Source organism: Haliaeetus leucocephalus, unplaced genomic scaffold (genome assembly GCF_000737465.1).
Source record: "Haliaeetus leucocephalus isolate CR32 unplaced genomic scaffold, Haliaeetus_leucocephalus-4.0 Scaffold577, whole genome shotgun sequence".
In the NCBI taxonomy this organism is placed as follows: Eukaryota; Metazoa; Chordata; class Aves; order Accipitriformes; family Accipitridae; genus Haliaeetus; species Haliaeetus leucocephalus.
The window spans coordinates 139,146-211,234 of record NW_010973013.1 but is presented as its reverse complement, the minus strand read 5'-3'; positions in this window follow the sequence as shown (position 1 = coordinate 211,234).

Genomic DNA, 72,089 nt, shown 5'->3' with positions numbered 1-72,089 from the left:
AATCCCTGCCCTCCCACACACTCACCTGTATGATGTCACCTGAGGGTAACTGAGGGGGGGCTTCCCCCTTTATCAATGGGTGGGCGCACCTGCTGCAAATTTAGAGTGAGACCACCACTGTGGTGCATGTATTTCAGTGGCAAATGGAGGCTCGTGAGAGGATTGCTTAAAAGCTTGCTGCCATGTTCTCCGGCCTCTGGGCCATCTAGCAGTGTTCTCCGTGCTGTGAAGGAGGGAACAGTTGCTCCCTGTGGTGGGACCTGATTCAAGATTCTGGGAGGTAAGGCTGTACAACATATGGTTTTGTGCAAAGTGGGGAGGGGGGGAGAGTTTAAATGGAGAGATTATAATCAACTTGGTGTTCTAAAACTTCTCAGGTTTTGTGAAAACTGTTACAGACAAACAGGTTTAATTATCATGCAGATAAACCACAAGTCTAGGTTGACTAGGGTATGAACCCAATGGCAAGATAGGCACTGTGTAGCCCTAGTTTCTCTCTTCATTTTTACAGAGCAAGGAAGTTTGAAACTACTGAAGATTTTCTCCTTTTCTTTGCATAAAAGAGACAGTCTGTCACATGCAGCCCTCCTCCATGAAAGTTTAGGTGAAGGTGGAAAGGTAAGCTGTGGGGAGGAAATTGAGAGATGCCGCTATAGAGTAATAAATCTGAGCAGTTCTGCTGCACACTGGAATCACATTCTAGAAAAGCAGACATGATTTGCTGGGTGCAAGCCTCAAACTGCGTGTGACCAAGAGTAAAGCTCCTTGAAATTAGAATAGACAGAAAAAGCTGCATTAAGGAGTTAAAGACTTTTCATCCATCCCACACTCCACAAATCATGAACTAGGTCAACTCTCCCCCCGCCCCCCTCTTTTTTTTTTTTTTTAATTTCACCTTCTCTTTAAATGGATATGATCTCTGCGGACAAACTAGACCAGTTCTGGTGAACTCTGTCTTGTTTATATAAGACACTAAAATTACTTTAAAATATCTGCTTTTGACCTCTAATATGGCAGCTGATAAATTCATGGAGTTTCACATTTCTTTGATGGTTGCTTTTTTTCCTTCCCTTTGAAGATAGTGACTCTTTAGAGTTGGTAAAGCTCTACTAATGCCTCAGGGAACTGAAATAGAAGCATAGCTTGTTTTATAACCTTAAAGTAGGTAGGAGCAGAACTGTCTTACGCTTCTGCTATAAGACAAACCTACCTTCGTCAGTCTAACGGAGCTGAGCAGCAGGGTGAGAGGTATTCTGAGAACAGAGGTGTTTAAATGAAGTTTTCTGTGGTAGGATGGCTACCTGTCACTATTGTTTTTTAACTTAGGTGCAAAGTCTGTAATTGCCGTGGTTGCCCTGCTTCCAGATCCCTTCTGCTGCCTGTTTAGAGCTCACTGCAAGGTGGGCTATGCTTCAAATGGTGTGTAGCAGACAAAGTCTTAGCCAGACACTCTGGGTGGGATTCAGGATGTATAATGGAGGTACCATGCTATCAGTAAACCCTTCAGCTTCTCTTTGTAATGGAAATGAGACACTTCTAGGATGCAATTCATCTCACCCAAAGGTAAACCTCTAAAATAAGTCATCCGAATCATGGTCTAGAAGTGCTTGTTTCTCAGTTGACTGTGAAGGGAGTCGATGCTGAAAATGTCAGCAGTTAAGCGAGACACATCTCACTGGGCGTGACAGGTTTGTGCCAACCAAGTTGTGCTAGTGAGCAGATAGCCTGCTGAGACCTGGCTGGAGAGGGACACAGCAGCTGCTTTATTTAACAGGCACAGCAGCACTACATAGCTCCTGTCTGCAAGCTGCTAATGCTCTTAGCCAGCCCATCCTCTCAATCTTGTTTGCACAGGAATAAGCTTTAGTTTAATTTAATACCCTTTTGCTTTAGATGTTTAAACTAGAATAACTGTAGCTGGAAAATTCCCATCAGAGGACCAAGAGAATTTTTATGGAGGTGGCAAAATAAATTACATGTCTAAAGAGACTCTATGAATATTTCTGCAACTAGACACACGGATTTTGAAAAATCAAGCATTTAGGCAATAAAATGCGTGTCTAATCTGTTTATTGCTGTTGAAAGCCGCTAGGTGGAACCTAAGTACTGCGTGAGAGGATGAGGAAAATGTTTTAACAGGCTTCAAATGCTGAAAAGAGTGAATTTTTACCACACAGATTTAAAAAAAAAAACAAACTGTAGGACAATTTACCTTTAAAGAGGTGCCAGACATGTAAAGATCCCCGTTTAAATATGCTCTGTAAAATTTCTGCTGATTTGCAGTAAGATTAAACTTGTGTTGTGTGTCCCCCTTGCTAAAAATCAGGGCTTTCTGAAGCATGCATTCTTTTCATCTGGGTCAGTGAATTAATGCTGATAAAAGTGGAGGGGTAATAGCAGCTGTTTAGTAAAGGCCCTATGAAAGCAAGCTGGCAGGCTCTTTGCAAACTGGCTTGCTGGCGTAACATGTTTGGCTTTTTTTTTTTTTCATGTAGAAGAGTTTTATAAGACAGACACTCCTAAGGTGGGGAGAAATGCTGAAAGTTATGGGGAGCAGTATGCAGAAAAGTTTCCCCTTCCTGAGGAAAGATGTTAAGAAGGAGCAGGATTTGAAATATACATCCTAGACCTTCTCTACACCAAGGACAGGCATCAAGCTAGAAAGTAGAGTGGCTAGTGTAAGAATAGATGTAGTTTTGCCCTCAGTCTGGACCAAGGCTGTTATTAAAAAATTACTTACTTGTTCTGATTAGCTCCCTGACTGTCCTTAACAGCCCCACTGAACAAATGTGTGTTTAACTGTGTGTAAAGCTGGTGTCAGTCTGCAGATGTCAACCATGTTGCTGTAAATTTACATCCGTCTTCTCGTTAAGAGCAGTGAGCTAATCTCATCCATATGATCTTACTGCCATGTCTTGCATTCAAATGCTAACAGGAGAAGTGAACCAAAGGAATGACTCTTCAGACAGCTGGTTCATGAATTATCCCTAGAAATTCTCTTATACTATAGTATTCTCTTTTTCTAAATTTCTTTGCCTGGCTTGCCGTCCAGTTCCCTGCTGAATTCAGTTTTACTGGTGTTTTGCAGGATTCAGTTCTTTGTTGCACAAACCAGCTACCAGCTTTGGGCTGTGGCAGTATGAAATAAATAGCAGTGACAGTTTTCTCTGCGGACGTGGTGTGTCTCCTAACAGGTTGTTGTGGCTTGCCTACCTTTGTCCTCTTCACATCTGATTTTCTGTGTCCTGGGGGCGGCCTAGGGCACCTGGGATAATCTCAGCAGCAGTACAGGTCAGCAAAACTGGCATGCTTGCCTTTCCTTGTCAACCTCTGTGAGAAGGGACTTGCAGCACAGCTTCAGTCTTTTTATGAAATGGGACATTCTGGGGGTTCAGTACTGTTGGTTTTCTTTCTTAAAGAAACTCTGTAGTAGCCAAAATGTGTCTTGAGTTTAATGTATTCATTTTAATTCACAAGTGCTGATGGATTACTTTGTCTTGTATAAATGCAAGGATTATTTTGAGTGAAATGTTATTAAAATCAGGGGAACAGTTCCTGCTGAGTTTGGCTTTTGGAGCTGGTCCTTGGGGTATTTTAGGCATTGAAGGATCTCAACGTGTGGTTGAGGCCTGCCTTGTCCTCTGCATGTGAAGCTTTAAGTCCTATTTGATTGAGATATGCCTGAGGAAATGTCCTGTTGTTCTGCAGTTTTGACCCAAACAATCCTTTTAAAAACCAGTGTTCTTCAAATTACACAGGAATGATCCACTTGTCCTTGAACCATTGGATACAAAACATGAGCTAGAACTAGATAAAAATCATGAAAATTAACCTATGATTTTTCCACTATCAGTTACCTTGTGTAACAGAGGCAGGATAAGGTGCTGTGAAGGCTGTTTCCAGATATGAACTTGTGCGCTGCTTGCATCCCTACTCCGTCCTAGCATGAGAAACTGATGGGCATCCCTCCCCTTCTCTGATATTCTGCTTTCCATAGGAAAGAAGTTCAAACATGCAACAGATATGGTGACCTTTCAAAATTACTTTGGTAGTCTCAATACTCTTCTTTTGGACAAACATCCAGTATCACATGCAAAAAAAAATTAATGCCTTTTTAACAGTGTTTTGTGCAGCTCTGAAGAGGAGTCGGGGACTAGTGTGTCTGAAAATTCAGTTCACTTTTTTTTTTTTTTCCCCCCCAGAAAGGTGACATAGTGCACAAGGAAAATGTAAAGACAATCATATTCCCTGCATCTCTATTTGCTCGTAGGCCAGCTTATGTAATGGGTATTGTGGTGCTCATCACTCATATTTGAACATCAGTACTTTTCTATGGAAAAGCCATCACTATTGTCAAGTCATACTCCAGAGTAACAGTTCTGTCTCTGCCTCATTGTGCTCTCCTGTCGTGGAACATGATACAGTTACTTTTTTTTTTTTCTTGAAACTAACATGCATCTTATGCACTTCTATTAATGTGGGAGATCCAAGCAGAAGAGATGTCTTCAAATGCTTTATGATTTTCTCCCTGAAACAAGAAAGGAGTAATCTAATTTTATTTGCTTCAGAGTTACTTCTCCAATCCAGACCAGATTTGAAGCTATTTGTTATAATAAAGTGTTTCTGATTGTGATAACAAGGTAGCTGGTGATCCTTAGCATCTTTGAAAAATCAAGATGTTACTTGCTCCAAGCTAACCTGGCTAAAAGTGAAATATGTTTTCATGACAGTTACGTAGTTTGAGAAACAGCTAGAATATTTCTTTTTTTCCTGCCCTGGATTAAAAAGAAGTTATGTCTATTTATGTTACTTTCAAAAAGATCTCCTCCTTGTCGAAAACATTTAGGAGGCCTGCGTCTTAGCCGAAGGACACAGTGTTCTTCAAAGTGCAGTAAAGAACTTGACCATGCCTGGCCTTTGCCTTGAAGACAGGGACACTCCTGGAATCCAGCTGGCAAGGGACAGAGAGCTATCACCCAGTGCTTCACCTCTCTGGGAGAGCATGAGGGCTTCCTCTCCTGCAGGCACCAGAGGGACTGGTGTCTGCCAAAAGGTGGGTGAAGAAAGTGCTGTAACACGTGTCTCCCCGTGCTCCGACCAGTGAAGCGGCATGCACTGTCCTCTGGCTGGGTGTGCTTTTCACCCCCGAACTGTCTTGAATCTACCCAGAGCTCCCTGCAGACGAGGCATGGCTGCACGGTGCCCCTCAGCCCTGGTCCGCCTGTCAGCTACGCCAGGTGCCCAAAAGAGACAGCACGTTGAAAACTGTGTGCTGCCATCGCCCAGCTTCTTGTCCTCGCATGTCCCCTATAGAAGTCCACAAGGCAGGAAATAGCTGGCCCATAGCTGTGCGTGTGCTGGTTGGTCTGTCACTAAACATGTATGTTTGTGTATGTATATACACATGGACGCATGTTTGTGCTGCCAAGCAGAGTGTAGAGCAGCTGCATTCTCCCTCTCTGGAGACACTCATCTGAAGGCCTCTGCTCAGTTGTTGGTGTCCAAAAAGCGCAAGAATGTAGGACCATCTTTGAGGCTGTTAGTCCTCTCAAATTTGGCTGAAACCAGTTAGCAGATTTGAAAGTTACTTGGGAGTGGGATTGCCAATGAGTGTGGTTACGTAAACCCTTTTCCAAGGAAAACCAAGCTAAAAATGTACTGATCATATTTTCCAAGCAAGCTTTTAAAATTATTCGGAAAACAGACAATTCAGGAATGAGTATGAGGCAGAGGAACCAGGAGATCCAGAGTCCCCATCCTTACTCTGATATGGACTCTGCTACTGAACCCTGTGCCCTCTTTCCATAGCTGTCCAGCACTTCCCTCCCAGCCTCCCAAAGGGAAGGCAGATGTGTGTTTGTAGCATGCTCTATAAATGCAAAGTCTTATTATTATCAGTGTAAAAATAGACTCATAAGTTTTCAAGTGGGCTGTAATGGAATAAAAATGTAGCAACAGGATGGCTGAAAACTCCCTGCCTCTGGGGAAAAAAAAAAAAAAAGAACAGGTTCATTTTTCTGTTGCCGTTTTTAGACACAGGGAACAAAGCTGCTTAACAGGCATCAGAATCCTTGTTTTAAATAAACTTTTTGTGATGTTTTTTCCAAGCAGCTGTAAAGCTATAGGTACTAAGTTCCTTTTGCAGCTCAGTGGGAGGTAGGGAAATGGGAATGTGTCCCAGTGTGATCAGCACTGCTGTAGATGGGAGGCTGTTGTTTCAGCCATGGCCTGCATGCAAGGGTTTGAATATTTGGCTCAACTGAGGATGCAGCTACCCAAGCAAGACACAAATGTGTAGGTCTTCTCTGGGTTTCAATTACTGGGAAAGGCAAAAGAAAAGACCTGCCACAACTATCAGGCACCTTCCTCAAGTGCTCACATTCCCTTTCCTGTGAAATACATCTGAGTCCCAAAGGTAGACAGTCTCTGTGCTAATCAAGGAATAAATTGTTCTTTGTTCTGGAGCTCTCTTAAGGTAGATGGAGGAAAGATTCATGTATAATAAATAATACATAAACTGTGAAAAGCCAACTGTTGCTCAAGTGCTGGACATGATAACTGGAGCTAGGTGATTTTTTTAAAAATTTTTCTTTTTCCTCCTGGGAAAAGTAAATGAACTGAAAATACGGTTTTGTTCCCAGCTCTGTTTCTGATTTTGCCATATGTTTGCTCCTAGAGACAACGGTTCGTCAGTTAGAATCACAAAAGTGGCCATGTGTTTATTCTTCTGTGCAGTTCATTCAGCATATCCTGCCCCCATTTCCTCGTGTGCCTAGGGAGAGTTGTGCTCTGAGCTCCAGGTGTTTGGAGGCCTGTCCTCACCACCCCGGGATGGGCAGTCCAGCACATGTCTGCTGAAGCAGAAATGCGCTCTGGAGGAGTGACTGGGACCAGGTGTTTCAGCCCCCAGGTAGAGTCTATGGCCCCTGGACACCAAATGAGAATAGGAGTTTACCAATTCCCTTCTCTGTTTCTAGGCTGGGCTGGATGGACATACTTGCACAGTCCTGCTTACATACAGGCTTACCAGTTGTTCTGTGGACAAGGTGTGTGGCTCAGCAGCTCTGCTTTTCTCTCCCAGGAGGATACATTCATCTTGCCAGTTACTAGACTGGACCAACATATGTCACAGAACAAACTGAAGTGAAAAAATGTGGGATGGAAGGTTTTTGTATACTTCCCCACTTGTGAATTTGTGTCATACCGAAGCCCTTCTCTGCAATTCAGTCCCTTGGTTCCTATTGGTGGTCAAGGTTTTGAACATGGATTGTACAGGTGGCTGCAGTTCTGTGTGCTCTGGTTTTGTTGTCGTCAGCTGCCAAACTGCTGAGGGTCCTATGTACACTCTGACAAAGTTACAAATATTTAGTTTGAGATGAACGAAAATAGCAACTAGTATGTAGGTATGCTGCAGCCTCATTGCATAAAATCTAATAACAGCTTTGTTTTAAGATAGTAAACCAGATGAGTATCCTTTCCTCAGATCTGGTTTCCATTACAAATGAGCCAGAAAAGAATCTGAGAAGTGACTTGTCCTGAATGCCAGGAAGCTGCAATTCTGCTCCTAGCCTTATGCTAGTAACTGGTAGAAACCCTTCCTCCCAAAGTTGCTGCTGTAAAGCTTTCCTGCACCACATTTTGGAAAGGTTTGAAGGCCAGCTTTTGAGCGATCAGCTCTTCTTCTGACACTGTCCATAAGCCTGCCCACTGAGCATGGAAAATCTCACCTCCTCCAGCTTTTAGGCAGGTGCTACTGTTTCAGAGTATGCTTTTGCTGATGAAGTATTGCCAGGTTTTCAAAGTGGTAAGTAATTGCCTGTTTCCAAGTCCCTTCTTTGCTTCTGAAGGACCAAACTGTCTGCAGACCCTTGAACCTCCCTTCTTTTGAGTGAGCTTGGACCCACAGTTCAGCTTTCTGATTGGGTTTGTCTCTTTTGCCATTTTTCCTGCTTTCAACTGGGGTGGAAATACTGAGAATACAGCATTCCTCAAGTACTATCTGGTTTCTTTGTCTTTCCTAAATGTAACACATCATGTAGAGCTGAAAATGAATGGAAAGAGAATGAATGAAAATGTTTTGAATTTTGAGTGTTTGGATTAAGCTTTGTGTAAAGCTTTTGGTTTAAGGCTTGTCTCTTAAATTAGGTCACTCTATAATAGTGCAGATATATCTACCACTGAGGTCCTGGCTAGCTAGTGAAGGCTAACACAGGTGATACCATGTCCTTCAGACACTGACATCCAATCTGCACTCTAATGGCTTTGACAAATCCCCTCAAGTGGAATTGTCAAGCTGACACCATGATCAAATGTGCCCAAAAGCTTTAAAAGCACCACTGAGAATGTCAGACGGGACCGATGAGGTTAGATTGCATCTGCATGAGGGGATAAATTGTTCTTGAGTGTAATTCACAAATCAGAACATTAGGCTATTGTAATCAAACTCCAAGTGAGCCTCTCTGTAGGGCATAAATATCAGCAGCTGCTCTTCATACATGACAGATCTCTTTCAAAGCTTATACATGCCTATTAATTCTTCTCCTGGCCAAAACTTATTTGAAGGATGCCTCAACCTGCCACAGATTTCTTAAGCATCTTAATTCACTTAGGTAACTGATGTATTAATACTTTTAGTGTGTTGGGAAATGCTTGTCCCAATTTACTCTGGTATTATACGAGTAAAGTGACTCCTTTGTAACATCCAGCCAGGACTGGTTGAAGGGCAGTGGATTTATCAAGCCCACGATTTCTGCAATGTGGAGTGGAACTGATTCAACTCCTGTGGAAAGACTGGGTCGATATTTCTGTGTGGTCAGAAGTAGGAAGTGATCAGGGTCAGGATGTAGAGGCACTTCTGCCGAATAAATGGTATTCAAATCAGTCTACAAGTTATATTGGTAAATGCAGGACTTACATGTCCAGTGGGATTGAAAGGAGGTGATGAGTTTGTATATATGAATCTGAGCCTGTTTAGATCTCAGATCAGCAAAATATTTAAGTGGTGTCACTTTCAATGGTGTTCAGAAGTGTGCTGAAATGTCTGGCTTGTACCAGTCCATAGTCCTTTTCTGTGCCTTGTAGTATGTCTTCATTTGAGAAGTGTAATGTCTTGCTGCTCTTCAGGAAGCCTCGTTTGTTGTTGTACTGGTTGTTTTTCTTTTTTAAATCTCCACAGTCATTCCCATTGAGGATGAGCAGAGGAACATGGAGTCATTCTGTTCACTGAAATACACGCTGTAAAACAGAGTTGGGTCATCTGCTGTGACCCAGAGCATAAAATCCAGCGTGTTAAGACCATGTTCCTTATCAGCAGGGCAATTCAAATATAGGTTATATGGAATATCTTTTGCCTGGTATTTGTTAGGTCTTACAGTGGCCTTATACCTTCTGGGCTATCAAATGTGTCTTACCTTACAAAGTAGGGAATAATTTAGCAGTTTGTTTATGAGACGTTCTTAGTCTTCCAGTCAAGACATTATTGGATTGTGGGATTTTGTCATGGGTGTGTTTATGAGGCATTCTTATTTTTCTGCTAGCATTTCCTCTGCACGGTGGAAAAGCTCTGTATCTGTTCCAGAAAAATTGTGAAAAGAAAGGATGAGATGTGTCTTACCTACAGAGGACCCAGATCTGGTGACCTTTCCACCAGTGTAACCCTAGGCAAAAACTTACTGAAAATTACAATTACCTTTTGCTTAATTGTCTGCTCTTCTTGTGGAAGCAATTCTGGCAGCGGGATAAATCTGGCCAGTGGTGGACTGTTGTTTTTCTGTAAAAAAATATTAATTACCTTTTCATTTAGTTCTACAGTTGAAGCAGAATTGCTTCAAGGTTGAAGGCACTAGTGCTCATTAATAAGGTACAAGAGATTATGGTTGGGAAATTTCAAACAGTTCTGGAAAAAAAAATGGTCACATCATCAAGTAAATAAAACTTGATCCATTCCTATTTATGGTAAGTAAATAAGTACTATATGAAGGAAACAACACTAAAAAGAGAAATGCTTTTAAAGACTGACTCAGCTATTGTGTTTTTATAGGACAAGTGAATGAAACTTGTTTGGATTCTTACCAGAACAAATATATACACTTTTAAAGTCCTCTGGAGAACAGAAAAAGAATCAGCAGTGATGCAGAAGCACTAGTTTAATCTCCAGTCCACCAGATACTTTTGCGCTAGTGTGGAGTGCACATGGTCAGTCCTAAACCATCCTTATGCCTCACACACGTATTTAACATTTAGAGTCCTTGAACATGTCTATGAATCAAGAATAGAGAGACCCAAGCTTTTTTTTAGTGTACTAAGCTGAGAAAGAAAGGCAAAGAAGCATGGGTTTGCTTGTACCCATCCCCTTAGACAAATCCTTGGGCTGAGAGTTCTCTGTAAGGAGAATTCTTGGTATATATTGTGGGATGTCTGGAAAATAGATAGTAATAAATACATCATTTTATATGGAAGATGGATAATTCAGTGCCTAAGAATGTGAACTGGAGAATAAATCAATGCAAAGAGACTTTCTCTTCTTTTGGTGTTCATTTCTCCTTTTTCTTTCCCCAGTGAACGTTCCTCAGCAGTTCCAGCAAAGGGATGTTTTTACAAATATCTTGCTGAAAATCTCAGATCTGCTGTCTTTCCTCATGAGAACTGAGAATTGCAGACCGGAAGGTGGGTCATTACAGCTCATGTTTAAAGCAGCAAGTAGCAAGTCAAAGTAATTTCAAGACTAAGTTGTTGTTTCTAGCTGAACCAATGGTTGCTTATTCTAAATCACTCTGACGTGCTTAGTGAGAAGTAATAGCACACTTGTCTCCTATGAACTCCTGAATTTATAGTGATAATTGTATGACATGAATCTAGGTTTAAGCTAATCTCTAGTTACCTCTTCCATTTTCATTTTATGCTTGCTTACTCTGCAATGATCCCCTTTAGACTGCTAGTTCTATAAATCTTTGTCACACAGGGTCACTGGGTTTGAGGGAAAAGAGAAAAACCTGTGAACAAAAAGAAGTCTAATATGCTTTCTCCACTAGATACCATGCCAGAGGCAGGTGTGCTTGCTCCAGTCTGATTTAGCTATTGCAAATGCTGCAGCTAAAAGTGTAAACTAAATACAATCTGGTAGGGGTTTGTTAATTAGTTTTTTACAGAAGCACTTAAGGAAACAATTTCATTCAGCAAGAGCTGATCAATCAAACTTCACCTGAAGAAACCTTAGAGTGACCCTTTCCACCTGACCTGCTGGGGGACAGGTTAGAAAATATCAATAATACCAGCTATTGGGTGCTGCAGTGTGCATTTGTCTTCTAATGTGTGTTAGGGGGAAGCAGGGAGGGACTGCTTTTTCCATGTCAGTTGGAATATTTCACCTTTTACAAACACACCTTTGCCAAGAGAAAAAAAAAAAACCCTGAAAACTTGCCAGTCTAATAAATTTGAAGATTACGTAGATGAAAATACAAACTCCTTTGGGCCCTGACCACAGCATTGTTTAGATGAATTGGCAGAGCCTGAAAACCTTTATCTCATCCTTCTGACCTAGGGTTATTCCCTTAAATGCCTTCTTCAGGCTCATTCTCCCAGTTCCCATTTTAGCATCTCTCTTGCTGTGCAACAGAAGGAACCGTGAAGCTCATGTTCTCTTTAAGCATTGCTTGGACAAGGAGCATCAGTGAGACTGATATTCCTTCTGTGGATCAGTGTGTTGTGGCCCAGGCTGGATTGACGTGTAGATGTTGTTCTGGTACATAGTACCCAAATACAGCCTCAGAGGCTGGAACAGTGTTTGCAAGAGTGTATGTCCTCCCATCTGTTTTGAATGTCTTATCAGTTTTACTCATGCTGGTGGGTACCGCCTGGTGCAAGGAATCCCAGATTTGTGGTTATCAGTCCTCACCAGTGCAAGGCCACGAAGCTTTGTCATTGAGGAAGCTTCTTCCTTAAATGCTCCTTATGCTTGGATGTAGCTGTCAGAGTTCAGATGATCACCTTATCTGACAGTGGCTGCCTTGCAGGTCCCTGTGGGTGTACCCTAGACTCTGGGTGCCCTCTTAGGCTACTAACATGACAGGTTGAGCTTCACAAAGCTCTTCCAGCTGATCATGAGTTCAGCTAGTCCCTGTATTAGTGACAGAGCTATGGTACATCCAATTGATGTACTTTGTGGGGGATAAGCAAGTTACATAAACTGCATAGCAGGTCAGAGTAGAAGTGAAGGACATAGAATTTCTTTCTTCTAGGACCATATCGGAGCAAGTTGTGTACCGTGTTTACACTGTGAATCCCAGATCCTGCCTTATACTATGCTGTTGTAATCTATGCTAGAAGACAATCTGAGCCTATGACAATCTAAGCCGATGATTTTAAATGACAGTTTGAGCCGTGTAATTCAGGATCTGGACATTTTTTTGAGGTGCTTACATTTCAAGCTAGACTGCTTATTTTTAACATCCTTTCTATCTCTGATAGCTTCTGCCGGATGGAAAAATCATTTGGCTTGTGGGATGCTATTTAGTAAAAATAATTCTTTATGTCTGAATATATAAGCTGTGATCAGTACCAATAAAGAAAACTGTAGGTGATCCCATCAGCAAAATCTTCATCAAGTGTTCCCCTCTGGTTTTCATTTTCGCCTCAGAAAAAGGGGGAAGAAAGTGAGACCTTTTCAGAGCTCTGATCTGCAATTGTCCAATGAAATTATGAGATTTGAATTACACGCTGAGGTTGAAAATGTCCTTTTTGTGCAGGAAAGGACATAATCTGAAACTGTTGGAGTTGGAATATATAAAACTGCACATATGATAATTTGTCCAAAGTTGCTATCAAAAAGAAAATAAGGGAGATGTCTTTGTCAGCCAAAATGTCACACCTTGCAAATTTAGAGCAGGATGAAGTGATCTGCTGACCTCCATACTACTCCCAGGGCCCAAATAAGTCTTTTCCCTGTATAATCCCACCTGCCTTTCTCTGACAGTCCAGCCAGGGCTAAGCAGATGATAATGTGTAGTGTCACTAATCCACTGGGTCAGATACAGTATGAAGCTCAGCATTTTGCAGGTTGCTATCTGTCTCTGAAAGAAAGACCATGGCACAATGCATGAAGACTTTATTTGCCTTTTACTATTTATCTTCATCACCCCACTGACTTTCGTCAGTAGTTCTGCTGAATAATAGCAGTAAGAAAACATTATGGAGGTATACCAGGGGACCCTATCTCAGAATTACCAGTTATGTTACCTAATAGATACATCTTTCTGGTAACACAGGCTGTTTATCAAAGCATCTGTAGACAAGAATTTCCTTGAAGCAGCTGCCTAGGGAAGGTGTTTTTCATGAGCTTGGGGAGAGAGGGAGTATAGCAGGTTGAGAGTGGACCTGGAGCTGTGCGTAGGTTTTTTTGGCAGATGTTACATATAGGGTGAGATCTTGGGAGGTGAGAATGTGGAGCACAGGGAGCTTGTGAGCAATGTGTGAGGCAGGTCATGTGAGAAGATCACAAGCATGTATTGGAGAATTTGGAGAATTTCTCTCAAGCTTGGCCAAGCTTTGTGCAACTGCCTATGCAATGCTAAAGGAAGTTCCAGTATCTATTGAACTCATTTGCAAATAATCTGCATGAAAACTCTATAAATTTAACACTGCTTGACAGCTGTAGAGGATGGAGTCACTTGCTCATGTATAAGGTCATAGTAGGTCACTTCTCACCTCTTTAAACCTGCCAGCCTAGTACAACAATGATTCAAGGAGAAGCAGGGGAGTGTCTTCTGGTGGGAACAGTGACACTTCAATCAGTATGGCTCCTACAGTTCTTGTGTCTGTTGCTGCATCTGCCAGCTTGAGCAAAGTGTTATGGTGAATTTGTGGTGTAGGAACTGGAAGGGAGCTCATTCTATATCCAGTTTTTGAATGAGACAGCTTGTGAGCAGGTGAGGTTTCCAACTAGCGACCAATTCATGTGGGCTTATGTGCAGCGTAACGCAGAGAGGCATGCAGTCTCCCGATAAGTGCTCCTGTTACATGCCTGTGCACTTGCCTTGCATTCAGCAGTGAGCCTAATACCCCAAACACTGAAAGGTGTGTCATATCCTTCCAGCATTCTGAGAGAGGTATAAAACATGGTATCTAAGGCAGTAATGCATGTCATCTTTTTAGTTCTGATCTGCCACAAACCCCTGGTTTTAAAGGCTGTAAGGTACCCTTGACTAGCATTTTCAGGCTTGGTGATCCTGTTTTGTTAAAGATACATTTACTGAACTGAGTCCTGACCTTCTGGGACATTAGGTAGATGGGGTCTTCCACCCTGAAATACCTTCTACAGCCTGTTTGCTTTTCAGTTGTACTCCAGCATCAGATTCCTCCCTCCATTCTTACAGGCACAATTTCCATTTTTTATTCATAATGAAATATCTGGTAAGAGGTTTTCACTTGCTTTTAGGCATACTGTCAAGTGTAGTGCACAGCCATTTAACCAGGAATAGCTACATCGGTAATCTTGCACAATGGAAGAGGATATTCTGTGTATGCATAGTTATATCACAAAGGAAAAACTGAAGCAGAAAAGAAATGTACGCAAACAAACACCCAGGAGTTTGGTGGTGCAGGAGCTGAAGCTGATCTGTAAGGCCTTCATTTGTCCATCTGAGCATGTGCAAAAAATACAGTTCTCAATACAATTCTCAACTGTGCAGTCACATGGTGGGTTTTTTTTCCCCTCTGGTTGTTGAGCAGTGGTAAGTATGGTACTTGTGTGGCCACACAACAGCCTCTTTCATGAGCTGCAGGGTCAAAAGGAAATGTTATATGCTGTGAAGCTCAGCCTAGAGAGGAGGCCTTGGGGCTTGGCAGAAGCGCGGCATGCACCATTTTGGCAGAAGCATTCATAAACCAATACAGTTCGATGCAGCTCCCAGTTGCTGGTGTGAATGGGAAGGAGTGACAGGAGTGGGAAGTGAGAGAGTTGGTTTTTGGCAGCAGATGGTGGTGATGTTGGCTTAAAGTAGTCGTGGAACCACAGCATGTGACTCCAGGCACTCACAGGTTTTAGTTGTAGCCATGCAATTATCTGGTTTTTTTGTTTGTTTGTTTGTTTTGTTTTGTTTTTTTCAGATCTAGCACAGTTAGATTTCCTTAAATTGAATATCCTGGATTTTCACTGCTTGTTTTGGAAACACATGTAATATGCTTTATGTACAGTGTACCTCAAGTTATTGGTAAGCACTGTAAAGCTCTTCATGTATTTCTGGGGATCAAAGAGGATCAATCCCTGCCTGGAGTGGATTTGACATACCCCACTATGGTGTTGTGGTCATCTCCCTGCTGCCCTTTAACAGATCACAAAGTACACCTGGAAGCAGATCTTGAGCCCACCTGTGGGTACTAGTTTTTAGCTCTGTACTGCAGCAGCTCAGCCTCTCAGTTTGACTCTCCATTTCCTCCTTCTGTCTGCGTGGGCATATGTTATAGGCAGTAAGTCCTTCCCTTCCATCCACAGTAGACAAAATATATATGTGAGAGGTGTCACATGTGGGTGGCTGCTTACCAGGTACTCCTGTTTCTGGTACCGAGATACACTTAGTGGTGTGGTGATTGACAAAGGGTAGTTAGGATCATGTATTGGTGTGGTTCTGTTCACAGTCACTCTCCACCCAGCTCTGCTGTTTTGAACTGAGAGGTGTGAGCTTGTCCCCTCCAGTGCGAATCCTCTGTCTCTCCTGGTGTCAAAGGCAAGCTGTCTTCCTGAGCTTGGGAAACTGTTAGGGCTTTGGGGGCTGCTTCCTTAGGCTGATGGTGGTGCAGATGGAAACCAAAGAAAGGGAGATAGAGGGTGAGCAAAGAGGAAAAGGCAGGCAGGCCCAGTATGTGCTGTTCTCCCACTATCTCCTGGATGGTAGCAAGCTAAGTAGCAATGTGCCTCCATTTTCTTATCTGCACAGTAGGTATACTTGCAAGTCTTTAAGGAGTGTAGAGAGAATTAATGTTTCCATTGCTTGGATGAAAAGCACTATGCACCCAAAGTGTTTGTTGTTGAGGAACTGATCCTATTTTGTGACGTTTGTCAACAGTTGATGTTCCGTTCCTTTGCTATCTTGCCCATTACAGGGGCGAGAAGGCATTAGCAAGAGGTTCTGTTTGCTTCCCTTAATGGCTGATTCCCTTGCTGTTGGCTAAGAAATCATTAAGCTTGTTCAGAAGGAGACTGTGCAGATCTGTTTCTGAAAGCTTTACAGAAGTCTGCGGACAAACTGTCTGAGCCCAGGGCATTTCCAGATTGCATATCCTTAATTGTATTAAACACTTAAGAGCCATCTGACGGATTGTCTCACAGTCCAACCATCTGGTCTGGAAATTTAGGCAAGCTTTACTTTATAGAGAAATTCTGAGTCACTCACACTGGAGTGTCGTTAGATGGCCCCTGGGCTGCTCTTTGATGGAGAAAGGCTAGTGTAGTGTCACTGCTGATAGTATGCTGATTGAGAGAAACAGAAGGTTTTAGGGGCTCATTAGTTTTGATTAATCAGGCTAAAAGTACAGCTTTCTTGCCTTTCTTGTCTTTGCAAAAAGACTAGTTACCCCTTTACCCCCCCGCCCCCCAGCCCAGTCCAAATCATAAAAATTGGCATTGTTATTTTAGTGGCTTTGCATTTGTTATTATAAATCTACAAAGCCCACTCTGCTTTTGAAACAAATTCTTGTTGTCTTTTTAGTTAAGACTTGCTTACTTGATTACCACAGCACTTGGAAGCTTTGATGCACTTCTTGCAACACCCATGTGAGGTAGGGAATATGCTTACCCTCATAGTAGCAACAGGAGAAGGCACAGAGAAATAAGGTCATGTAGGAGAAGGTGACTTTCACTGAGGACTACACCAGCTACATGAAACCCACTTTAGTGCTGTTTTCATGCCTGCTGGTTCCTGTGTGCTCAGTCTCTTGCCTCAAGGCAGAGAAACTCTGTAAATAACTTGCTAAGAGATTCCCGGGGCAGGGAGATTGTGTGCCATGATGCCCCTCTTGTTTCCAGGCCTCGTGTGTGCACGTGGTGTGTAGCAGGCTCAGGAAAGCTCCTCTTTCAATGGGGAGCTTATTAATGCTTTCTCATCATGTGGTCGGTGTGCCCTGTGCTGGCCAGCGCAGGGGGTTGAGAATGCTGGTGTTCCATATAAGAAAGCTTAGCAATAGGTTTTCATTCTCTTTTGTAATGATCTGTATTCAGTGCTGGCAAGGGGAGGCAAGGTGACTGATACTGAAAGGGAAGAGAGGCAGTTAGAGAAATGCTTTCAACTGCATACTGCAGCCACTGCAGACTCAGTTTTTGAGATTATTTTGGCCAATAAACCAAGCATTTCTATTTAAAATTAATTGGAGACTAGAGATCTATTTTGTGTGCTTGAATCTGTCAATAATTAGACCCAAGAATACACAGTATTTCCCGGAAATGCGATGGATCACAGAAGGCTGTACAGGCCTGAATCTCCAGAGAATCATTTTTAAATTTACAGCAGAAGACGAACTTTGATTTGGTTTGAAATAAAATCCTGAACTGTCCACGTCCTCGAACCTGAATTGTATCTGGAGGCCATCCCATTCCTTCCAATTCTAAGATATTAAGTAAGTGAGTCCAAATGAGAAATTCTGTTAAGCTAGAACTTGTGGCTGCCATCAGATAAACAGCCATTAGCAGAGGCAGAAGGGAATGCTTTTCTCCCCTCCGGGTTTGCCAAAGTCTTTCAGTAGCAGGGCTGAGCATCCAGGAGACTGTCTTACAGATTGTGTGGGACATGGGAGACTTTGCAGCTTCCTGCTGCAGCTTCCACATGTTCACTGTATCATGGGACAAATGTTGAATTGCCTTTTTTTTTTTCCCCTTTGCTCCCCTCTCTCACCCTCTTTTACCCCTTTCCCAACTCTTCCCATAAAGAGCATATATTATTAAGGAAGAGCAGTTTCATTTATGCAACCTATCTAATCTATTGGACGTGGGCAGTCCTGCTGTCACTGCACTGTGCTTGAGTAAAATTCATTACTTGTAAGACACAGTGGAGTTCTTTGCTTGTTACCCATTTAAACCTCTTCCTCTGATTAGGAAAAGTCTTGAAGTGATTGCTCTGACTGTCTGGGATGATCCCAAGATCAAAACTCAAATTTTGATCAGTTTTGTATGCTAAGAGGGGCTGACTGCTCCTGGTTTCCTAGGGGTAATTCAAAAGCGATGCTGTGGAAGTGAAATTACATTATTCAGTACTAGAGCTGGGATAAACATGATCAGAAGCTGAGCCATTTCTCCCTCATCCTTATTTAGGTGATGCAGCAAGCAATGCTAGGTTCCAGCAGGGCTGTGATTTTGGGGTGGTTTTGGTGTCTGGGTAAAAGAGACTTTGTTGGGTGAAGAGACTTTGTTCTGCCCAGCTTCATTCCTGGCTCTCTTACAATCTGCTGTTATTTTCTGCTGTGCTTCAGAAGGTGCATTTTCAGGAGGAGAGTACAACAGTGGCTTGAGGCCATCTCTGCTTTTATTCCTCAGCTTCTCAGCTGCTCAGGGGCCAGTTTAAATTAGAGCAGCCCCCGTGGGTGCTCTTGCAGACGCTTTACCCAGCTGCTTCTGTTTCTGGAGCACAGAATGCTTCAATCACACCCCCATTCCTGACATTGCCCCTGTGCCAAGGACAGAGATGGTCATACTGTACAGATATATGCAGGCCATGTGCTGCTCTGTAGCTGCTGCTATATTGCTGGAACAATGTGTGAAGGCCAAAATGCGTTGGAGCCTATGAACTTTGGTGTTACAGAATGCAAGTTTTGTGTATTGGCGGCAAGGTTTGCTGTCTGTCCAGTGGTTGCAAAAAGCAAGGTGGAGGCATTCCAGCTACATTTGAATTCCCTGTGAGTTTGTCCAGCTCAGCATATAACTAAGGCCTCACTGTATGTCCCAGTGCAGCAATATTAGTGGTGGTAAGCTGGAGAGAGGAAGCAATGGATATATTACTGAGCTGCCCTCCCATTCCTCAAGCAGATGAGCTAAGAGCAAACAGGTTCTTCAAAGATTTTCAGGAAAGTCAGCCAACGATTGTGTATATATGGACTAATCCCTTCCAAAAATTTAGTGTTTTGGTTAGTTAAGAAAAGAACTTGGCTGTCAATAATTTTCTGGGGGTATTTTGACGGAAAATAAGGCATTGCTTTAAAAAAAAAAAAGGCTTTGAGTTGCAAAGAAATGAAAAAAGAGGCCATTTTTCATGAAAGAACTGCACATGAAGCATTCTACCCAGGTCTTAAGATTGCTTCATTATTTGGGTGAATTATTTATAACTGGGCTTTCCTTCACTGAAGCCCATATAGTTTTGTGCAATAAAAGGAATTTTCCATTACAGAGGCACATAACAGGGTTTTGCACTTAATATTCATGCAGTATGGTGTGGGTCTCTGACTAAAACATCCTGTCTGAACATAAAGTATCAGCACTAACTTGGTTAGGCGGTACATCGAACCCTTCTCATTATATAGGTCTAGTTGTCTGCTGTGTGTCACAGACATAAGGGAGTGAAAACTAATCTCTTGCAATCCCACAGCTGAGGGGTATCATGTAAAGGCACCTCAAGGTTGCTCTAGGTTTCCTGGTGGATTACAAGAGCAGCCTGCAAGATGAGCTGATGCTCCAGACAACTTTTGTTTTAATAGCCTCATTGTTTCAGTGAGGCATGTATTGGACATACCCAAACAGTGATTTCCCCCTTCCCAGGGAAGGTCAAGATAGCTGTCCCTCCCTTTGCCCCATATAGTTAGCACGGACCTTCCCCAGCAGGCTAAGGACTGAGGTCTCTTCTGTGGCCTGCAAGCATATTGTTCATGCCCTTCTTCACAGTGAAGCTGCTTTTCCAAGGTGTAAATGCTATAGCAAAGGTTATGCACTGCTTGAAACAGTTATCCAGCAACTACTGTGCTACTCTGATAGCCTGTCCATTTTATTTTTATAATTTTGTTTGTATAAATACAATAAGCAGATACATACATTGCTGGACTAGAAGGATAAAAACTTCTCATCTTCCCCTTAGAGCCACAACCAATTTTATTCCTCCTATTTTCTCTATTTTTGTTCTGAGTACTGAATTTTGTATTTTTTTCCTTAACCTCATGAGGAGATTGCTGTAATACTTAGAATGAGTTGTCTCAACTGAAAGAGGGAGGAAATGGCTTGCTGACCTAAATATCAAGAGTCTAATCGCTTTCTCCCACAGAAGTGAGCATGCAAGGGACTGAGAAGGGATTCATTTAGAAATATTTTTTTCCCCATTCTTTGTCTAGGATAGCCGGAGTATGTCCCTTCTAGCTGAAATGGGGAATTTCCTTTCAAAACTCTCATGCAGATCCCACAGGACTCTCAGCTGGCCTGTGCCCATCCAAAAGATGATGTGAGTTTTGGACGTGTTGCTGGATTCTCTGCTGTTCTGTTCAGGTCCTGCTGAAGCCAGGGTTGGGTAGTGATTAGGGATGAACCAGCCCAGCCTTTTCTATTGCTGTCTGCAGATATGTTTTCTGTCAAGTCATGGAAGTTCAGGGAAAGCCAGTCTACTTTCTCAAGCATAACTCCCTGAAAGTCAGTCACATGATTTACTTTGTGGAAGAATGAGTGGTAAGTCTTTCAAGACAAGGTGTGCTATGGACTTTGAATCCCATGCATATTTTGTAAAGCCAAGATTTGGCCTGTCCTGTCTCCCACTGCCTTTTGCTCCTCTCTGATGCAGTGCAGACATTGAAGAGTATACTGTTTACCTGGCTGAATTTTAGTGCTCTTGTACGCTCAGAATCAATTCCTGTATTGGTTAGTGTAAGAGAAGGGAAGAAGAATAGTTGCGGACACATCTTTTAGTCCTGACAGCCTACTCTGTGGGGTAGGCATCCCTGAGAGATTTACTTCAAGAGCAGTATTGGTATCAATAGCTGTTAAGTATAGCCAGTTAGAGGAAACTAGCTCCCTCTTTCTCCATTGCAGCAGAACCAACGAGCAGAAACCCCTGTCCCAGGGGCAGCCTGGGTTGTCACTGTGCTGTCAGAGCACTTCAGAGCTCTAGGGCCACATCTCTACATGTTTCAACTGCAAACTGGGTTTAAATGGGCATCTTGTCAGCTATGTCTGTCTGAAAAAAATACTGAGAAGCCTGATACAGACCGAGGCTGATAGCGCTCTGACCATGGGGTTGTTCATACCTCCTTAGAGCACCAAATGTCTTACTTTGCTTAGCAAGCCTGGAGAATTTATCAGAAAAGAAGTAAGGATTAAGATGGACATAATTCAGCTCATTATGGAGGGGCCCAAATAATTAATAACCCAAAAATTGATAGTGTTGATCAAGAACAGACTTTGAAAACAGCTCAATCTTGCCAATTCTTATGGTGCTAGAAGAATTAGCTTCCTTCTGGTCGTCTAGGTAACGAAGTTTTGTGGCTAATTTTCAGCCAATACGAGTCAGCAGAGCTTTTATGCTGACTCGTATCGGTTTGTTTTTATTTTCCTATAGCTTGTGTAGCACCATGAACACTGCCAGCTCCTTACAAATAAGTCATGTTTCAGTATGCCAACAGGTGTCTCAGAAGGCAGGTCCTAGATACAAAGTCCTGTGTTCTGCACCAGTCCTCGCTGTCAGATCATTCTTGCCTCTTGCCAGTCCTTGTCAGCTAGACACCATGCTGGTGGGTGTAAAGGATCTCAGCGAACAGAGATGAGTGTCTGCTGCATGTCATGAGATACTTCATTGCTTTGGCCTCTTGACGCTTTGTTCATGCCTCTTTTACCCTAGTCTAGTATAGGTAGGGGTCTAGCAAGAGACATATCTTTGAAAAGTGAGAATTTTTCCTCTTTTGTTTTGTAGAGTGTGTCCTCCTGTTGTCTTAAAATGTATGGTAATGGGCTACTGATGTCATCTTGTTTAAAAACTATTCATCTGTTATGCAAATAAGACATGAAAGTAATGTACTTGGGGTTTTTTAGGGTTTTTTTTGGTTTGGTGTTTGGTTTTTTGTTTGTTTGTTTGGTTTTTTTTTTTAGTTCTTAAAACACCGCGCATATGGTAGTCTTAAGGCCAACAGGGAGAGGGAAGTGGTATGAGATGTTCTTGCTGAATGTGTTTTTATCATCTGTGCTTATAGTTAGTTTGCTTTCTGAGGTACTTGCTCATTAAGGGAACCTATTAAGCGATAGCAGAAGAAAGGAGATGTTAAGATGCACTATTCTAGACAGCAATGGAGAGATTTTCAGTTCTAGATCTCAGTGCAGTGGTAACTTAGGTGAATACAGGATTTGACAGCCTTGTTTGCTAACAGCTGCATTCTTCTTCCTTTCTCTTTATAGGGAAAGTGAATCCCTTGGAAAATAATAATGGGTGAAAAGACGGCTCCTGAGCCACATTGCCATTATGGTGAGGTCCTGTTAGACCTTGCACATTGTATGGGATTAGCTGGGGTCAGAGCTCTGGTAGAAAGCAGTGGGGCTGCCGTGTAAGCCCATGAGCAGTGCCAGGGAGCAGCAGGGGCAGGGGAGGCACAAGGCTGGTAGATGCAAGGATCCTTATCAGCAAGAGCACAGCCCTGCAACGCCGGGGTGATGCAAGCTGAGAGGCCCAGTGATGACAGCCGAGGTCAGGCAAGAGCCCAGTCTGATGGATGAGTACAGTGATGAGGCAGGTCTGCAGGTCAGGGCCAGGATCAGGTCAGGACAGTAACTGGGGTCAGACACAGTGCGGTGATTGCCAGGCAAGTCTGTAATGGTAAGGCGTGTCTAAGGTCAACCTAGGAAATAAAGTCTGCAGGGTAGTGTCAGAATCCAGATCAGTGGGGTACGTGGCCAGGCATGAACATGGCTGTGGTGCTGCTGCAGCATAGCTCTGGCAGGGCCAAGGGTGAAAGCCCTAGCTTGAAAGGGGCTCCTATGTGAAAGATGGTTTTTGCTCCATGATGAGGCTAATACAGAGAGCCTTTTGGTTCTCTGTCCAAAAACAAAGAAAAGGGGGTGGGAGGTGGGGGAGTGGGAAAAGGAAAGGAGAGACAGACTTTCATGGAAGTATTTATTAAATTCGAAGAAAAGCCTGAAGCCTGATTTCCTTACTCTCACGTGTTTTTTCCATTTTGCAGTGCGTGGATACTCCCCTGGTCAGACATCTCTTACTTAGCTGCCCACAAAACAAATATGGGCAGGCAGTAGTAGCAAGGCTACAGGAAAGCTTTTGCTTCCTTACACAGCTCCTGAAAATAGAGTTGTATTTGAGTACTGAGTACTTGTTTTGTGTTAGAAATGCAAAAATCTCATGCCAACTCAGTGTTAAGACTGCATGTTTAAAATAACTAAAGGTCCGGAAGTACAAAATTCAGGTTCCAGTTGCAGTTCTGACTCACAGTTCTGTTGCACATTGCAGAGTTTAGTATTTTCCCTTCCTGTTTAAGTGTATAAATGGATGGTACAGCATATGTCTATTTTGGGATTTCTTCTTCCAGTCCCAGCAGAAGCCAGAAGTAGAATAGAAGTTAGAAATAATTTTATTAAAATTAGAATGAATAGGAAAAAAACCCCACTGACTATGTCTAAACTTTGGCATGTTTGGAGTCCAGATCTGGAGCCAAGTTTGGCTGTGTCCCAATGTGAATGAATATGAATGTCTTTTATATTACATTGTTTTATCAGTTGCTCCTTATCATTAAAAAGCACTCAAATAAAAACAGAGTTTGAGTTGCTATTTGGACACATTTCTGGTAAGCTGTCAAGAAAAAAGAAAATGATGACATTGTGCCAGTGAAAACATTTGGTTTAGTTTGTTCTGATTTTTTACATGTCCTTTTCATCACCATCAGCTGAGCTGTTGTTTATCCTTGTCATTGATGTTTTCAGGGGGCTTCAACCTGTATTCCCCTTTTTGTCCTAGCACAATAAGTAGCTTATGTGAAAGTGAGATGCAACAAGCATTGCTGTATATTCATTCTGTAAATTGCTTGTATTTGCGGATGTCCATTTTTTGTTGCAGAGACAAGCCTGCTTTTAAACTCAAACCTCCAAGTCAGAATTCCAGTAGTTTTCTTAGTCTGTGATGGTGAAAATCCACTATAGCCACAAGTATGGATGTTAGGTTTTAGTCCTGATGGAAGGGGTGAATTTCTTTAAAGGATGCCTTTGCTTTTGTCAAAAACTAATTTTGTCACACACTTACAAAGTGCAAGGTACTGGTGTATCAGAGCAGGCGTCAGGCAAGGAAAGGAGAGCAGGCATCGTCAGATGCTTTAAGGCAGAGAAGTTTTCCTCTGGCAAGTAAGATATTCAACATGTTGAACAGCACGAATTTTTTTAAACTGTTTACCTGACAGGAGGAGTTACCTTATCAGATGTCACGTTTGCTGCTACTCTTTCTGAAGTATTTTTTACTATGAACACTTAAAGTGACATTTTTTGTCAGAAGGATGTTCTTCGTGAGGTTTTTTTTACCTCACAAATGTGGTTTGCTTCAAAGAGTTTGAACTCTGCTCCCATTTACAGTGAGATACCAATGGAAATCTTGCAAATTTACAGCAGAGGCTGACTCTGCCCATTTCTGTAACCTGAACTATTCAGAGAGGAGATGTTTGATAGTCTGAGCAACAGTATAAACTGTTTTGTAGTTTGATAGGGGGCTTTGAAGGTACAAGTATAAATCTCAGCTTTTAACACCTTTAAGTGGTTAGGTCCTCCTTTGTACACTTCTAGAATAGTCTCCCATAAAATTGAACTACTCTGTCTTAAAAAAACCACCACCAACAGTTACTTTCCTTACAGAATGATTTAAACCTGAAAACAAGAGAGAAAACAGAAGAAACAAAGTAGTGACAGAGATCTGCATATGAAGAATAGATTTTAAAAAAGTTTAAATGTCTACCTATATTAAAAAAAGAAGAAAAATGTTCTTATTCTGTGGAATACAGTAGTGTATAAAAGCTTATATAATTTCCCCAATTAGCTAGTCATACTGACATCAGATTTGATTGCACATATTTCTGTTATCCCCTCAAGCAAAGAAGAGTGTCTCTGTTGAAGAGGTGTTAGCTAGTACAGACTATCATTCATATGGGCTGGATGTTCAAAGCTTCTCCATTTCTCAGGATCCCTTTTTAGCAGCAGTTAAGGGAAGAAGCCACACAGGAATAGAGGAGACTGTACATGGTAACTTCCTAGGCCAACAAGGCAAAATACAGCTGTTGGAAGAAGCATAGCATAGGGCCAATAGTTACCAGCAGCTCCACAGCTAATTTTGATACTATTAGTTGTTGTAGAAGTATCTGGCCTTTCTACCTGCACTGGGACTCCTTTGAAAGACACTGTGTAAAGGAGGAGGAAAGGTTTGATTTCAAAGAGCAGCAAGAATTTTTTCATTTCAAAACATATGTTTTGTCTACCTCCTACAGAAGAAAAGTTTTACAATGTTGGAAGGAGTTTATCGTATTAAATTACCTTGAGTGGTTTGTCTCAAGATAAATGTGGGATTCAGGGTCTGTCCTTCTGACTTGGGGCCTGTCACAGGCAATGAAAAAGGCTTCCAGTGGATCAGAGAAGAGCATGACCTTGCCCATGCCTACCTGCATGTTTGCTTATGGGACCTTCTTGAGAGCTCCCTGTTGTGTAGCCATGCTGATGGGGTGTACATGCCTGCTGGGCTCCTGGGACTTCTGCCTGCCTTTGCCTGACTGCAGCCCTTTCTCTAGAGCAGTTCAGTCACTGACAATTTGCTAGGAGCAGACCATGAAGCGTGCCTGTCCCCAATAAACTGCAGCTCCCACTGTCATGGGATTTCTCAAAAGGATGAATGTGACCTTTAGACCGAGTTTGACCAGATTTGCAAGTACTAACCTAGCTGAGGGCAGACAGGTGGCCCTGTGTAAGATGGGCATGCGCTTCAGACAAGTGCTGTTCCCTGTCCTTTTTCAGCTTAGCACTATATCAGAGCATTGGGACTTTTGCTGCAGTTATTGTCCCAATTTATTGAAATGTTAATAAGAGCTGCCTACTCTGTGGAAGAGTCAGGCAGTATCTGGAAAACATCTTGTAAAGAGCCATTACAGTTCCCAGTGCATGCATGGGGTATTAGCAAGCACTTAACTGCACTCAGCCGGTCACACGGCTGTACCATCTGAGCTGTCCTGAGCTCAGTGGAGTAGGTGGATGTGTCTGCACTAGTGCTTGGGCATTCATGTATCATTATGAGTTGTCCCAGTTCTCCACAGGAAAGACAGTGCTCAGAGTGAACTCTGCTAGCCTGTGGGTGTAGAAGAGTGTATGTTTTGTAACTCACTCCCTGTGTCTAGCCTTCCCCTGGATTTCACAGGTCTACCCTAACTGTTCATCTGATGATGTCCCTGACCTTCTGCATAACTCTTACAAACCAGCTTGCTCCCTACTCCAGCATGTCTTTCCTTGAGTCATACATATCCATGGCAAGGGGCACATTAAAAGAAACAAGACCATTAGCTCTACCGAAACAAAGCTGCCTCCTATATTGTGGTTCTTTGTGGAACAGGATGGAAGGACAAACCACAGGAGGGAGAAGTTGTCCCTAGTGAGAAAGGGCTTACATGCTACAGCGTGTAAGATGCTACATGCATCAAGATGCTACAGCAATGACAGTAGTGTAATAGCAGTCCTGTGCCCTTGTCCTTCTGTACCCAAATTCTACTGTGGATGTGTTGGTGTAGTTAAGTCAGTGTAAAGGCTGTTGTGGAGCCAGCATGCCGTAGACCAAATGTCTCGGTGAACCTGTGGAAAAGATATCTTGAATTGTACAGTCTTCTTGGGAACAATTAGGTCAGTCGCTGGTGGTTAGGGAAGGACTCAAGAAGCTGAGAGCTGGCGCTGAGAGCAGCTTTTTCTTTATCTGGAGAATAAGTGTGGAGCAGGTGGGAGGGAAGACCCTTGAGGGGAGGCATTTGAGAGGTGGTCACTGATTGTGTCCTTCAGTGTCTGGTATCTAGGATTTTTCTGGGACTTAGAAGAATGTGCTCGCCTTTCATTACGAAGTTCTCAGAAGGCAGAATAATTCATACTGTCTGGGGACCAGTAACCTGGGGACTATCTTTCTACTTTTTCTTACAAAGTTTTCTCCACTCTAGTTCTACCCTAGCTGGATTGGAGATCACATCATTGGTAATAGCAATAAAAGATTAAAATGGCCAAAGTACAACATTAACAGTAGAAAAGAACCATGTGATTAATTAGAAATGCAAATGTAATGTTTAGAAGGCATAGAAGGGGAGTCAACAGCTCCTCGTAGAAGGAGAAGACATTTTGAGAGTGGTGTTTAGGAGTAATGGAATGAGACAAAGGAAAGGAAAACTTCGGCTGAGCAAGTAAGAAATTTGCATAGCTGTGAGATTCATTACACCAGCAGATACTTTCCCAGGACATGAGGCAGAAGAATCCATCGCTTGGATAATTGGAAACTGATGGGTGGATGAGCTCAGGGGAATGATCCTTCTTGTCAGACTGGGAGATGGACTTGGACTTTCTCATCTCTCATTTCAAGGACCGTATGTTTGAGTGAAGAGAGTAACAGGGCTCCCTTTCTCTGTGCCAAAAGGTCTTGGCTGTCTTCTGTCATTCTCACACCCACAGAATACCTGGCTCTTGTGTGTGAAGGTACCTTGGTGGCTGCTTTTAACGTTTTTCTAAGTATTTTTAAAACTTTTAGGACAGTTATAAATCACCCATGTGGGTGACTACATGGAATACTTAAGTAAGATTAGAAGTTGCTCTGAGCACCCAAAATACTAAAGATGGTAATATTTTAATGCATACTGAGAAGTCTTACCTCACATGGCTGTTTGGAGGGGGGTGATTTAGCATTTTGAGCAGCTTTCCTTGCATGAGCTATGTCGTGTGTTTTTACAGGGGAGAGAGATGGGACTTTTTTGTATTTGCAAATCTATTGAATCTGGGATGAGTAACAAGGGAGTCTGGTCTCAGTTACTGTCTCAGATGGTGCTTTATGGTTGTAATCAGGCAGAACATGGTGGCTTCTGGTGATTTTTGGGGGCAGAAGGGAGGGGCAGAGGAAGAGGTTTTTAGCGTTAGTCTGTGACTGCTGATTTCAGATCAGGATGTCTTCAGTGTAGATGCTCAGGAAACACAAAAAAAAACTTTAGCAGGAAAATTACAATAGATTAGGGGAGATAGTGAGAAGACCAAAATATCTATTAATAGGTACTTGCCTCTGTGCAAATTCCCCTGTATGTTCATTATTTCTTACTTCTCCTTTTTCATACTGAAGGTTAGAATCACAAATTTGGTGTCTAGAGCAAATCCTGTTTTTTCCTAGGATCTCTGATTCAGGATAGAAGTTCAGACAATTTGAGAGGCAAGAAAGAATAGAGGAATTGCCAGCAAGCCAGACTTTTATATTTAACACCCAAACAGAAAATTAGTAGTCCCTTTGAAAGTGATAGCTCTGTGCTTTGCTTTCCCTAAAGTACTGTGTAAGGGGTGCAGGGGACATGGCCTGGGTTGCAGGAGTGAAGTGATATTCCAGTCTGTGAATGCTGTTTGGCATTCCTATGTGATGGGCATGAATGACACTGAAAACATCTATTGACAAAAAACCCACAAATTCAACAAGTTTGTTGAATTCATATTTGTTTTTTGAAACAAGGTGTTTGTGTACACACTTTGTCTGATGCACTTTTTTCTGAAGTTTTACCTACCAAAATTTGTCATGCATGACTGTAACTTTTCCTGACAAGAGGCAATACTTCATACTTGTATTTAGGTACCATTAGCTTGAGCCATCTACATCTGGGCAGCTGAGTACAAGTGGAGTCATTTTAATAGTGTAGCTGCAGAATGAGGAGAGCTGCTATAAACTTAAGCTGTCTGGCTTTTGCTGCAGATCAAGCCTGGAGCCGGAACTGCTCAGACATGGCAGTTATATTCAGTGGAGATATATAATTTATGAATTCCCGGTTGTCACCATATTTTAAAACATGTGAAATCTGTTGGTGTGCAGAAAATAAGTCTGGGAGAGGTCAGCCAAGATAGCAAAGTGTGCGAAAATCATGGCAGACATCCACTTAGTGCTGTAAATCAAGCACTTTTGCTGTTTTTCAGGCAGATACTTGATTCTGCTGGATTTGTCATATGATGGTCTCTTAATCAGATAGGAATTTGAGGCCATCCTATTTAGCTCATTCTTATCAGAACCACATGTGCTTTATTATTATTGTTGGTGGTGGTGGTTATCATTATTAGAGGAAACATTTCTTAATAAATTGCTGAAGCAATTTGGATTGCTGTGTGTAGTGGAGGAATCTTGGATCTCTGTAAATGAGCGGAGGTTGAGAGTTCACTCCATTGAACAAACAGGCAAATTTGTCTGAGGCTATTAAATTTAAATCACAGTTTATTACATTTCTTCATGTAATAAACTGATCATGCAGTGAACTTTTTGTATGTGGTCATGTACTCACTGGAGGGTAACAATCATTTGGCTAAATATAGTTTCAGATAAAACCAGTCCCAGAGTTCAGAGGTGTTCAGATGAAGGGGATTGATTTGGCTCATCATATTAGCAGAGAAACAGTTGTATAGTTGTCTGTAGTTTTGGTGAAGGAATCTGGCTCCCAGCTAAATGTAATATTTTGCATGTGCTTATTTTTAACACACTCTGAGGAGCTCTGATGCAACTTTGAAAGTATTTCAGTAAATATTAGTTTTTAATGTGGAACATCTGTACACAATTATGACAAGGAATGTGACAGGCTTTATCTTGCTCAGTTCTCGTTCGCCCATGTGAAAGTGTTGTCCAAGCTGAACCATACGGTTCCTTTTCAGTCTGTGTATGTACAAGAGAGGAAAAAAAGAGAGCGAGCTGGATTCATCCTGTCTGATTTTAGGCAGTGAATGGACATTAGGGTTTCAGGAGTGCTTTAACCAGAGAGGAAGCCATCATAGCTACTGAAGGAAACAGCTGGACCCCTCCCCATCATTCCTTCCCATACAGCCCCCTGCTTTGTGGCAGTGCAAGCGTGATGAATGGGTTTGTTTAACCAGTTCTCCTTTCTGGTTCCACACATGCAGGCACAGCCTCTTCTGTCAGCATAAGGCAAGGGGCAGCACAGGAGTGAGGATGGACAGCTGGGGCAAGGGGGTACAGAGCTGTAAATATTGTCAGCTTAAAGCTCAAAGATTACTTTTGAGCTTTCTCTGTAGTCAACAGACTACCTCATGCCCAGTATCTTCCACATTATTTTTTAATTAGGATTGATCCTCAGAAGTTGAGAAACCACCAAGTGCTAATTAACTAAGTACTAGTTAAGCTGAATCCTGTTTCACATCTGAAAACTGATCAGACCGCAGGGAGAAGTTTAAGATAAATATAATATGCTCAAAACCAGCACTATTGATCCAGCACCTTTCAATAGAACTGAACTTCACTCAAAATTAAATGCAAACACAAACCAAACTTAAGCCATTAATGCATTTAGCTAGTATATTGTCCTCCAAAGTGTTAGCAGCCTGAACTAAAACTGCTAAGAAATTTAAAGTAAGCCTATGTCTCGGTGTGAAGGCCATATATTACTTTAACAGATCAGGCATTTATTTATGCTTCTTTTTGTTACATTAGGGTTTGTGAGATAGAATTGATTAAGAAACTGTCACATTAATGTTTCCACTTAGTCTATTGCTGGCAACACCTGCCTTTCAACAGCAGTGGTAACGTTATAATGACATTGAACAGGCAGACAAAAATACTGTGTGTAAATTAGGCTTTTTATAACTTACTGCTTATGTAGGATGGACTGGAGGTGAGCATGTCTTGCCAAGGCAGAACATTTAAACCTTTGTCTTTCTCTGAACCAAGTCACGTAAAATTAAAGCTCTCTAAAAGATGGAATTTTGAAGATCCCAAGGGAGAATTTCTATCAGTATGACACATGCTAGGAATAATGCCTAGAACAAATGGTCTCTTAGATGAAGACTATACTGAAGTGAGGGAATAAATAAAAGGAACTGGAAGTTTTGATATGTGATAAACAGTGTGACTTACCTGCCTATGAGACCTCTTGGGACAACTATATGTGAATTGGGATAAAAGGGAACATCACTTTCTTAGAGAAGTGAGATGTGACAAAAGAGAAGGGTTTTCTGTTTTTATCAACAGTATGTGTACTTGCTTTGAAATCCAAAATATGAAAGGAGTTATACTCATGGGTATGGAAAGAGGGAGGAACATAGACAACTTTGTGATGAGGACCTACTACCATTTAGCACACTAGGAAGATCAGAGAGATGAAGATTTGTGGTTTTTTTTAAACAATGAGAATCCTCTGAAGCACGGGGTTGGTGGGAAGGGAATTTGGGGGAATCTGAGCTATCCAGACATCTGTTGAGAAGGGGATGAAGGGAGAGTATGACCCATCCATGTAATGAGGAAATAATGGCACTCTTAAAAGAAGGGACTAATCTCTTCTCTAAATCAGTGGGCTTAATCTGCAATAAGAAAGATTTAGGACAGGTACTACATAACCAAAAAAATGGAGCAAACAGAGATATTGCATGAAAGGGCAATGGGGGCCATTGGAAGACAATAAAAACTTATTAGACAAACATTTGTCAGAAAGGGCAAATGTACAGCTGATTCTTCCTTGGGACAGAATGTGGATTATATGATCTCTTGAGGTTGTTCCCAGCTGCATTTTTTTGTGACTCTGTTACTAGTGTAGGGACCTGCTATAAAATAAATGCATGTTAGCCTGCATCAGCCAATTTGCAAACACCACTGTCTCCCTCCTCCACTTTGAAGACGACTGCTCTCCTGCGCAGTGCACTCTACTTTGCATGGTCCTTTCCCCTGGGAAGTGAAGGAAGGAAAAAACAGTACATGATAATAACCATCATGCCAGCACTCAGTGCACTACTTTATAGGACTTGGACATTAGATGTGTGAGTACAGTATAAGAACCTGAAAATGACAGAATTGCATACTGTTATCACCAAAAATAGTCGAGACGTCCTTCGGGAATAGCTAATTTTTTTGAACAGTAAAAGAAACTAAATAAGAAGACTAAATTCAAGCAGTGAATCCATATCTGAACCTGCATACAGGTGTTTTGGGCCATCTGCCATGGAGAAAAACAGAAAAGTTTTGACATTTATTTGAGATTTATTATTTGACAAATACATTGTCAAATGTATTTGACATTTGACATTTTGACACTGAAATAAAATGTTGATGCATAAATGTAGATAGCTTCAAGGCTCTCATGCCTCTGTGAGATCCTTTCATGAGATGTATCTTGAAATCTCTTCACTATGGCCATACACTGAAGAAAATAAAAAGCTCATTTCCCCTGCAGGATATTAGATAAGAAGATAAAGACAGATCTGTAGAAAAGCTACTATTTACTGCTTGAATGGTGAGTAGAGTTAGCTGAGGAAATTATTTTGGGTAACATACTGTTTGTCCACCTTGAGCTAGGTCTTGTATATAACCCTGAAAGCAGTCAATCTACCCATTTAGAATAAATTTATTGTCATATGCAGTTTGCCTGGGTAATGTAGGTTTCTTACTTGGTATCATTAGACAAGCAGTTCTTTTCTGCTGAGCACAAGGTTGCCTCTGGTATGTTTTATAATCCATAATATACATATGTGGATTAAATGTTTATTCTTTGAAATTATCGGGAGCATTTGGTGATTCAGGATTCCAAACTCAGTAAGAAATTCCAAATTCAGGAATACTGAGTAAGAAATTGAGTAGGTAATTAATTGAAAATATTTAATTATACTTAATTATTAAAATATTATGAGTGTATGTGGCTAAGGACCATGTCTGAGTGAAAGGTTATAGCTATTGCTTACTCCAGTGGAAGCTGAGAAATTGTAGAGCCTTGGAGGAAGTTTTCTAGGTACTTGGTGTTGCCATGTGTTGAAAATACATGTGCGACAAAGCTCTGTGTTGACTCCAGCTGATGATTAGTATATGTCCTTTTGGATAACTGTGAATGCTGCTTTTTCTCATAACTGTCTAATTTTAATTTTTTTTGTAACTCTTGGTTAGCTTAAGAATGTCTTTGTAGGTACGTCTTTAGGAGTGTCACAAGTTGATGATACACTTTAAAACTTTATTTTTGTAAAAGAAGGGTGTCGTGGTTTAACCCCAGCCAGCAACTAAGCACCACGCAGCCGCTCACTCCCCCCCCATCCAGTGGGATGGGGGAGAAAATCAGGAAAAGAAGTAAAACTCCTGGGTTGAGATAAGAACAGTTTAATAGAACAGAAAAGAAGAAACTAATAATGATAATGATAACACTAATAAAATGACAACAGTAGTAATAAAAGGATTGAAATGTACAAATGATGCGCAGGGCAATTGCTCACCACCCGCCGCCCGACCCCCAGCCAGTCCCCAAGCGGCGAATCCCTCCCCCCCCCACTTCCCAGTTCCTAAACTAGATGGGATGTCCCATGGTATGGAATACACTGTTGGCCAGTTTGGGTCAGCTGCCCTGGCTGTGTCCTGTGCCAACTTCTTGTGCCCCTCCAGCTTTCTCACTGGCTGGGCATGAGAAGCTAAAAAATCCTTGACTCTAGTCTAAACACTACTGAGCAACAACTGAAAACATCAGTGTTATCAACATTCTTCACATACTGAACTCAAAACACAGCACTGTACCAGCTACTAGGAAGACAGTTAACTCTATCCCAGCTGAAACCAGGACAAAGGGGAATGGGGAAAAACTCATAAATCTCACAAGAAAATATTTATAGCTATACGTGTTATGGGGAATAGCCTGATACAGTGGAAGAGCATACCCTGTAATCAGTCATACATACTGATAGAAACCATTTATAAAATGATGATCTAATAGAACAGTCCACATAAATACCAAAGACCAACCCATAACTCCCTCTAATAGCATTCACAACAGTTATAGGATCGATTCAAACTTCATTTTTCATTTCTTCATTTCATTTAGTGCTTTTCACTTTCACTACCGATGTGCTAATGTCTGGGTTTGGATGCCCTGGGGTTTTGGAGGTGTTCAGAATGAAACTGCCATGCAAAGGTTAGTCTGGATGCTGGTGATGCACAGCAGACAAACCATCCCACCGCTGCAGGGATTTCCTGCTAAGGAGAATTGCCTTCTGCAGAGAGTGGCACAGAGCTTTTGTGATAGCATCTGTGTGACCATCTTCTCTCTGCTGCTGGCTGGGAACATAGCCAGGGAAAAGGTGGCTACGTTCAGATTCTTAATCTACTGATCTTTTTCTCAGGAATGATGCTGTGGTCAAAGCTGGTAAGTTTTAAGAGTAATCTTCAGACTGTTACACGTAATGTCAGTACATGGTCTGGAGTGAACTGGTGAATCACAGAGGAAACAAAAACGTTTCAACCCCTGTTTGCCTCTGGGTTAGTGCTTTTTGTTTGTGCAGAATCGCTGTTTCTTGAACACAACTCCATCTTCACTAAAGGTTTCTGTTATTTTTCAGCTACAGGACAGTATGAGTGGTTTATTATTCTTCTGCCACACAATCTGCATCTCTGGGGAAGTCCTGTAGTTGTCTGCTCTTTATCCCTCTTTCTCTTTTATTTCTGTATGTGGCAAAAAGTAATATATTCAATAAATAGTGAGTTTTCTGCTTTCACAGACCTACGTCTGCACTCATCTTCTTCTATCTAAACTGCCGTTTTGGTCACCCTGTCAGGGATACAAGTCATCACTAGCTCAAGCTGAACCTTATTTATGTGGAGCTTTTCATCTTCCCCTGCAAGCTCTTCAGCCCGTGTCCTGCTTTGGGTTTGAACCCTGTGCAGGGCGCTGCCCTTCTATCTTTCAGCTAGATTTGTAAGCAGAATGATTTCTGCTCAGCCTGGGTGTGACCAAACAGGACAAGTCTGTGTCTAAGCCTTGGTTCTGTCTGTGTATGATCTCCAGTGCAGTCCTACTCAACCACACAGCTCCTTATTTCTCGATTATCAATGTTCTTTGGCTCTTTTTTTTTTTTTCCATTTGAGTTTTGCTGTCAAACTTTCCTAGTCTGTCCCTTTGGCTATGTCCCTTCTGTCTTTGTGTTTCTCCGTGTGCTGTCCATTTAGTAAAACATTAAATTGCTCAACCTTCATTTTGAAGGCCCATCCTAGCCTACTACCACTCACGCTTCCTCTCTCATTCATTATTGAGATGTCAGGATTGTTCTCCACTCTAGGCTGGACTTAGGTCCCCATGTCCATCTTGGTGTTTAGACTCATGCCAACTCTGATATTTGGGAGGAGCTCTCCATAAACATTTGTTACCTTCCTTAAAGCCTTCTTTGTTCACTGGTGTCTGCAGTGGTCCAGCCAGGCCACTGGTGTCTTGTGACAGCCTGTCAATATAGACAGTATGATCTCCTTACTTTCCTCTCTTTAGTTCATATTCATTTGGTGTGTCCAGTTTAATTATTTTTGGGGATGGGAACTATTTCTTTGGTACTTGTATAGGGCTTAGCATAGTGGGGTTTGTCTGTGACTGAGGTTCATGGGCACAGTGGTAGTAGCAGTGTTAGAGAATAGTTTTGGTTGTTACACTGCAAATTCTGGGACTCTTCAGGAGCAAATCCTTTTATGCCTTTGCTCAGCCTTTCTATGGTGAAAATGCAATATATACCAGTAAGACTGTCTGGGTAAGGACTGAATAATAACTTCAGTTTCTTCCTTGAGTCTGTCTGTTTTATTGTCATTTGTCTGCACTCTGTGGAGTGCTAAGCACCCTCAGCTCCTGTAGATTTAGCATTTTATGAGATTCTTTTCTCATCTTCCAACCTGACCTGACGATCATTCAGAAGGAGGGAAAATGGCACCAGAATAAAATACGAAATTCAGAGTCTTTGTATTATAATAGGATAGCACATAGTACTGTTTATTTTAGCAAGGCTAAGAATCTGTAGAGTTCTTATTGTAATTACTTATGTAATTTCTTCTGTTAAATATTCAGAATGCTAAAATGCTGTATTAGTGCTGGGTACTGATGATAACTCTGTGCTCTGGTTCCTTGGGACCTGGGAAATCATTTGGAGGCTAACTGGTAAGTGGGTATAGTGATGCTACAATCTGCTAATCCGAAAAGTCACTGCCAGACTCTGTGTTTGCATATGCAAGATGAGAATATAGATTTTTCTTTTTTCCAGGGAGAGGATGACTAGCAATGCGGTTTTCTCTTTTAATCCCATCACTAATTGAGAATGATTGTCCCATAGGAAAGACGGTTTCTTCCCACTTCCCCTCCTGCCTTTTCCTTCCTTTTCACCAACAAGAGCAAATGTTTGTCCTCCCAGCAACTGGACTACATGGACTCTTTAGCTTAAGTGACTCAAATGCCTTTAAGGCCCTGTGACTTTTTGCTCAACAGAAACAAAACGTTGAATGACATTTTGAGCAAAATGCTAGATGGAAACAGCAAAATGAGCAAAATGTTGGATGGCACGTACATATTTTGAGGGAAGGTGTTTCTGCCCTCCTTGGCTCCTCAATCTGATCTAAAGCCTATTTATTATGCCTATAGGACCAGACTTCCTGTCTTGGATAATCTTTCAGTCTGGCACTCTACACTGTGTGACTATTCTCAGGGCCTGATCCTGCAAGTTGTGTTCCCCATTTCTTTTACTGACTGTTCCCAGATGATTGAAGTTTGCAGATGCTCAGCACCTTGCAGGCTAGGACTCCATTAATGAACAGCTGGTAGCTTTGTGTTTGTGGGGAATCTACACTTACAATTTGAACCCATGAGGTTGAAAGTGAGTGAATCTTTAAGAACCAATATAGTTAAACTGTGACATCCGTTATACATGTTTATGGTTGTCTTGTGAAAGTCTGGGTCTTTGATATAATTAGCTGTGGTACTTAAAAAAACCTGTAAAACTCTGGGGAATTTGAGCTTTCGCTCTTAGTACGACATCATTCTTTCAGCTTCTCCACACTAAACATCAATGCTTGTCTGGTTACAGCAGGCACCCCAAAGCTTGTCTGTATCTTTCCAGTGTTCAGATCAATCCAGTCAGAGCTGAAGAAAAATTCTGTGGCATCCTGAAAAGTAAATAAAGAAAAAGGCATGTGTGCTTACTTCCATTTCTGTCTTCTTCATCAGCAAGTGGATTATGAAAGCCTCATATTTACCAAAGAGAGGGTTGTTTCTATGGGTAAGAGAAAGGCTGCAGAGGGAAGGCAGGGTAAAAGATGTGGTAGGAACAAGAGACAGATGTGATGAGAGATGCAGGATTGCAAGATCAGTTCTGTTTTTCTAGAACTGTGCCTACGTAGTGCTGGAGGGGCTGTCAAGAGGCACCTGCATGTTGTAGCACAGGATCTTTCTAAAAGGTGTGAAGCTGGAGATGTTTTCGCAGCAGTAACCAGTGGATGTGTTGTGTGACGTCAGCTCTGGAAGTAAAGACTGATAAGGTGCCTGTAGAGGCTAGAAATGGACAGGACAGCAAGAGCTGCTGGGGTCTTAAGACTGATTATTAAAGAAACTGAATTCACATGCTGTTTGGATATCATTGAAAATCTGTGTGGATTTTGTTTCCTTGTGAGGTAGTTACAGAGCCAGGCCTCATAACTGAGATGTCTGTAAGCAGTACATAAATCCACAGGATTTATCTAGAGAACTGCAGGCTGGGTATCTCTGTAGCCTATATCTTGTTCTCTGCTTTTCTTTTTCGTGATTTGAATAACTTCAACCTGTGATTCATTTCATGCAGGAATTCCTCACCTACTGATCTGGGGTATTTTGTCCCAACTCCAGACAAGATGTCAGTGAATGCTGACATTGTTTTCAACCCCAAATGATGATAAAACTGAGAACAGGGCTGTCAGCTGAGGACATCTGTATCTCCAACAGCTGTGGTCAATGAGCCAAGCTTTTGCAAAACCAGTGGTTAATCAGTTGGGGGGAATCTGCACATCTTGTTTGCTTGAGTCAGCTATGTAAAGGATTTGCTAACAGCCAACTAAAAGTTTGCCTGAGTCATTGGGCTGCTGGGTGCAGTAAGCATCTGTTCGCATCCTGCCTTCTGTAATTAAAGAGACAGGGATGGGCTATTTAAAAAAAGAGACTGAGGATAATTTTTTTTCCAATGTTGTTAATATTGTCTCTTGTTTGTCCTAGTGTCAAGACCATTAGCTGTGACTGTCAATGATGTATATAGCTATGTTTGGGGGATTTTTAGCTCTGAAGACTGCTTCTTCAGTTCTTAATGAACAGAGGACTAATGATGTGCTGGATAATAGTTCTGTCAGCAATGTAGGAACAGGGCATGCCAAAGTGAACCATGGAGGGTAATGACCATCCCCCAGGAGGGACTGTACAGTACTGAGGACCATCAGCTTGGGGCACAAGTGAATGAAGTTCAAATTACAGCAGTTCTGTAGACCTCGGGTGTCTTTAGGTTGATTAGTCAGCTCTCCCTGCCTAAATGCCTTACCTGCAAACTAGGAATGATGGTATATCTCCAGTCTCAAGGAGATGAGTTATATTCAGAGGGATTTCTGAGCTGCTTGCATATTGCAGTACTGGGACTGTAGCTCAACAGATGGAAGCTGCGGGGTAAAGTGGCCTCTTCTCTGAGTGTATGTATAATATGCAGTTACTTCTGTGTTAACGAAAGTTTCTGCCACTGATAAACTGTTTCAACAGATTGACTCTTAATCTATTGGGGAAAAAGCAGTTAAACAGCTATATTATCTATTGTTATATTTGAAAACTTTAACAATATACTTAACTCATAACCTTAATACTGTTGAATAGCTCTGAGTTCCCATGGAAAGAAAATACCTTTCCTGAAGTATAAATGGCACGTTAAGTCTTCCAGAGCGTGGTTCCCTCTGTTTGTCTCCTTTCTAAAAGGAAACATGTTCATGAAGTCGGATTCTCAATGTTGGTTGTTACTTGGTTGGATGCTAAGTTATTAAGAAAATAGTGTTCTTGTAGCTTTGATAGCCTAAGGATGCGAGGCAGATAAAGTTTTATTAGGTCCACTGATCTAGCTAGAACAAAATAGATCCTGCAGAAGGCCTAAAGCTTTTCTGTTTTTTCTATGTCATTTGGTCTTACATAAGCCATTAAATCTTCCTACCCTAAGCTATTAAGAATCACCACTGTCAGGTTGAAAAAAAAGTCTAACCAGCCTCAAAACTTTTAAAAAATCCACTCGGGAATATTCTTAAGATATTTTTAATCGCTACTTTCCTACTGAGATATGAAAAATCAAAATGAATCAGGGCTCCCAGTTTTGTGCTGCTTTGCCAGTACTTTGCTGTGGCTGCACACTGAGCAGGCTAGACAAAAGCACAAGCAGTACGACAGCCCGAGACTGGGGCCTGATCCAGTTCTCAATAGAGAAATCCATCCACAGACTTCAGTGCATTTTGGTTGAAGGCACTTTACTTTCTTCTGAACTGATTCCAGAGCATGTGTGGGGAGTTAACAGAGACTGGGGGATGACACATTACCTAATCCACTTACCATGTTGGTCTCTTGGGAGAGATGGCTCTTACGTGGAAATGATCTGCAGATTTCAGTTTGTCTCAACATGGCTAACATATCTATGTCTTAGGTGAAAAAATAGCTTAAACTGTGAGCACACACAGCTGGCAGATAATTGGGCGAGTGTGTGAATGTCTGAAACTGAACTTTCGAACTCTCAAGCAGAAGCCTGCTACTTGTTCTCTGTGATCAGTATGGGCCGGTTGTAAATTTTGATAACTCGTGGACTAAAAAGTAGTGGCTCATCACAAATCCTCCAATTAATGCCCCAAACCCTCCAATTAATAAAGAGGCCTGAGAAAGAACCAACAATGAGGAGGCTTATCATATGTTGTGCTTCTGGATTAGACTGTTTAGTTTGGGAAAATCCGAGGCTTGGGGTGCTGGAAAGAAGAGGAAGCCAAAAAGGTGGCTTCCCAAAAAGAAGTGGTCTTGAAAAGAAGGGGTCCTGGAAAGAAGTGATGAAGATCCTGGCTGGAATACAGAACCTGGAAGTGGGGGTAGATCCTAGAAGTCAGAGAGCTGCATGGAGACAAATGCTTGGGGATGTGCAGGGACCTTGGCCAGTCATGCCTGAGGCTGGTGACTCCAAACAGCTGCACAGCAAGAACTAAAAGAACTTTCTGCCTAACTTTCCCAGGCTAGCAATGATCTTCCTCTGGGGAGGGGCAGTCAAGACTTAGTGAATGTATAAAGCATGGAGGAGAGCAAGTGAATGCATGTGAGATAATCAGGCAGGGTAAAAGCTCTAATCTCTCTGGCTGTTAAATAAACCCCAGCATCCAGTTCCACTGTTTGTTGTTGTTTACTCTGTTTTGCCTGGGACATTCTGCTACGCTACAGCCATAGTGGGAAAGAAGTGGTCCTCTCTCATGGAATGAGAAGTAAGGACAGGCACCATTTAGGCTTGGCATCTTTTTTTGTCATTGTGATGTTTTTAAGAAATAAATGAATGCAGTTTATTTTAATGTCTGGGCAACATGATTGACAGTCTGAAGGGGAACAGCCTCTGTTTTTTCAAATAGTTACCATTGTAATTATGTCTCAGTGAAAGCCTAGCAAACTTTGTTGAGTTTACTTTCTGCTAGGACTGTTAACAAGGTGTTCACTGGCACAAAGTGTTCCTTGTAATGTAGACCTTTCTTCTCAGAATGAGACAAGACACAGGACCATCAATGCTTTTGGAGAGCAATTCAGTATTGCTCATCTGAGAGGAATGTAAAGTGGGAAGCTGGAGAAGAGAGAGAGCAAGGGAATGTATTGAGGTAGCCTCTTCAAACTCTTTCAGTTTTTAGGGTAGGACTCGATTTGCAAAATGTTGAGGATCTTTGGAAATGCGAGGTTGTTCCCTAATGTATGGAAAAAAAGCACAACTCTTCCTGTACATACGCAGTTTTCATAGCAACCTGGAATTCTTTTAAATCAATCCGTAACAAGTGCAAAACTCAAACTCCCCTGCCTGCTGAGTGGAAATACTCTTGCATACCATTTATCTGTATCTAACTGTGCCAGTAAGGCTGAAGCCAGAGCCCAGATGAGCTGTATTGGAACTGATCAGAGGACCAGGATTCATTAAGTTACTGTACACAAGATCACTGGGACCACTGGGAAGCAGGGAATAGCATTGGCAGTTTACTGCTCCCTTGGCTTAGCTTCTGCCAGGTTTGACCTGTCATTGCCTCCGTGTTACAATGGAGTATTTCTTACAGGTGGCAGGTTTTGCTAGAATCACCTTTTTCAAGCAGTTCTTCAGCTGTAGCCATGTATTTTGGATATTAATACGCAAGGGAGAGTATTAAGGGCTGATATTTAATGTTGGAATAAACCTATCAAATGCAGCTTTATGAGAGCTGCTAATTAGAGTTTAGATGCAGATGAAAACCCCTCTTGGATCCTGTGCAAGGTTGAATACTGAAGTGTAACTTACTGCTGGCAACCATCCCTCAGTTTTTGGCCTTTGTTGAAGGTCACAGTGAAATAGGTTGCTGTTGCAGAAGATTAATATTGCTTAACAATGACTTGCAGCACATTCATCTGCAGATTTCAAAATCTTTGCAGAAGTGGATATACTACATGTTTTCCCTCATTCCCTTCCCGCTAAAAATGGAAGCAGAGAGATGGAGAAGTTCACTGAATTGCCCACGTTTCTGCAGTCAGCCAGTGGCAAAACCAGCAAGGTAATCAAAGAGTCTTGGTTTGTGGTGGGTCATTTGCTTCACACATAAGTTAAGAAACTGAAGGCCTTTTTGTAGGTTATTTTTCAACATCTCCCTTTTCATGGGACCTTCTTCAAACATGTCTCTTAGACCTCTTGTCGTCTTTAATTATCACTTATCTCTGAGTCATTTTAGGATCTGCAACTATCTTGGTTTCAGTTATGTCTGTGCTTGAATCTCAGTGCTGTAATTTGTCATCGATACAGCTATCTCTATGCCCCATGTCTTGCCTGGGATACCCCCTATTTTCAGCCCAAATGGCTGCCACGTACAGTGTAGGTGACCTGAGCAAGCGTTCTCAGTTGTCCTAACCTGCCAGCTCTCACTGGCTCTGCTTAGAGCTCTGTGTTCACATTTGCTGTTCATGCAGCAGGTGGGTTTGCTTTCAAGAACAAACTCATGACAGCTTTCAGAAGATATTGTAGACATACATTTCTGTTTCTTTCCTGTTAACCTAATCCTTGACTTTCTAGACAAAAGAAATAATGGAGCATTAATCCAGCTGGATTTCAAGGGAACATTTGATTTGATGCGTCTCTACAAACTGGTAGGGAACAGGGATAATGGAAAAAGAAACAGAAAAATCTCTGAAGTGGGCAAGCACTTGGATGAAGAACATGACACAAAATGTAGCACTTCAAAGAGAAACATCAGTCTAGCTGGAGTTTATTGGGGGAAGTTCATCAATGATTAGTTTATTTCTGATCTTGTTTATCACTTTCATTCACAACCTTGGCATAAAAAATAGACTGTGTTAATGAAATTTCCTGATGACACTCCACTGGGAGACAAGTCAGAACTCCAGCTCATCTGAGTGGTGTAATTAAAAGCTCTTATTTGATTCTGTGCTTTTTTTAATTTCAGTGGTAAAAAAACCCATTCCTTGTACACCTCCCCTTTTTCTTTCATTGGACATATTAAAGGTTTAGTTTGGCCCAACTACTTGAAAAAATTAGCATTTTTTAAGGTGTCTGTCAAGTTGGTATTCATTAATTTCCCCTGCCAAAACCCAAATGAATAACATAACTTCACGCAAAAGCTCCAAATGAGTGTTACAGGTAATTATTCGTGCTCAAGACTTTGCCTATGAATCATTTCTACTGTGCAGTCTAACTGCCTATGTAGCACCACCAGTTTCATATTTCTTTGTTTCTGATATAAATAATTTTCAGGGATATAAAATGTGAGAGGGAACACATTTGCGTTGAACACAGGTAACTATGACTAAAAGAAATGAAAACCTTTAAAACAAGAGTTATAGGGGCATCTAAGTGGCAATTAGAATCCTTTAAAAATTCATTCAGATTTAGTGAAATGTTGCTGGCAGTCATTCATAAAAGTAATTGCCCTGTGCACATGAAAGATTTAAATGTGGTAATTTAGTAATGAATCTGAGCTGTCAGAAGGCATTTTATGGCTAATCAGACATTCCTGCAGGCATAGCAGTGACTGAAGAAAATTGAAAAATAACTTTGTGGAGGCAAGATTATCTGAAATAAGTGTTTTTTCTGGAAGCAAACAAAGAACCCAGTGATTTTTGGAAATGTAGTACACTGTAAGTTGACAAGGGCAGCCACTGGAAGCAAATAAAGAATCAATTGTGCCCCTATTATTGATTCAGATTAGTCATTTTAAGTGGTGGTCTTTGAGAGGTGAGTACTTCTAGATTCCCAGATACTCTGCGTGCAGATGCATTACCTAGCCCCAAGGAAGGGGAAGCAGGAATTCTCCATTACAGGTCGCAAATCACGTCATCAATTTTGAAGGGAGAAGCTCAGTTCTCCTTTCATTTTACTTGGGTGAAACTGCTGACTGTATTGGGATTAATTTTTATTTCCCCTAGAATAAGGGAGGGTATAGCTGGCTATGTGTTGTTGCAGGGCATACTAGGGACAGGCAAACTTGAGCCATTTTGGAAGTTTAGTTGGAGCTACTGATGCATAAGAAAAGTCAATATAAACCATAGCCTTTGGATGTGGTAGCAGTTCACTCCCACTCTGTGCGGGTGTTAATGACTTGAAAATGGACAAGAGCACTTGTAAATCTCTTTTACCCTAAGTCTCTAAATCACTCTAGGGAGAAGATCTCGTTATGTTTGTCTCAGTTGTGTTATTGCTGTTGCTTTTGCTCTTGTCTAGGTATTTCTGGGGGATTTTGAGACTGTAAGGCTGTTTGGGAAGAAGACTTTTCCAAAGATCAGATCCAGCTGGGGTTGCTGCTCTGTTCAAATACCCTTTTTCCAGAACTGATTTGTCAACTGATCTATTCATGAAGAATATTTATGCATTTTTTTATCTTCTCTATTGTTAGAATACTATAAGGAGACACTCCTGTATTCTAATTTAGAGAGCGATTGTTTAAAAATGCTGATTTTGGATGCTATTTCAAGTATTAAAATAAATAGCATTAGATATCAACTTTACTTTTTGTTGTTTATGCAGCTGGTATTCCTTTTCCTGATTTTTGTGGTTTACTGAGTTTATTGAATGCTAAAAGGGGTCAGCTAAACTCATGCTTCTGGTCTGCTTTACTTTATGGTGTAGTGGAAGGAAGTTTTCGAAAGAAAACAAAGATTTGTTTTTTACAGAACTGAAAATAAAACAAATTTCTGTTGCTTTATGGATTTTTTTAAAACCTATTTGTGACCTCTCTATTTGCTACAAAGCTTAAATATGGGCTTATATAATGACAGGTTCTCTTCAGTGCTGTAAGAATTAATGTAAATCTTTTGGAAAATTTTCTACCGTAAAAAATCATTGGACATAATTAGCAAAATAATCTCTCTCATGAGAAATGATGAGATGAAATATATCAGCTGGCAAGAAGTAGCTAGCTCCAGCATTAAAGTTTTTCAATATTGTCTCCTTTTCCCATATATCACTTAGAAGATAGATCACCACTTGGAAGGAGCCATGATATCAAATCTATGTTCTTATTCTGCACTCTGGAATGGTGCCCTGCTCTTTTGTTCTGGCTATCTGGTAAGTCTCCCCACCCCAGGCAAGAAAATGGAAGACGTTGATAAGAGAAAAGTACCTTGAAGATAATTCCTTTTTGTCCCACAGTGAGTTACCTAAATATTATTGCTGTAGTGTTTGGCTGTTTTTAATGTTTGCAGAGCTATAAACCATTTGATCATCCTAGGGGTGGGGGAGGAGCTGAAGGACATCTCTTACTTTTGATGAAGCACTGAGGAGAAAGAACAGTGTAACAGAAAGACTATTTATAGAAGCTGCTTGCCAAATCAAAGCCTAAGCTTTAATTACATCTGCACGCACTGTAGCCACGTTTAATAAGGATCTAAGTATAGTATCATCTTCCTATTTGACTTGCTAGCATTTTTCCTTTTTTTCTGCAAAACCTGGCACCTGTTGATGTGATTGACTATGAGTGAGAGCATGGATTGAGGCTGAAAATCAGTCAATGATATGAGCTTATTAAACATAACCTTTTTAAAACTGTCATAGTCCTGCCTGCTTGTGAAGCATTCATTGATGGTTGCAGATTGTTTTGTGTCCTAAGACTAATGTGGTCACAGAGGTAGCCTGGAGGGGCTAGGGAGTGGGCAGAAGCTCTTTGGGGTTATATAGGAGTTGAAGGGTTGCTCTTGGTGTATTCTGTTGTGTTTGGGGTTTGATTTCTGTAGAGGCTGTCCATTTAGGCAGAATAATCAACACTGGCACTTTGCAAAACCAGTGAACCTCGTAAGTTCACTGTCACTTCAACAGAGACTCCAAGCATCCCACAAACAGAATCCGTTTACCTGGTGTGCAAGCCAATAACACGCAGAGTCAAGGTATTTTGAATTTAATTTCTTTGATGTGCATGAACGGGTGCCTGTCCAAAGACAGCACACCTTTGTCTCAAAAATTCCCACATTTATATATTTAACTAGTACATATTCATTATTATTTCCCTTAATGATTGGTTCTTTCTTCTTCACCTCTCATGTAAAGTAGTGCGCAGACTCTGTCTTCTTCCTCCATTGGCATCTTTTGAGTAGGTGGTATCATTTGAGTAGGTGGTCAATGAGTCGGTGGTTGCAATCTCCCCCTGTAGGAATTACCTTTTACCTGCTTCTGACTCTGTCTTGTCAGTTCCAGGTGGTTCTTCAAGGTTTGTTGATCAGACCACAGTCTGTTACCTTTTCTGACATAAGCATTCTATGTATTTACAAAGCCCTGTTGTTTAGTAGTTTATTCCTAAACGCTAAATCATGTCTAGTTATTGTTTCCCTATTTTAAATATTAACTGATGGGGGGGCCTGTACACAGGACTTTAGCAGCTCCCTGGTTATTTCAATCATATTATACATATTAATTGATAACAATTTCTCCTCTTTGAGACTTATGAAGTTTTAACATACTTCAACAAGTCTCATTTTCTATCTCTTATTACTAATACGTATGATTGAGATACTTGTCTCATGACGATACTCTTAAGACATCCAGATGAAATACAAACAAAAATCCCTGTAATAACCAAAATGATTAGATTCTGTAGTAAGCTTTGTAACCATCCAGTCAGGGAGAATCCAAACCCATGCAGGATTTTATTCAACCACCCTGTTTCCATTGCTTCTCTTATATTTCTACTGGACCTTGCTACTTGTTTAATGGTATCTAATTGTTTCTCCAAATCTTCTGTTATACTGGGAATGTGGAAACAACATTGATCTTTATTTAATTTCGAGTATCTACACATACCATGTTCATGTAATAGTAGCAAGTCTAGAGCCAAACGATTTTGAAGTGTCGTTCTTGAGGTTGTTTGCAATTGGACATTTAAGTCGTGGAGGCCCACTCTAGTTGTATTCGCTAAGGCTTCAATTTGTCCTGTTAGATTGTGCAGCCAAACGCAATTGCTGAATGAGGTCATCTGAGGGCTAAATATAGACTCCAGTACCCAATCCACTGTTGTTCCTGTGGAAGGGTGTTGCCAAGAATCAGTATTAGATTTTTTTAATTCTTCCCCATAATTCAGGGGTCAGTGGTCTTTTTCACCACAAGGGGCATAAAGTTAACTTTCCTAAAGTAATCTGTTTCTTAGGGCCTCTTAAAGGTGACTGTGTTGACCAGGATCCATCACTGGCTACCCATACTGTATGTCCTATTGGAAAAAGTATTTCCCAGTCACAATGTATAATTTTACGCTTAATCATAGTTCCTGTCCAAGTATCTTTTGTGGAAGATAAATAGTTTTGGCGCAGACATCCTAGTCTTAAAGCTCTAGCCAAAGGTCCCAATCGTTGTAATTCAGTTGCATTCATGGAACAATTATAAACTTAAGTACAATTCCAATTTTTGACAAGAGGAAGTTTCCTTATATTCTCTGTCAAATTCTAAGGTAAATTGATTCCTCTTATTTTTTCTTTCGATTGATTCCCTGTCCAATCAATACACTAAGGAGTAGGTTGCATATAATACCATTCTCTTTGTTCTGCTGTCTTCCATACTGAAGGGTACTTGCATTCCCCAAGAGAATCGATCACATGGTTCTGTCTGCTTAATCAATCCAGGTTGTTGGGTTTCATTAACATGCCAACACCAATTTTTAGAATCGTTTCCCAGAATTGTCCATTTTCCTAGTCCAATTACTTTCTCTTTTTTTTAAAGTAAACCTTAATATTCCAGTCCCATTTGTTAAGATGGTATCAAAAGTTCAGTTCAAATCAAGGGTTAGAATTCCCCATTCCAAAGGAGAGGCTGCTGTCTTTAGTAGTGGCAAGTGTGCTGTGATTAGCTGCAAAACTAAATTTTTATTACAGATGTGTACATTTTGATAAATCAGTATCAACAAAATCATCCTGACTTTCATTTTCGACTGCTTCTTGTACACAAAATCTCTGAAAAAGTTTTCTCATACAAATAATAGTCAAAGGTAACATAAATCAAAAAGTTAAAACAGCAATCAATATTATGTTTAAACAACTGTTTTCCAAAGTACAAGTCATTAATTTCCAGATAATTTTAATTTTAAAGGTTCTATTCCTTTAGATTTCCAAAAATTCATTCCTGTGGTAGGTACTTTCTTTACCCTGGCATAATGTATCCCAGAGTCAATCCCTTCTACCCTGATAGCAGTATAAGTCTTTAACAATACAGTATAAGGTCCTTTCCACTTTTCCTTTAATGGTTTGTCTTTCCAAGTTCTTATATAAACTGAATCTCCTGGTTGAAACAGATGTACTGGAGTGTCCAAAGGAAGAGGAGTCTTCTAGTTTAAATGCCTATGCAGGGAAGGTAAGTTCTGTGAAAGAGAGAGTAAATGCTCTTTGATTATAGCTTGTGCTTTTATATGCATTTGGTCTCCTTTCGTGATCAGATTGTTAACTAGATACGGTTTTCCATACAAGATTTCAAAAGGACTCACTCCCTCTCTTATCCTGGGAATGATTCAGATTCTCATTAGTGCAATAGATAAAACATCCACCCATTTAATCTGTGTTTTCTGACACAACTTTGAAATTTGTCTTTATAGAGTTTGGTTCATTCTTTCTACTTTACCACTGGCCTGTGGATTCCAAGGGGTATGCAAATCCCACTTAATACCCCCAAATCTAGAAACTCTCTGTATTATTTCTGCAATAAAATGAGGTCCTTTATCAGAAGAAATACCTTCTGGAATACTAAATCTAGGGATAATTTCTTTTAATAAGGCCTTAATTACTTCTCTAGCCTTGTTAGTATGACATGGAAAGGCTTCTGGCTAACCAGAAAAGGTATCTACTATCACCAATAAGTATTTGTATAAATTGCACCTTGGTAGTTCTGTAAAATCTATTTGCAAGTATTCCCCAGGAGTTATCCTTTGTTTCACAACTCCTCCTGTAACTCTCTTAGTAATTTTTTGATTATTAGCACAACAAATAGCACATCTTTTAACTATTATATCTGCTAGACTTTGCATTTTTGGTCCTACAACATATCTTTTGGCAGTCAATACTAATGCATCTGCTCCTGAGTGTGTTTCTTTATGCAACCTTTTAAGTAGGATTTTCATCATCTTTTCAGAAATTAGCAATTGCTTCAAAGGTGTCACCCACCATCCCTGATCATTTTTAGAACAATCTAATTGTTCTGCCAATTGATCTTCTCTCTCAGTATATTGTGGAGGTGATAATTCTAAATGAGGTGCTGGAATTAAGGCTCCTTCAAATTTTGATTCTTTTAGAGCTACTTCTTTTGCCACTTGACCTGCTTTTCGATTTCCCTTTATAATTTCACTATTCCATTTCTGATGGCCTTTACAATGTATTATTGCAACTTACTTGGGTTGAAGAACTGTCTGTAAAAGTTTCATTATTTCCTCTCCACATTTAATTGTGGTTCCTCGCAAGCTTAAAAGTCCTCTTTCTTTCCAAATCGGTCAGTGTGCATGCACCACTCTGAAAGCATATTTAGAATTAGTATAAATATTGACTTTTTTACCTTGGCCAAGTTCCAAGGCTTGTGTTAATGCTACGAATTCTGCCTTTTGGGCAGAAGTATTATTAGGCAGAGATTTAGCTTCTAAAGTTTGAGTAATGTTACCACAGCATATCCAGCTTTTCGCCTTCCTTTCAATACAAGACTGTTCTCATCAGTAAATAACTCCAAGCCTGCATTAGACAAGGGTTCATCCTGCAGATCAAGTCTACTGGAATACACCTGTTCAATAGTAATCAAACAGTCATGATGCATCATTATAATTTTGCTATTGTTCTAGCTCTTTAGCCAGTACGTTAATGAGCAAGGTGGCGCTATTTTTGAGTTCTTGGGGAAGAACAGTCCAACATAGTTGCGTCTTTTGCCCTGTAGTTGGATTTTCCCACTCAAAGGCAAAGATGATCTGGCTTTGCTTATCCACAGGAATACAAAAGAAAGCATCTTTTAAGTCCAACACTGTAAAATAAGTGTTACTGTCAGTGATTGAAGCAAGGAGAGTATATGGATTCGGAACCACAGGGTGAACATCTACTGTCCTCGCATTAATTTCTCCTAAATCTGGTACCAGTCTATACTGTGAAGAATGAAGCTTCTTTACAGGTAAAATTGGAGTCTCTTAACAGTCCATATTCTAAAAAGGAGCTTATCATAGGTTCTAAACCCTTTCGGGCTTCTGGCTTAATAGGATATTGTCTTTTTCTTACCGGCTGAGCTCGCGGTTTAAGTTCAGTCTTTACCGGAATCACATTCTTCACTCATCCAGGTATTGTCAATGCCCATACCAAAGGTATAACTTCATTTAGTACTTATTCTGGAATGTCCATTTCTTCATCAGGATTTTCTTCTGTTATTAAACATATCTTTCCAAGCTGTCTCTGGAGGAATATGCAATGGAACAGAGTCTTCAGAAAAGGTTAGTTATGCATTCAATTTACAAAGTATGTCCCATCCAAGCAGTAGTAAGGGGCATTCTGGCATATAGAGAAATTCATGAGTTAATTTAGCATCATCAGCTGAACACTCCTTAAAAACTGTCTTAAGGTCTTTTTCCCTGTCACACCAACAACATTTATTTTAGTTTTACTTAAGGGTCCCTTACAACTAGTTGCTACAGAATGTGTGGCTCCACTATCAACTAAAAAAATCTATTATCTCATTCCCCAGCTCAGCTGGAACCAGAGGATTGGCTGGGGAGATTTTAATAGATTCCTCCAGTCCCCTTCAGTCTAACCTAATTTCTGTCATTACTTCAATAGCCTCCTCTTTCCTCTTTCCCTTATCATTAGAGAGGTTAGAGCATTCCTTTTTCCAGTGTCCCTCCTGTCTACAATATGCACATTGATTTGCTCCTAAAGGGACGTTGTAATTTTCTCTATTATAACTTCCCTGTCCTCTTCCCCTTCCTTGAAATCCACCTCTTCCATGTCCCCTTCCTCTCCCTCTACTTCTCCCATCATTTAGGGCAGCTACTAGGGGTGCCTGAATTTTGGCCCATCTTCATTCTTCCTTCTCAGCCTCCTCATCTTGGTTATTATATTCTTTATATGTAATGAATATAACTGTGAAATTATCATTCCATCTGCCCCTTCTACTTTTTGCAATTTTTTTCTAATATCTATTGCAGCTTGACCGATAAACAACGTATTAAACAACTTCAAATTGCTGGGATCTTGTGGTTCTAAATCAGTCCATTTTCATGCCACTTCACACAATCTCTCACAGAATACAGAAGGGGTCTCTTTATCCCTTTGTCTTACTTCATATAATTTGGATACTATGCATCCCTTCATGATTGCTTCAATATGATCCAACTACCTGTTTCCATTTAACAAATCAGAGGTGGTAAATGGTACATGTACATACTCTGGTGTTCCTTCTGGTCCCACTGCTTGTCTAAGGGGAGCCTGCACTATAGGTTTCTGTTGTCTTGTTCTTCCTGAGACTCATATTATCACTTTCTTCATCACTCGAACTATTTGCCTTTGGATTCTTAGGGGGGGATACTAGTAATTGTACATCCTCTTCATTTTCTCCAGTCTCAAATTTTCTACACCCACATCCAGTACAACAAGATTTAATTCCTTTTTTCCTTTTTTCTTTCAATGTATATATGCCCATTTGATGTTTAGAATCTATTAAGCCATGTTTTTTTTGAACATCCCAATCATTTCTCAAAGTAAAGAATAAATCAACATAAGGTACCTCATCCCATTTTTCAGTCTTAACAACAAAACAACATTAATTGTAATATTGTATTATATTTCAAAGATCCATTTTCTGGCCACTTCTCACTATCCTCTAATTGGTATTGTGGCCACCACTGATTACAGTAATGTTTTAATATATCTTTTGTCAGGGGATCCCAACCAAATTTATTTCAATTCTTTAGGATTCATCCTAAGGGAGAGTAGGAGGGTACTACCTGAGAAAGCAGTAGTGCCCCAGTACCTAAATAATTTACAAGGGATGTGTCCCTTCGTCTTTTGCTGTGTATCCTCCTTGATACGTTTTTTTGCAGGATCCAGATGCTCACTGCTTTTCAGTAGTCTTCCCTTCCCCTGTTTTTGTAAAAAAAATACCTTCTTTAAATAGTGTTGCACCATTGTCTTGCTTACCGCCCGACGGCAGGAGAGGAGTTGATGGAGTCCCTGATCAACAGGTTAGTGTGCGTTGGAGTCCACTCAGGTCTCTTCTCCCTTTCGGATGCAGCAAGACGATCCAGGCAAGGCTGTCAGCGATGTGCCATCTAGGTTGCCAGAAAACTGTTGTCCCACAAACAGGGTCCATTTACCTGGTGTGCAAGCCAATAACACGCAGAGTCAAGGTATTTTGAATTTAATTTCTTTGATGTGCATGAACGGGTGCCTGTCCAAAGACAGCACACCTTTGTCTCAAAAATTCCCACATTTATATATTTAACTAGTACATATTCATTATTATTTCCCTTAATGATTGGTTCTTTCTTCTTCACCTCTCATGTAAAGTAGTGCGCAGACTCTGTCTTCTTCCTCCATTGGCATCTTTTGAGTAGGTGGTATCATTTGAGTAGGTGGTCAATGAGTCGGTGGTTGCAATCTCCCCCTGTAGGAATTACCTTTTACCTGCTTCTGACTCTGTCTTGTCAGTTCCAGGTGGTTCTTCAAGGTTTGTTGATCAGACCACAGTCTGTTACCTTTTCTGACATAAGCATTCTATGTATTTACAAAGCCCTGTTGTTTAGTAGTTTATTCCTAAACGCTAAATCATGTCTAGTTATTGTTTCCCTATTTTATATATTAACTGATTGGGGGGGGGGGGCTGTACACAGGACTTTAGCAGCTCCCTGGTTTTTTCAATCATATTATACATATTAATTGATAACACAAGGAAGTCCAGCTGGGCTTGAAATCCTGTTTCTTTTAGATAGTCTTTATCTAGGTCAGGGTTGAAGTTCTTGCTCAGAGCACTGTATGATGCTTGTGCTTTCCTGTCATTGCTGTTGGATTGACAAAGACAGATTTTCCAGTTTCTAGTCCTCAAATGCTGCAAAACAGTGGTGCCCTTTAGGGTTTCTGTAAGGTCTGGCAGCAGCCTCTGGTCCTGCTTTCAGTCTGTGTACTAACAGAGAGCTCCTTGCTACAGACTTAGGCCTTTCATTTTTTCCATTCTTTTCTGTCAATATTACATTGCTTCAGGGCGTGCCTCTTTGACCTCACATTTCACCTCCTTCCCCACTATTCACTTTGATCAAGACTGAAATCTAGTGCCAATTATTGATGCATTGCTATACTGAAAATGACTTGTGGCTCCCTGGATGGCAACACTGACATCTGAGCTTATGGCACAAATAGCTGGGTGCAGGTGTTCCAGTAAGAAGGATGGGGTGAGCGCCATACATCTGTTGTCCTCTCTTGGACACTGGTGGCTAAATGGGGACCACAGGGAATCATAGACCCCTGAACTAAGTCCCCACCAAAGACTCCAGTCAATGTCTGAAGTTAAATGGTCTACAGATTCCCTTTCTTTTCTATGTTGGGTGATAGCACTGTGTGCTTTTTTACAGCAGAAGGATGCACTTTCTGTCCCATGGCTGTTTGCTTTTCAGTCACTGTCATCGGAAAAATTGGCAGGGCATTAGCAAGGTTGCTGGCCTTCCTAAAGCTCACCAAGGTCTGTACCCTGATTTTTGTGAGCAAGTAGTCAATGCAGTTTTCAAACTCAATTAGGAATTAAAACCTTTATTCTGGAATAAGGGCCAAATGAATGCTGTTCAAAATTGAAGCTGGTTTGCATTGCTTTCCTTGGAGAAACACATCTGTTCTGGGATGGGGTTTTTTGCCTCCGTTGGCACATTTATTTGTTTGTGTTGCATAGGGAACTGAGTATGTTATGAAGCTAAATCTTTCCTACCAAGCAGTAGCTCTGGCTCAGCTTTGGTGGTTATTTAAAATCTCAGAAGAGAATCATCAGCTGCTCTACTTGTACATTCAAACACACAAGGTGATATGCTAATTGGGCTTTCATTAGTGCCTGACTGACGTCACCAACAGAGTAGAAAGAAGGGGGGCTAAGCAGATGAAGTACTTTTCCACTGTTGAGCTGGTACTGACGCAGCTATGTACTATAGCTGCTGCTGCTTCTTTTTTCTTTTATTTTATTTGGAGCAATTCTAATTTTCTGTGTGACTGCATCTGTGCACTGTAGCATTCAAATATTGCCCTGGTGTATTATGCTCAGAGCTGAGCCTTTCATGAAAAAGAGAAAGGGAACAGAGGCTGTGAAATTCCTTTTTTCTTTAGTGTTATTACTGTCTGGAATAGATTCAATTAGGTTAGACAAGTAAAATTTCATGATGCGACTCATCAGTGCTGTTCACATATGACTACATACATATCTGCATATTTAGGCAGTCTGTCTCCTCTGAGAGACATAGATACCATGGATAATAAACAGCTGCATGTCATTTAATGAGCAAGTAAGAGGCACAGCATCCTTTTTCCAGGAGGGTGTCCACCGCATGAGCTCAAGCAGAAATTGTAGCAGAATTGAAACAGAATCTGTTCTCTTTTCAGAGCTGCCAGTAGAAACCTTTGCAAACTTTTACATGGGTATAGCAAGCAGCTTTTGCAATGTAGTACCTGAAGGATCTACATCATGGGTTATAGTACTGCATCAGAAGTCCACAGAGCTGTTTCACCTCCAGAGATGAAATACTTCATCTCTTTGTGCCTCAGCTACCCCATCACTTGTACAATAGGGATAATATCTTCCTTTATAAAATGTTTTGCTATGACAAGTCTAAGATGAGCTAAGTCTGCATCTTCAGGAATTAAAAAAATCAAAATGCATTTTGGTCATGATAATGACTAAATGTAGCCTAAGAAGGAGCAGATTTGCTTGATGGGAAACCATTTTTACTCAGCACTAAATGAAATAAGTTGATACTGGAATTAATTAAATACAGTTGCTATTGCAAGTGGATGGTTGTGAGTTGGAGAAATATTTTTGTCTTGTAATAAATTAACTCAAATGTAATAAAAAGGATAAAGACAGAATGGAACTCTGATGTTGAAAAGGCCATAGCAATACTATTAGGATTGTTTCTTTTCAGATCGGAAATCAAGAGTGCAGGACTATTTATTGCTTTAACTTCAGCAAAAAAATAGTGACAGCAGGGACCTTGTTAAACTGGGACACATTTCAGTGACTAGAAACCTATTGTAATCACAATTACAAAGATATAATCTTGGGCTTTAGTCCACATGTCTGTCTTAAAGAGAGCTATTAATGCCATTGGTTTGCATCCAGCTTGCAGACAAAGATACTTAACTGAATATTTTATTTTTGTTCCTGTCATTAGCTGGGGTGCACAGACAAAATGGCTGGGACTGTCTTGTTCCTTAGTTCAATTAATAGACCTCTATTGTTTCTCAAGTATAAAAATCTGACAACACAGGATGAAAAATTATTCCAAATCCTGTCAGTGGAATGAACAAATGAAATTCATCATGAATTTAAATCGAGCCATGTCTTATAACCTCCTGCCTTTCATTGGACTATGGATCTTTTTCCTGTGTAATGTTTATATTTTTTTGAAACGTGAGGACAAGGATAAATTCAAGGAGTTACTGAATTCTTTTTCATGAGCTCCTATTATAGTTCATTTACTCCTCATCCATCTTTCTGGAGAAGAGCTAGGTACGGTCTCTGTTGAGGAAATATGTGCATTGGGGGTGCAATTTATAACTCCTTCCACTCTTCCAGGCAGAATCAAATCCCTGGGTAAACACTGAAGAAACTGAGCCCAGGGGCTGCACTGTGGTTATGCACAGTAGTAACAGCAGACAGTCAAATTGTAGGAATTGTGTGTTTGCTCCATTTCTGCCTAGGAGTTGTTCATGAATTGCTTGATGATCGCTAACACTGGGGTACTTCGAGTCCCAGGAGTGGTGATTGTAAATATATACTGGTTTTTAGGACTGTAGTTTCAACTGTCTGGGACCTGTGAAGGTAAACACTGCTCTACAACTGAAATATGTGGAAATAGGAGGAGATGTGCAGGAAATAATCCCAGCCAGCAGTGATGTATTTTAATCTTTATAAATGGAGTTTTTCACAGGAGAAGCAAAAATTGCTGTTAATGAAGACAGTCTCACTTTAATAATCTCATTTTCTCATAAAAGCAGTAACTGTTGTCAAAGGGAGTGGGTGATTGTGGCTCAGAAGCAACTTGTTTGCCCACCAGATGGAGCTAAAAAAATCTGTCCAGGCTTGCCAGGAGCTAGCGGGTGCCCCATGATGTCCTAACCTAGGGTCCTGCAGTACAGTTAATGTAAAGATTTATTGCCGGCAGCTCCAGTATGTGACCCCACTGCAGCTCCCTGCTCAGGGGCAAGGACCACCAGGCTGTGCTCTCCCAGGAGATGCTGCAGGGACACAGAGGCTCTAGGTTCAGTGCCTGTGTTTGCCCTGCTGTGCTTTAGTCCATTAGTGTTTCCATTTCAGTTTGTGATTTCTCTTTCCTGATAACACTGTTATTAGCTTTAAAACTGCTGAGGGAAGAGGCATGGAAGGTCCACTTAGTACAGCAGAGGAGAGGTGCTGTGTCAAGGATGTTGGTGGCACTAAGACTTGCGGGAGGACATTGGAAAGGTACCTTTGAAACTACCTTTGAAAACGTAGTTTACAGAGACCTTGGTCCTTTGAGGTGTGCTGTGTCTCCTCTGAGCTGACAGCAGACCTCACTGGTTTTCCTGTTGATGGGACACCATGGGAGCTAAAGGCCCCCGCCCCAAGACAAGCACCACCTTTTTCTTTTTAAAATGAACCTGCTACTAACGCTTCATACCCAAGGGTTAGTAACTGTGGCAGTCCTTGTGTACTCTTCTGGGTGAGTCAGCTCCTAAAGGCTGACACCCAGGCATGAACGTATGTAAGGAAGAGTTAATTTAAAATAAGATTAAATAATTGTGGGAAAGGAGGGCAAAGGTAGTTACACCAAGCACCCAGGTATTTAACTTCTTTAGCTCTTTTTTCCTTTAACAGCTGTTTACCTAGTTTGTCTCAAGAATATTTTTGTTTTGATCAGTGGTGTCATGGTTACATCAGATGGCTGTTACAACAAGGCATTTAAAACCTTTGATTCTCACATTTTTCAGGGTTAAAATGGAGTGGAGAGAAAGGTTTAATTGGAAAAGAAATATTTTGTTATTCTCATTAAAATTACTTGTCAAAGTAATTTTGACAAATCTGCTTATTAGTGAAGAAAATAATATGAATGGCTTAAACACTACAGATAAGGAAACAACAAGGAAGAAAGCAGCTTATGTACTGTTTTATAGGAGATTTCATTGAGTATAATCAGGAGTGGAATAATAGGAGGACTTAATTCACCTACGCTTGAGGTGAATTAAAGTATGTGAATTAGATTCTGGCTCCTAAAACCCCTACTTTGGACTCCTAGAGTAGATGGCTTGTTTAGAGATTTTGTTCTAGAAGCGATTTTTTTCTCAGAAAAGATTGTTGCCTCTAGCAGGAGGACCTGAGCATTTTTATGTGCAATCAAAAAGATGGCTTCATTAGCCTTAATAGAGATTGAGTGGGATAAATCACGTGGCTGAATGGTGCTATGAAAGGAAGCAGCACACGGGTGGAGGGGGTGAGGAGGAGGAGGAGGAGGAGGGTTAGGGAGCCCATGGGGTTGTTCACAGAGCTACAGTGTGGTGGGAGCTGGGCTGGCAGAGAGTTTCAGGGTAAAGAAGAAAGGTGCTGTTGTATTGTCTAGAGGTGGCTGGCAAATCAAAATAAAGCTTCTATCTGAACAACAAGCAAATATCAGGGAAAACTGTTTAATGTTGGTTTGTTTGTTTGCTGTCGTCCCCCCCCCCCCCGGTTTAATTTTTAAAAAAATCTTAGCAATGATCAGGCAGGTGCTACAGCTAGTCTCAGTGAGAACAAATAACAGCTCAGGTTAAAATAGGGAAATTACAAGTTGGAGGAGTTAAAGAGTTGAAAAGGGAATGGCTGACTCAGGAGCCAGCAGGAATTGCTTCTCAGAGCTGATGAAGGATGGGTGAGGTTGCAGAGAGGGCCACCATTTGAAATAGCTTTGAAAATGGAGGCAGTGGGGTGGGAGGAGAAGCAGAGATCTTCAGTTTTCAGAAGAACAGTGGGATGAAAAGTTTAAAACAAACCATCTTGAATATAATGAGGTGTTAATAGACAGCCAAGGGCATGAAATCATGACAACAATCTTAATTTCCTTCCACATTAGCATAGCAGACTGTCAATAAGGAAAAGGTAACTTTTATCTTCACTGCAGGAGAGCTTCTTGATACTATTTTGAATGACATTCTCATAAACAAGATAAAGACACACAGAGTGACACGAAGTGGGAGTAGTATAATGGGGAGAGTCTTGAAGAGTAGCTATTTGTGAGATTCTGTCAAATGGGGAGGATGCAATGTGTGGGATTCCTTGGGAGGGTGTGGTGGGTCTAGCACATGTCGGTACTTAGAGCAGTAATTTCTGCAAGGAACTAGAAAATGTGTATATTGCATTTCTAGGCCATGCTCAGCTGGGAAGGCTGCAAGCATTTGGATGAAAGGATTAACATTCAAAAGAATCTTGACAATTAGAAGAACTCATTTGAATTAAGTGGGATTCAGTTCAAGGACAGGCACAGAGTCCTATGATGAGGTATAAAATGTTTGTGAGATTAAAAGATGAATGAACGGCTAGCTGGCAGTTGCTCAAGAAAGGATGTGGGGTTATAGTGTATAACAAACTGAACAACAGTTGAGGCTATTGTAGTGATGCAAGGAAACATAAACAAGACCATACCATGCAAAACACTGGAGACAACCTTTGTGCTGTGTTTGGCACTGGTACGGCCACAGCTGGAACATTTTGTCCTGTTCTGGGCCCCACACGGAGACTTGGAGTGAATGGAGATCAGAGATCTGGAGAACACAGGCAGTGAGGAAAGGCTGGAAGAATGAATCTGTTTAATCTAGAGACAAGATAACTGTGGAGCTGTAAGAGTTCATAAAATAAAATAAAATGGCTGTCTCAGAGAAGGAGGTTTGCTCTGTGTGTGGTACAGATAGCACAAGAAGTAGTAGGCTTAAACTCCACTGGAGGAAATCTGTATTGGGCGATGGGAAAGGCTTTCAAACAGCAGTGCTACATAAACTATTGACAAAGGTTTTATAAGAACAGGGTACACAAACTGCTGAGAAAAAATTAATGGGAACTATTGCTGTTGGAATGGAACAGAGAATAAGTAAGACTGCCCTTTATGCTCGTTCTAAACTTGTTTTCTATAGGCGTCCTATAAAAGAGCCACAGACACCTGTCTGGGCACCATGGGCACACGAGAGCACCCAGTGCTTGTGTTTTGTTTTGGTCAAAAAAGCAGCAGTGGCCAGAAAAGGGGAAGCACCTGCTTCTTCCTAGGCTGGTAGGAGACGTTCAGCCTTCCTGCAAAATTTATTGTAGTAAAGAGGTAGTGAGGAAAAGGAGAACACGGGACTTTCTCCTGTGCAAGAGCCAAGTGATTCTGCCAGTCTCTTCAGTGTTGTAGTCATGGTTGATTTTTTTTCAAAAAGAGGATCTTAAATTCAGGTGCTGCTTTGCACGGTCAGCTCCAAAGTTCTGCAGGGCACTGTGCATGGTGTGTGACACAGCAAGCCAAAAGCAAATGCCCGACATGCATTATGTGAAACTTCAGGTCAAAACCTGCCTCTGTGCTGGATTTCTAGATCCTGGAACTGTAGGATCTTCTGCTTGAAATCACAGAAAATCCCAAATAGACCTAAATTCAGTATTATTTTGGAAAATACAAAGTGTTCTATAGCTATACAATAGATATCACCTTGATTGTAATTACATGAATCAAAATTAGATTCTGATCAAATAGTTTATGATCCTTGTAAGCAAGATACTAACAATTGCAAAGCACTGACAAATATAAATAGTAATCTGATTATAATGACATATTCCAGTGTGACTATACCTTTTTTACAGGTCGTATGTTATATTCTGTTTCTGTGTAGAGAGAATGGTATCTAGTATGAGAGAAAATAACTTGGGAGTGCCAGCCCTATATATTGCTGGACCCTACCAGTAGCTTGTTATTTGTGCTTTGGAAGGTCATTTGGTTTTGCGGGGGAAAAGGGTAAAAACAGTAGAAGCAGTATATTTATAACTAACTGGAAGTTGAGCATATTTTATAATTGGAATAGTCTGAGAGCCTTGGATTAAAAATGCCATAGAAAAAACAACATGTTGAAGCTATAGAAGCCAGTTTTCTTCCTCCTGGTTGGTGGTGCAGCATCATGCTGACTCGCTTTTTTTATATCCTGTGTCCCATGCCCCAGGGGGAAGAAAAATGATAGTGGGTGTCTCAAGTAGATGATCTGGCAAATGGCGAATGATTTCCACTTAAAAAAAATTACTCTTACCATGTTTCTTCAGATGGGGCCATCATCTTGGATTAGTCTTTTGTATTTCATACTGGTTTGCTAACAGAAAACAACCCTTTTGCAGTGTAAAGCAAAGAAATTCAGAGTGGTTTGGTGGTTTTTTTAATCTATCATATTAGTTTATGAAAAAACATTACCTCAGTGCTAAAATATTGCCAAATAGCCATTTTACATGTAATCAAATCACTCTTCTTCTGATACTGGTCTATCAGTCTAAATAATTATATTGGTTTTGATGATGGTGAGAAAACAGTATGGGAACAGAGGACTCTGGTTTGTTTTGAAGGATGACTCTTACAGAGTGAAGCTGTAAATGTATGAAAATCAGGGAGACAAGGGAACATTTTGTATTTGGTTCTCACTAGAACAAATTTTGTAGCTTGTTAGTATTTCTCTGGTCAAAGAGGATATGCTGCAAAGGAAGCTTTTATTACAGTAATTCAGGAAATTGGCTTTTGGTATGGTAAGTCAATGGAAGTTGTACCACTGACTTTATCAGTGCTACTTACGGTCAGGGTATGAAAGGCATAGAAGTGACGGGGAAAAGGGCAGCATGGAGATATGAAAAAACCCCCACCACAATTTATGAACCGCCAAACTGTCATTTATAGTTTGCTCTCAGTTATGCCTGTATGCACCCACAATTTTCCATGCTATTTTTATGTCCGTATGACACAAATGGCCCAGTGTTAGGAAACACAGAGCTGTCCTTATTATATACTATGTGTAGGAACTACTGTGTCTCAAGCAAGTGAGTGAGAAGCAGGACTTTCTATCTTTCTATATGTGTTCCTGGGTCTTTCTTTGTATTTAAAAAGCAGCCTATGCTATCACAGTGAGATAAAAGAGCTGCTAATTGCATACATGTTCAAGTGCGGCTTGGAAATGCTAACTAAACTATACTATTTCAAATGAAATACAGCAAAGGATTTGAAATTTAAATTGGGAGGTGGAAAAAATGTGGTGGGGTCTATTTCAAAATGGATGGCTTAAATGAGGAGGTGGTTAGAAGCTGGGACTGGAGGTCTGGAGAGCTGGGTTTGGGTCCTGGCTCTGCTACACACTGGCTCAATGGCAAATCACTTCCTAACTTGCTCATGCATTTCACCCTTCATTTTGACTTTATGCTTCTCAGTGTAGGGACTAAGTCCCAGTGTGAGGATTTTGGTGTGGAGCACAGTGGGAGCTCTTCTCATCTGAGGCCTCTGAGTGCAAAGATAGTTTGGAGGATAGATGATGACAATCATCAGAGTGTCTGAAATTTCATTCAAGAACTCATAAACTGAGTGAGTGTTTGGGGCTACCTGAAAAGATGACATGGAGAAGAATTTTCCAGTGAATGAGACTTAATGTTTATTCTGGGCCACCCAACTAAGCAACAAGAAGTTAGTGCTATCTGAAAGAAAAAGGACAAAAGTGAACTTGGAGTGATTTACAGTAATGGCTGAAGAGAAAAAGGCATTGCCCATCCCTGTCTGCCCTCAGCAGCTTCCTGCACTGCAGCTAAAAATGATTCTCTCAGTCTATTATCCTTAAGATACCACATAAGCCTGGTTGAATAAACACTATGAATAGGCCCAGTGGTTTCTGCCTTTGAAGCTGGTTAGGGAAGGAAGGATAGGGCTATCTACTTCAATAGGGTACAACCAAGAAGTGAATAACAGAGGGAAAGCTAAGAGGACATCCTTAGACAAAACCTTGCTGTGTGCTGAGGTAATATAAATACAGTCCAGAAAGACAACAAAGTAGTTTGCATGAAATCACTTAAACGTCATTGCTTCAAATAGGCCTGAATGGGAATACAAGATCGTTCCCACTCCAGAACATTGAGAAAGTTTGGAGGATGGTATTAAATTTGCATCCAAGTTCAGATGCTTAGATATTTCTGTTTTCTGGCCCTATCCAAGATCCTGAATGTGAACATCCATCAGATGCAGTTATTTTAATGTAAGTATTCTGGCTTGACTGCATATAGAATCTCAACCTGCGTTCACACAACAGCATGGATGGCAAAGGATCCATGCTCTAACTAGACCTCTGTGGAAAGTTTCATGTTTGTAAATGATTTTTGGAAATCTCATCTGATAATGTTTTTTTCATTCTCTGTGGAAAGCAAGTAGATGGGAGGATAAACAGAACTAGTGTGATGGAAGTCATCCACATACTGAAACAGGGATGGTGCAAATGTCTCCTATTCTGACATGCAGAAGGATGGAAATACTTCTTTCCTGAATCTTGTGTCTAGAAGATGTTTTTGAGATACATACTGCACACTTAATACTTAGATTTGTGTGTAGTACACTGACTTTCCACAATACTGGCACATGCAGAACACTTCCTCTCCCATACTGCTACTTCTCAGGCATATTTGATTTACAGAGATCTAGTTCTCTCTCACTTCTCATCTAAGATGGCCTGTTCACAGTATCACAGCTCATGCTGGATTAATTAATGAAGCTAAGACCAAGCTCTTTCAGTACCAGAAACTAAAGTTAATGGGGAAGAGAGTGGTGCTGAAAACATCAGTTTTAACTACAGGAGATAGGGACATGCTTGTGTTGTCTGCCCAGCAAGACACTTTCCTGATTAGATAGATCAGGTAGTCTAAGAAAGAAGTTGTTTTCTAATTACAAGGCTGGTAGTATCTTAGTTTCTGTCCATAAATCATCTGTATTCTCACTCAAATAATTCTAGTCTTTTTCAAATAAGGAGTTAATATTAGTCTGGAAATAGTATACCTTTCTTTATGGATTATTAAGTTATTTATGTATTACTTTACTTTGAGACTCTAGCTTGGTTAGCTTGAAGTTGTCACGGAAGATTTATTAAGGAGAGGCATTGGATAAATCAGATGATATTATCTAGATATGTGCCTGATCCAATCCAACATGGGTAGGAAATAATTGATAATGTGTATATTTTTTTAGTGTCTCGTGTTTGTTTGGAGTCAGTATTATGACTTGATATTACTCAGTCTAATTTCTGGATAAAGTTAATGAAGTTATTTAAATGAGACTCTGGAGGATTAGCTAATGTAGCGGGACTCTCTGCTTACTATTCTCCTGTTTAGAGGAAAAAAAAGCTCTTGATAAAATGTGTGAGCGTATTTTTAACAGGCTCAGCCTCTGACACTATTTGAAATGGTGATGACCCTGTTGGTCCTACATTAATGAAGAATTATAGTAGCCTACTCTTGGATGTATAATTGAAATTAAAAAAGGGGCTACAGTGGTGCTTTTGAGTCCTTGGGACTTTAATAGATTGCTATTTCACAGAGAGATTAGTGAAGGCAGTAATCCAAGCTGTAACTAAAATGTCCAAAAAAGACTGAGGCTTTGTAGTGAATATGTGGCTTCTGAGGTTTCCTACCTCCCCAGTTTCTCTTATTCTGGGACCAAACGATAAAGGATGCTGTGATCACAATCTCTTTCTTTTGCTGCCACTTAGGCCAGCATGTTGTAGTCCTCCAAACATGCAGGAATTTACAGCATGTCCATACTTGTGTCTTCTAGGTTGATTGGTGAGGTTTCTATAGATTTAAGATTAGAAATAGAGCCATTTAAAATTCTACACTGTCAATACATAGTTACATTTATTTGACTGATTCTGTAATTAAATGGATTTACATGGATTACAGACAAATTACTTTAAGAAATGACAAGGAGATGGCTAGTTAAAGCTGAATTATATCACAAGCTTAGTGGTATGTTATGAGCTCCTCTGTGAAATCTAGCCACAGGTTAAGATTTAAAAAGTGGTGTTGACAGCAATTGGGTTCTTCTAGCAATTGTAACTGCTGAATGGTTTGTCCTTTAAAAATATGTTCTTGTTTAGGCATTTAGCTAGGAATATGAGAGTCTGCAGTTGGGCACACATTTATGAAAATAAACAGTCAAAATCTAAGAAAATTAAGAAAGGTTAATTTTAAAAAGAAAAAGAGTGGAGCTTGAGGTTAAAGAAGGCTCAAGAAAATAAGTAGAAGAGGGACAGAAACTGTCAAGTAAGCCAAGAGTGACCAGTGCTTTTAAGAGGGCTCTAGATTTTAAATCTACATCTCTTAAAACTGAACTATAATGAATTGCAAAGCATGCAGGTTTTAACTACGTTTTCTGATTTTTTTGTGATAAAATATGTGTATTATTGATTAAATGGATTTAACTCCAGCTAGGCTTGAAATGATGAGTCCAGTGAAATCCTGTTTTATTTTTATTGTCTATGTGGCAAGTTGGTTCACAGCATATTTCTCCTCCCTGTCCCTGGAGAGCTGTCTGTTTAAGTACACGTGTTCTTTCTCCCAAGTATGCTCTGAAATATGTTTTTTTTCAGCATGGGCACCTTTTCACAGTGTTCTTTTGATCTCCTGATAAGATCAGTTTAATTGGTAAATCAGATTGGGGAAAATCATGCTGTAGAGAAATTTAGCAGTAGAAAACAGATCTGCAGTAAGATTAAGGGCTTCAGAAGCACTGCTGTTTACTGTACTGATAACCAAAAAGCTTTTAATTCCCAGATTTAAACAAGTATGTTGCAGCTGCACCTGCCTCAGAAGAGTATTTTTTTCCAGCATGTGAACTAGAAACACAGTTTCGTAGTGCTGAAAAGTAAAGTACTCTTATTATCAACAACTTATGTTTCATTATTGCATGTTTATACTTTGACCCAATTTGCTATCTTATCAGAACAGCTGAAGGGCTAGTGTAAGGCAAGAGCACACTTTAATCTGAAACTATGGCTTAAGATATTTTTAACTTTGTAAACTGATCACTAGAAAATCAGTCTTGTCACTGATGTACTCTGGTGTGTCAGAAAAGCTCAGTTTGCACTTGGCTGTGGCTGAGGGAGATGCTGCTACCCATGGTGCTTTCGTTTTGTTTGCACAACTTGTACAGTTTGCTTAGTTGTGCACCTAATGTCTGTCCTGGACTACTACTGAGTGGAGAGGTGGTTTAAATGGGAGTTGCAAATACCTGGCATGTATTAGATTTTGTCCATGGTGAAATCTGGAAAACATTTCATAATGTCACCTACCACTTCATTATCTTCATTTTTCATCATCAGCTTGAGGCATCACAGTTCTGTGAGCCACCTAGAGTATGGACAAAGAATTAATACATGTTCTTCCGTCATAGTTCTCCAAGCTGTGTTTTTCTGTTTTAATTAAATACTTCATTTATAACAATGAAAAATAATGATATAAAAAGAAAATAGGTTCCCTGGGGGTTCTTTCTGCTGCTGCCAAATGCTTTGTAAGCCATCACTAGGAGAGCCGTACCAGGATGATGTATGGAGCTAATAGATCAGCATGATGAAGTGGAGCTGGAAAAGAGAGGATTGGATTTTTAAGAATATCCGTCTTATTACATTCTGATTTCTAAGTTAATTGCTTTGTGAAGACCTGGCCAGTGTGGTCAGATTTATACAGGGCAATTAGGACAACAAAATATTTCAAGCGGTTGAGTTAATTAGCATGATAGGTTCTTGTGTAAATTTTTGCACAGTTATTGAGATGGCTTAGGATACTTTAGCTCCATTCTCAGCAGTGGTAAAGGAACTCAGTTTTATGGACTTACATCATTGCACATCATTTTAAGCTCATAATAGTTTGACTTATGAAAATGGTACATATACTCCTAAGTGCTTATGAAAATTTGATGATAATTCTCACTGAAAGTCAACAGGATTTAGAATTTCAAATGGCAAAGTAACTTCTGAAAATTATACATCACTACTTTATGTATTCAGGAAGCTATGTCTTATTTGTCAACCTGGTTTCACACTAAGAAGATCAGGGTTTTTTTTCTTGGAGGACTAGTCATACCAGCCCTCATCTGTTGCCAGGTTTCACACATGAGGATGAAATATGAACATCCAGTCAAAATTTGCTTTTTATTTTCAGTGAAGTCTTATTTTAGCCTAAGTAAGAAAGCCCAGTGTGGCCATGTATTTTCTCAGATCACTGTTTTTTTTTCAGACCAATGGGCCTCTCTCAACCATCAGAAATTTCCTAGGAATCACAGCACTCCTTTATGATTACCGTTGTAATCAAATGTAAACCATAATGTTCATTATGGTCTTAAGGACCAGCTGCAGACCACTTCTTATTACATCATGCAAGTCCAGTCTCAACTGTTTTGGCCGAGATTTTGTGGCTGTTTGTGAAAGAGCTTTCTTTGTGTCTTCATGCACCAGAGAGTGCCAAATGAAACGCACAGATTACAGGAGGAGGGTCTTTAAGTGCACACATATGGTGAAGATTTTCTGAGCAAACACTACTGATGCTCACTCTATGGTATGGTGGAAACCCATGGGAAGAAGGCTTCCAATAGGCAAATAAATAATATAAAATACTCGTCTTGTTATTTATAGTGGGATTAATCAGTAAGGGGCTTTTTAAATTGAGGATGCCCTTTTCATGAGCTTTAAACCCAAATCCTGGAGCCTTAACAAACCTCACTGTGGGCAATAACAGCTTTGGAGCATGAACATGTCTACACAGTAGATGAAATTAACTGTTTAAGTTCATAAAACAAAGGTCATGTTACTGTAAAAACTTGTCGTGGTTGATTTTTGAAGATCACTTTCTGCTGTGGCAACAGAGAAGCCTTCCTTGTGAAAGGAAGGATCATAACTGAACCAATGTGGAGAATACACAGAGGCAAAACGAAGCTGCACTGGCATTTGCTGAAGGTACCAGCAGTCCCTTTAGAGAACACGCAAGATGGGCCCTTCTTCCCTATGTTATCTAACTGGTTTATCTCTCTGGGTATGCTTACACTTGGCTTTTTCTGCTGAAGTTGAGCTATTGCTCAAGATAAACCTGAATAACCAGTTAACCTGAAGTAGTTGAAGTATTTCTAAAGCAAGTGGATATGTTATGTTTACTATTCTTGGTGAAATACATGGACAATCTGAAACCACAGTGCTTTGTCCTGTCAGGTTGGGATGGATTGAATGAAAGAGAGAGAGCTGTCCACTGACGCACTAGGGCTTTATTGGTACCTCTTTATATGCGTGCATGGGATTTATGTATAGGGGTTTTCTTCAGGTACTTTGCTCAGCCTTCTCTTGCATAGTTTAACTGTTTACAGGAATGCAATCCTAGCCTGAAAGTTATGAGAAAAAGGAGAAGACATTGGATGATCTAATGGCCTCATCTGGATCAGATCCTAGACAGAACTCATCAAGAGTTTGGGGCATAGAGGCAGAGAAAACAATATTGGGGTTCTCTGGTGCTGAATAATGTCCCTTTACGGTGATCACATTCATGCCCAAAACAGGTTAAAAGCTGAATGATTACTATATATAATTTTAAAACATTTTATGACACATTTTCCTTATATTTGCCATCTGATCTGACTACTCAGTTAAGGCCAAGTGACAATCTTGAATTTGTTAGGAAGAATTTCCTATGTGAAAGTCCAGAGCTGGTACATAACCTAAACCCCATGTTGAAGTTCACTGCTAAAAGCATTATTCCTCTGACAATTTACAGCATGTGATGGCTTCACAGCATAGTGGTGCTATTTACAGCGTGTTACTCTGTATTACGTGCTGCCAGCCATCTGTAAAGTGCACTGCAGCTTGTTATCACCTGCTTATGGGCATTAAAAAGACTAATGGACCAGATTCTCCTTTACAGAAAAGCCCCTTTATGTCACTCAGGCTGGTTTAAAGGGACTCTGAACTGCAAGTAATAGAATCTATTCCTACTTTATGGTCCATCTGTACTTCTGCATTGTGTGAGGGACCCCAACATAAATGAAGATGATGTCATTGGGAATCTGGTCATGTTGAGCTGCTAGGTGAACAAAGCATCTTTAAAGAATATTAATAGTAACTCATTGGTCTTTCCACTACTATGAATGCCAGTCCTTAAATTTGTAATCTCTCTGTGATGCATCTTGCCAGCTTTGCAGATGAGGAACCAGCACACAGAGGGAATAGGCGATTTGCCTGCAGTGTGGAGCAGAACCTATGTCCTGAACCAGGTGAAAAGATTTAATTCCATTCAGGACTAAGGTGCATGTGCAGAAAGCAGGGTTTTTTTTCCTTCTGAATTGCCTTCGGAGGGAAGTAAGTCTGCTCAGAATACATGATGGGACCACCAGAGGACAGGGTTGTGGAAGGCCACAGGATGATCCATTTGCCTGCCTCTTGCTGGTTCCCTGGCACTGCAGCCTCTGGTGTCTGGGGAACGGGGGACAGTCTGCATGGCTGTTTGCTCTGGAAATGTCAGGCTCCCAAAGCCTGACCTCCCAAGCAGCAGGGAGTGTAGGGGCTGTCAGAAATTTGGTGAAGGGGTAATGCTAGGAAACCAGGCTCTTGAAGGAAAATTACCTGTCAGCTATGACTGGTTTGGCAAAACAGGTCCATTTCTGCAAAAGATTAATTAATTTGCTGAAAACTGATGAAATGAGATGTTTCTCAAATTGTCCTATTGGTGCTGCTTTCAGCACTCGCTTCCTGGACTTAATCGCCCGAGTGCTGCTTCTCTGTGTCTGTGTCTCTTGCTTTTGGCTCCTACATGCACTAAGGGGAAATGCTTCAGCAGGTAACTGTTTTTTTCTGTCAGTTGCTTCTTTATCTCTGTTATTAGGTTGTCTCTGCATTGCCAAATTTTAGCACTCAGTGATCATTGCTCTATCATATCCCTCAGCTGCAGAGAGCTAAATTCAAACTGTACTGAGACAGGAAGGTTGTAAATTAAATGCATTGGCATAGCATTGGCTTGTCTGGAGATTGTCACGTACCTTGGTGACTGTGACTCTTGGGGGATGACATCAATATAAGTGGTGTAAAAACATTTATAGTTAACCATGCACCCGTATGGAGTCTTCCCTGTGATGCTTCTGATAGATCATAGAGTGCTCTGCAATCCTTCACACAGGAGAGCTCAGTCAGGGGCCTTGGGAATATTAATGTGAACATTTTTGTTATTTGTTTGCAAGAAGCTGAATGCCAGATCTGAAGTGTCACAGGTCAGAGTGAGCTCACCCTGGCTGGCCACCCTTGCAGGGAAGTGCCTCCATGAGCATGCTGCCTGGGTGCCACACTTCTGCTCTACCCTCCCTGGGGTGCGAGTGTCCTGTGTCACAGTTCTGCTGGCCAGAGTAAAGGACTAGGGGTATGGGTATGGAGAAGGGCAGAGGACAGGGCAAACCAGTGGAGTGCACAGAATGAAGCCCCACCGCACCTCATTTTTTTGCTTTGACTTCCAGCAGTGATGCAAGTTAAAGCTGCCTACTCACACCACACCTCTGTCCTCAAAAGTTTTAACTTATGCCAGGGCTAGAGAGCAGGGGGTCATCTCAGATTTTTCCTCGTTGCACCTGGAATGCTCTAATTAGTATGTTTATTGTCTCTTTATACTCAAAACCAAAGAGAGCTAGCAGGATATCTGCCTGGAAATGTTCCTTTTTTGAAATAATAACATTCTTCTGCAGCGTTGCCCATGGTGAACCCTATTAAGAGTGGCATAGGATAAAACTTTTCACAAAACTTATTTGGGGATACCTGTATCTCGGCAGCAGTTGAAGAGGCAAATCAAATGTTTGCAATGATTGGGAAAGGAATAGAGAGCAAAATTGAAAATGTCACTATGCAACTGTATAGATGTATGATTCACACACACTTTGATTACCGTGTGCTGTTCCCCTCATTTCTAAAGGATATATTAAAGCTGGAAAAGGTTCAGAGAAGGGCAGCAAGTATGAGAGTGTTACCATAGATATGGAATAGCTTCTCTGTAAGGAGTGACTCAGAAGACTGTGTCTTTTCAGCCTGGAAGAGAAGAGGTGGATACACAATGTCTGTACCTCTGGGGCAACTCGGCAAGCTGCCTGTTCCTTGCTGGCCATGTGTGAAGCTAGAATCTGCCAGCCCTGGATGAAGTAGGTGACTTGACTGTTTTCTTTCTTCTCTGCATCTGAGGTGCCATAGGAAACCCTGAAGTCCAGCTTAGGTGCTGTAGCAGTTGGAGTACAGTTCATGTTTTTGCAGAACTCCTGTAAAAGTGCATGGCCTCCTGCTGTTATAACTTGTTCTTTGGCTGCTTGGACAGGGAGGTTATGAATATGAATTGTAGAGATGTCTGGAGGCAACATGACCATTTGCTTTTTTTCCCCTGCCAGTTCTTTTCCTTTTTTGTTTTAAAGTTTGCTGATAAGTCCCCACAAGCTATTACACCTGTGTGTGGCTAGTGTAAACAAAATGGAGGATCAGTGAGGTGGAACATAAGGTCAGTAGAGACAGAGGTATTTTTTTCTGCATCTTATGGATATTATTGCCTCTGATTCACAAAGGAGATTAGTCGATGCTGTAATCAGCAGTAAGCTCCTCATTGTGTTCTATTAACAGTCCTTCACAGCAAAGATTTTTTTGCTTATTTCTCTTTTTATTATTATCATCTGCATTTTTCAGCTTATGACTTGGGATGTTTGAATTTCCAAAGGTTCATGACTGCTTTTGCAGTGTGGCCTGCCTCTCAGAAGTGCTGAGCCTTAACAGCTGCTCTTGAGTTCAGTGGGAAGTTTTGTTGCCCATCATTTCTGAAATGATGTTACTCTACAGAAGTTATGATGCCTTCTGTCACTGCAGCATGCTCTGTTTATCAAACAGCATTTTTCCCACAGGGAGTGTATGTAGCAGTTATCCACAAACCTGCATCTCATGGTGTAGCAAACACCATTCATTGCTTCAGTTGTCTGGTTGTAGGGTGCTGGTCTCGCATCTATTCAGGCACATGTTACAAGCCTGAGCAATGTGTCTTGAATTTCCCTCAGTTTGAAAGATACCTCTGTATTCTGGAGAAAGTAAGGGCAAATGGCTCTGTAGAAATAAATAGCATGGGAAAGGATGGATGCTCTCCCCTGTAGCAGCAGTTTTCTGCAGAGTGCTGCGTAGCTTGTGCAGGTAGGGTAAATCCAGCTCTCTTAGTCCACAGCCCTTGGGACAGTTGTAGCAAAGATAGTGTCACCGTCAGCATCCTCCACAGGGGTCAATGCTATGCTTGGATCCCCCTCCACCCTGCCGTGGTCAAATAACTGGAGAAGCATCTCAGACAGTAGAGTCCAATAAGACTGAAAGGCAGCTGGCCCCAGTGCTGTCCAGTTGATCCCTGTTGGTCTGAGTAACAGCGTAGCTTAGGGATACCACGCACCTGCCACCAGGCAGAAACAGCAGCCTGCACCGTCTTGAGTGTCTCTTATTTTCCTTTTGACAGAGCAGCCGTCGCTCCTTCTGTCTGGAATAAATAGCTCTTGCCCTGATTAATAAATATCCAGTGAAGCCAGCTGAACATTTAGGGGGAAAATCTATTTCCCCTTCCAATCCCCCACCTGCATCCCTGCTGTTTAACAGCTTCACTGAGCTGAGTCCTGTCCTTCCCCTTCCCTGTGTGTCTGTACAGCTGCAAGCTCCTCTCCCTTCTCATCGGATGAATAAAACATCACGGCCTTGTGTCATGATAAAACCTGCCTTGCTGTGCTTTTTTAATCTTCTGTTTATTTATTTATTTTTCTACAGCATGCAGCACTAATATAATTTAAATGGTATATTGAAGACTGATGTTATTAAGTTAAAAATGTGTGGGGTTTTTTCCCCTTATCGACTGGCTTCAGAGTACCGCTGGGAAATATTACAGCATGTATTTTATTATTCAAGATGATACTGATGTAGAAGTTTCCTGACTCATCTTTCACCATTTCTCTGACATTCAAGGAATTTCTTGCCTGAAGCCAGTGTGATACACCGTTAAAGAATTATTGTTACAATGTATTAGATCATACAAATGTGTTACTGTAAACCAGTGATATTGTTTTGGTCAATAACTTAACTCAATGGTGTCTATCAGAGTGGGTGAGCCTGTGCTTTTAGGTTTTGAAATGCTGAACCATATAATTCAAAAGGAGAGCGTTTTCCCGAAAGAAACAAAAGTATAGTTAAGATACAGAAGTGCCTTCTGCCTCTTTTGA